The sequence below is a fragment of the Liolophura sinensis genome, chromosome 1 (genome assembly GCF_032854445.1).
Source record: "Liolophura sinensis isolate JHLJ2023 chromosome 1, CUHK_Ljap_v2, whole genome shotgun sequence".
NCBI classification, from domain to species: Eukaryota; Metazoa; Mollusca; class Polyplacophora; order Chitonida; family Chitonidae; genus Liolophura; species Liolophura sinensis.
Genome location: NC_088295.1, coordinates 21,751,103 through 21,815,216, shown reverse-complemented (window position 1 = coordinate 21,815,216; position 64,114 = coordinate 21,751,103). Strand labels below are relative to the sequence as shown.

Below are 64,114 nucleotides of genomic sequence, written 5' to 3'. Positions count from 1 at the left end.
CTTCCGTCAGCGAAATTTCCTTCCGAACCGTATGACAGTACTAAAATAATTTTGGCGCCAAGACAGCTTTCTGTTCCCAGCGGAGCAGATGTTAGTGTCAACATGAAAATAGGACTGCAGCGAACTTTGGTTGTGCTGAGGCCGTGATTAGACAATCAGACTGTTTCTAGACTAAAATAATAAATTAGTGATCTTTCCTCCCTGCATACCTTGCTTTGATATATAGATAAGGACAAACGTACAGGTTTGAAAAAAAAACTTTGGCCGATCTAATTTGCAACCTAATTTTGCAAGCGGCCAGTTCAGTCTCTTTACAAATCTAGATATTCACGCTACGCACTTGTATGTATGGCTGATCAGTCCTTCGTATACCTATACATGGCCTTAAAGCTGTGTGGAAGAAAGCTGATGTGCTCGTCACATCCACTCCCAGCAGAACGGAGCATGGGCTTGGGAAGCCGCGTGGAAAAGCCTCGGGCACTCCAGTGAGAAGGATTTGCTTAAGATGCGATTTAAGCTAATTAATCAAACATTCTGCCAATGCTTCTCTTTGATTTAGACAGAAGCTGTCAATAAACCCTCGAATTACACACCATTAAGGGGGGATACGACAACCTTTGCTGATTACAATCGGCACGGATTACACGACCACGCGAAGGTCAGAAATAATCTGCACGGCTAATTCGCGCCAGGTTTACAGCACCATTACACCTATCTGAACAACACGGTAATATATGAGCTCTGTCTGCTCATTTTCAATTTATATCATATCGGCACTTATCAAACAGTTACACGGGCAAATTAACACGCAACACAACAAATCCGTGCAAAGCAGATTACCTGGCGTGAATTCATCTAACAAACAATCACGCATATCATTTCTCCCGGGCTCTCCCTGCTTTCCTTCGATCATAATGGTGAAAATATGAAATGTTCTTCAATCTAGGACATTTCATTTATATACACCATGGGCGAATGTAATAGATGGAGGAAACGGGCCAGTCCTTAAACTTAAAGCTAAAGCGGTGGCCTCGGAGGCCGAGTTAGCGTGCCAGCGTGGTCCAACAGCCTCTTACCAATACGGTCGCTGTGAGTTCAAGTCCAGCTCATGATGGCTTCGGTCGTATGTGGGGAACGTCTGTCAGCAAACTGCAGATGTTAGTGTGTTTCTTCTGGCCTCTGTCCCACCATAATGCTGGTTGTCGTCGGCGCAAAACACCAAATAAATAAATAAATAAATAAAGTTAAAGCTAAAACAAGACCAGTTTGGTAAGATCTCAGCCAACCATAGACGAATCGATAAACGTAAGATCCTTGTCCAATCAGCCGTTAAAATGTCAAGCTCATAATACTTAAAAGGCTAGGCAATCGTCAGTGATGAGTGGCAAGGAAAGAGATTTCAACCATGTGGTGGCAACGTTGTCGGCGTGCAGCACTGACCAGTACGTGGTATTTCTTGAAGTTGTCGTTCCGTGACTGTTTAGTCAGAGATGGCTACACCATTGCTGACAGATAATCGACATATCCACATCAAGATCCTGGACATGAAATCCGAACAGACATGAAATTTAACAAAGTGTATAACTATTTGTGTAAAATCCAAAAACTAGTATCCAAGTCCCGCCACGACTGTTCGTATTGATTCAGCCATATACACCTACTTCAAAACGTAAAGCGTACAAAAAGTGAAGCGGACAGCAGATTTAACATTGAACTACCGTTCCCAGCAGCCAGGTCAGCTTCACGCGTCGCTGGAATGATCCCGGATGAATTTGCTGTTCTACCTTACCAGCGGCCTTAAATCTTTAGGAAAAAATCTTGAACTAAACCCTGACCTTGTAGATTTATGCATCGATGAACAGATTATTCATGTCTGCATACAATTGTAGCTTCAGTTTTATGTTCCGATCAACGGGTAGAGTAAATACAAATTATAGACAGGCTATAATGATTTTTATGTATGGACAAATGATCGTTTCATAATGTTTAATTCTAGACCAGCGATCCCTTTGGAAAAGTGGTCTCCCTGTGGGAGTTATCTCCTCTTTTTGGGGTGAGTTGACTGAGTTCTGATGCACCACTGTGCACCATCACTTGTGATCATCACACGGCAGGGTTCATCCCTATGATGATATTAGCATATAGAAGACAACGTGGCTTCATTGCGCCCTTTCCAAAATTTTCTCCCAGGGAGGCAAGACGTGGTTTGGGTGAAAGAAATTTGGCCCCCACCTTTTGCGGATTCTAACTTCGTTTCATTTCCAACTTTTAAAATACTAAATTAATTTCTATTTTCATAGAAACTAGAATTTTGCTAGAACTAAATTCTTTATAAATTTGTCATTTTGAAAAAATGACCTTGTTACACGATCAAATTGTTGTGGCATTTGTTTGAGTTATCGTTCGATCCACAAATCTCTCATCAATTTCGTCTGCACATAAATCCTTTGTGTTTTTCTTCGCTCCGATATACTTCCGCCATGTTTGGGCTCTAACTTCCACGCAATAATCAATTTCTTGTAACGGGACATTGTGAAACCCTGGTCTTTGCATCAGGTTTTTTTTTTTGTTTTTGTTTACTGGGCTTCCCCGATCTTTGGCCAAGGGTCACACGCAGTACCGGAGAAACGTAACAACAGCCAAAAGAAGTCAGAAGTGCGGCGTAAAAAAACACCAATTAAATAAATAAATCAATACATGAAACATCTATCTTAAGAAAGAATCTAATGCACAACAGAGGTTAAAGTTTTGAATTAACACACATGCAAAACATGAGCTCAGCACATGCCATCCTTAAAAACTGACTCCAACGCATAAGAGGTTGAATAGATGATTTGCAATAGCAGCCATCTTTGATGTAAGTTTGTGTATTGCCCACCGGGTGTCTATTGTTAGAGGTGTCATAAACTGGCCAGAAGCCCTTGGCTGGTAAGGGCATACAATGAGCACTATAGACAAACATACTGCCAAACATGGCTGCCTTTGCAAACCATCTATTTAGTAATTTTACAGTAAACTAATGTGTAGACAGTGCATTAATGATGGAACATCTCCTCGTGCTATTATGCATTACATCTCTTTAGCTGCTAATGAAGATTGACCCATACACTTGGAGTATGGCAATCTATGCCTGTAAATTCGTACAGGCGTGCTAAAAATTCGTACAGGCGCGCTAAAAACTCGTTGAGCCACGAACACGTTATAACGGATGGTGCTTCATCCAGTACCACTAGCGTTATGATAGCCACCATTACAAGTACTACTGCAATGCATAGTGTCACTAAGGTACGTATATGTGTCTAAATACACCACATGAAGTGGAGGGAAGTGTCCCCAAAGAACGAAAAGAAACACAGGGCTACTAACAGAGGCAGATTTTCCAGGTTAAAGGTTGCATAGGCCATCCAGAGAGCGAACCCATTACCCCAAGGCAAATCTTGCTGGTATGCCACACTGCCCTTCAGTTTAAAAGAATGGAAGAGGTCAATATCATTGATAAAGGTCAAGGCAATTAGCACTGTTGTAATAACCTTGTTTTACTCCATAAGAAAGTATGTTGATCTTGGCTTGTAAAGAACACATTTAAATATACAATACATACACATATGTATATATAAAGGTTGTGAACATTTTAAATTCATCAAAATGTATGTTACAATACCACAGGAGACTTCAGGATTATTTCTGAAGACTCAAAAATGTCTGATAGAAATCTGGCGAGTTCTAACTGTAGCAGAAATTCTGTTAGAAACCATATAAATTATTTTAATGATGTACCTTATAGAGTCTCACTGTCTTTGTTTTTTCCAGCAAATGTTACCTGCTATAACTCCCTGCATCAGTCAACATGGATGTATCCTTAAATGTATGGTGAATTGACAATATCGCTTTCTTCATAATACGCAAAAAGATTGATGTTATACACCTGAACATGAAAAAATTAAATATTCATAAACTCAATATTGTTTGTCAAGGGAGGCACAAAAATAAAAGCAACAAAAACACCAACAAGCTAATATCAGAAACGTATGTTGTCATTATGTTAATAATGTTATTCTAATTCAGTAACTTGTCAGATGCCATCCACATGACCATGATGTGAAGTAAACTTCAGTTCAATGAAAAACAATAGCAAAGTTTGTCACAAAAGGCATGACAACTAGCAGGCAATATACATCGAAAACATTTTCACAATAACATATAGAAAGCAGCATAATTGTTCAAAAAGGATTTACATTCTGGATTATTAAATTAAACATACTCCCAAGGGAAACTTGAAAACCAGTTCATTGACATTATGATATAAAATTACTTGAACTACACTCAGTTTCCTATCTTTGTCTAGTACATGTTAAAAATAGTTGAAAATTTATTGTGCAATTCAAATGTACTGTAAACGTTCAACCTTTTCGATCTTTACAGCACTTTCTTTCAGTGGAATTGATGCAAACAATTATTACCAAAATGATGCTAACTTGATTTGTTTGTGTAACTAAGATGCAAGCTTCATATTAACACTGTCCAAATTATTTCTCTACACGCCATTCTCCTTTCAATTAGGGAATACCGACACTGTCTATAGTCTTACAAAATTGTGTTGCCTTCACGGTTGGCTTATTGAAGTCCAACATTTCATTGATAAATCAATTTCACAGACATAAATAAGTCACTTCATTGTCATAGAGTATATGTTTTAGTGTATATCATATCAACTGCTCAAAAGCACTTCAGTGGCTGTAGACAAAAATACATCCGTGCACTGAAATTTATGAAATATTCTCTTGTATATAACAAACTTTGTGCTCTATATGTTGACTACTTTGAATTGCAAATCTGACACTCCAGTTCACAGGGCTCAGAGGTAATGAACATTCTCCTTGGGTTTAACTCTTGTGACACAAATGAGTTTTGTCACTACCTGTAAAATGCAGGCAATCTGCACCTAAAGTTCCTCCAGTACCCTACTGTCTGCCAATGAACTTAGCTTTGTGCTCTCTGTGTTTGCCTGGCCCAGAAGGTATGTGCACACAGCGTAATACTGGAACAGTGCACCCACAATCACAAAGCAGTGCCAAATCGCATGTGCGAAAGGGATTAGTCCATCACATTTGAAGAAGATGACACCAGCCATATAAACCATTCCACCAGCAGTCATCTCTACAAGCCCTGAACTCTCTTTCTACAACAAAAATGCAGTGCAGAATAGAGAAATGCTGGAGAAAACACAGCTGACAGTGAGATTTCAATCAGACTACTAAGTGCACAGTGTAAGCTAATAAGAAAAAGGTGGTCCCAGGATTAGCCAGGGGTAGATTTGTTTTCAGGTTGTCATTGCCAAAGTAAATGTATGCACATAAAGGATGCCATACCTTCTACCTTACATCAAGTCAATGCCTCTTGGCATTGCACAACATTCATTCTTACTTTTTTTTGTACAAAATAAATAGAAAGACAAGTGCAGGCTTTTCCCAACATACAGGCAATCAGGTACAATGTTCAAAGCTTCGGATTAAAGAATTTGGAAGCAAACAAGCAATTTTACCAGTATTTACATTTAGGAGCGAACTGTGCTTCAACTATGAGAGAACCATAACATGTTGCAAACCATAGGAAACTACAATTGCAACTTTCCCATGCATTATATTACAATATAACTGAAAAAAGACGCTTGGTGATGTCAGACATAGGGGTAGGAAGGATTGTCATCACTACCATACTAAAATTCCTCAGTCCTCTTTCCTCAGCTTCTTCTTGTAAACAAACCAGTACTTTTTGTGGAATTGATCAAATATTAATTCTAATACATAACATTAAAAAAAAACAGTCTATTTGATATTTTAAGGTTAAGGACAGTTTGCTAGTTTAAAAAGCAATGGGCCTTGTTTCTCAGAGCGTTCATAAACTTACATGTTACAATAGTTGATTGTAACTACATGTATCATGGTGACACATACTGATGACATACTGGGGATGCATATGTTACCATGGCTGTTACAAATCACTGGGTTAACACTCTGTGTATTTACACAGTAACTGCCAAATCAAACATTCATTAACGTCATGAACACAAGCACTGAAGACACCTCATAAATTAAAAATAATTATCTAACATATAGTTCTTGGCATTCAAATTTGGTAAATTAAACCTGAAAGACACCACAGCTGTGTACTTTTTTCTTCTCTATGTTTATCTTATAATATCATAGGACATCTGACAGTATACTTTAAATTAGAATTTCAATTCAACTTAATACACTTATTTCTATAGTAAGACACTAGTCTGTCAACCTTAAGATGAAAGTCAGCATACAAAGCCACCTAAAGACAAAGGCTAATGTGTATGGTGACTTAAATTCACCACAAAGAGGTTACATTGATAATTTAAATATACCTTTTACAATTACCAACAACTCAACATAATCAATGAGTCTTACCATTGTTACTATAGCCACAGATGGGCTGATTGCTATCACAAGGTAAAATAATGTCTCTAGCCACTTGTACCTGAAACACACAGAAATCTTGGGCCTTCAGTTTGTTCATGTATCCATTATTGATGACCAGCATTTAACCATAGCTATTCTTAAAATAAATAAATGAATAAATTATTTAATTATCTAAATACATAAATTATCTAATGTTTTAACCTGTTTTATGGCATTTTCAGATAAATGTATGGGCACAGGACATAGGACAAAAGAAAGGAAAGACACAACCTCACTGGCCAAGGGATCTTTAAAGACATGAAAATAGCAACAATAAATCAACAAATCCTACTGCTGGAATTAATCCTTAACACGAAATTCGCATTAACCATGAAAATACATATTTTGCAAAAGTATGGTTTATAAAAATCAGTAATTTAAGGAAAAGATATAGAAGCTTTCTATCACTGACACTTACTGTTCATGAAATGTATACTGGTAGGCAATCCCTATAGCAGCCAGCAACCAGACAAGGCAGAGAAATTGACATCCCCATGACCCCATATCTTTTAGAGTCAACCTGAAAGCAAAGTCAAGTCAAGAAAAAGGGGGACAGCTTCTACGATTATGGTACTCATTTTTTAATGGCCCAGTTATCTGCCCTTGGGATCTATGTCAAGAAGAGAAAAAGTCAGTGTTTGTAAGATATATCAGGAAAATGCTCGCTGATACCGCACTTCAAAGACAGTCAGAAATCTGCAAAATTGGAATGCTGTAACCACCTGGACACTTTGTCATCAGGATAAGCGCATTATTTACTTTCTTCACAAAACCAATCGAACAAGAAAATCATCAGGTTAAGAAAAGAGGCATTGTTTACTTACCATGGAGTGTATGATGAAGCAATAAATATGTATATCACAGCTCGATCTCCTATGTGGAAGAAATTTTTTAAGGACCTGGAAAAGGAAAAGTTGCAATGAAGAATTTAATCAACACCTTGCAAAGAGACAGTGCACATAAAACAGGAGTACACTGGAGAGCAACACAATCCAATAAAGAAAGTGCTCTCAGATACAGATACATATGATTTATACTTCATTTAGTGATGTCTAAATGCATTTAATACTTTCTTGTGCGTAAACCCATACTGTTTCCTGTCATTTGGGGTTTAAGTAACGTGGAAATTCATTTGAATGGTTCTTTATGCTGTACTCTTGAAACTTCACTAAGTTCACTCTAATACACATGATGCTGGTCAGATTTATGGGTGGAGGAATTCTCACCACTCATAAGGTATATGACAAATCTCCTATTGTAAAGACCCAGAAAGTTACATGTGTACACAGAATAAGTTATTAGTGTGCTTTCCACACAAAAACATACCCACATTTTCCTGAGTAAGAGATGGCATGAAATGTGGTGGAAACAGAGAAGAGTAGTACAAGGGAAAGCCCATATATGACAGCACTGAGAAATTCCAGTTCAGATCTGGCCAGGTAAACCATCCACATGATGCCTGCAACACTTGGCAGGATCCATAGCTAAAATCACAGAAACCATTATGATAAATATACACATCCATATTGTTTGAACTACAAGGTAATAAAGAACATACGCCCTACTGATGTCATTATTGGTTTGATGTCTTTCTGCTTGCAATGTATGCAACCCCCTTTTCGTTTTTCACACATCATTTTCAAATATGTACTTATTACCAAAAGCAGAGAAAGGATAAAATACAAATACACCTAAATGACCTAAAATTTTGTTAATAACTAAGTTGCTTATTTTTCCAGCCTCTGGGAGTTCTATTCACTTCAGAAATGTGCTTTGAGAGGTATTTGGATCTCATGACATTTATTTGCCTTCAAAAATGCTCTTTTGTAGTTGAATTTTGAGGTCATTAAGGGTATATATACATGTGTGTACAAAGCTTCTGCTTTTTTCATCATGAAATACTGCTAAGGGTTTAAGGGTCTCCTGATGGCAGATATCAGACAGTTTGGTTTTGAATATATTTGTGTAAACTAAACATACCCCAACAATGAAAGGCTCAAAATGATGTTATCAAACAGTGAATACATACAACTTATATAAAACCACCAGTAATTCAGACTAATCTCATTATGTTCAAAGACAATGGCATAATGCCATATAAATAGAAAGGATTTTGTTAGTGTATAGTCTTCATATGATCTGCATCTATACTCTATGTGCACTGAGGATTATTTTGATGTGTTGACTGTTGTGCTGTGTAAAATAGGGACAGATATAGTCAAATACAGATATGCACATTTTCTGACAAATACCACATCAGGACACCCTTAAGCCATAATCATTCGTTCATTCATTCATGTAATAAAAATGAAACTCAACAAAAAGACTTACTAAGGATGGATTAGAAGGTACATTATTAATCTACATGGACTCTTAGGATAACAGTAATGAATTCAATACATCAGTATATAAAATAAAAACGATTTTATTTAATTACACTGTAAAAAAAATTTACTGAATACTATCATCCAGGCATGTTTTTTTGTACTCACATTTTTGTGTCAATGCGAAAAAAACGCAACATTTTGAACATGAGATGAATTGGATAGTGTGAATCAAAATTAATGTGAATTCAGTAAGCAATCTTCTTATGCTGTACACTGTATTATGTTCAGCAGTCGTATTTACTCAGAAAAGTGTTGCTTCTTCTGATTCAAAGTATAAATGCCAGGAAAACCCATGAGGCAATGCTACCACTGATTTTTATAAGATTAAATTTTAGAGATAAACCTGGAGTTACAAAGTTTATCTGTTGATTTCTCACCCCATGTGTTATGACATTAGCTATATGCTCCACATCAGTAGGACAGTAGGCTTGGCCAGGCCTTGCTCTGTTGTTCATTAACCTAGAAAAATAAACATGAAACATCACAGTTACCGTATTAATGTAGATGGGATGAATCATGATGGTATGGATCTAGACTTCTTAAACATTTGGTTTGACGAACAACAATTTTACATTCAAATATCATCAATTATTTGCTTGGACAATGTCGTCCTACAAATATTTCATAAGTTCTAATATCTCGCCTAAGATAACAGTTAACACATTGATCAATGAAAGGGAGCTCTCTTTCAACGTTGGTGTTGTTGTTGTTGTTGCCTACCTGTTTTGCGCACAGCATTTTAACACAGAACACGCTTCAAATATAGAACAGATGTAGGAAGATAAATGCTTCATTCTCGTCTCCCCTATACTCTACCCAGACCAAAGCGTTCACCGGGCGATCACACCATTTCCTCCCTTCCCTGTTTCCCACCAAGCGTCAACTGTGACCTTCACAACCAAACGTTAAATGAGCCACCGAAAGTAGATATGGTGGTGAGAGTTATCTACCCTGAATCTATGCGTCGAAACAGACAATCGTATACCAGCTGTCAAACAATATGGACATTCCAGGTTAATCATCAGAAGGCCAATTCCCAAAACGACGTTTAACACAAACTACTAAACAGCTAAAAAAAGTATATAAAGTACGAAAATAGGACGAAATTATGCAAAGAGACGAGATAACCAGAGATATCCAGATAAGATGTACCATCCAGACAGTCTGTGGTTTCCTTTAAATCCAGCAAAGATGGGTAGCCTAAATATCACAGCCTTTACTATATATGGGTTGTTCAAAGGTAGCAAATCATCCATATACCGTTTAGTGACTGAGAAGAATCGGACCTGCTGATGAACTCCTTAATAGTTTCGGCATATTGTCGTATCCATTCGAGAACAGTAAAGGTCAGCCAAAAGGAGATGCAATTTGTAACCATCGAGGTTTTATTGCATTTCACGCTAACGAGGAAGTGACCAGTTTCATTGAACACCGATACAATTAGTGGTGAAATGTTATCTATTAAATCTGTGTGACGATCCAATAGAAGTATAAAAGTGGAGAAGTCCCAAGCGGAGATATCCTTATGTGCCTACGGTATGTGTATTTGAGCGTCTAGATCTCCAGTGAGACGTTTGGAGTTTTTAAGAATCCACGTACAGTTGCCCTTCCTGATTCAAAGAACGTGCAGTGGCCTGGATTTCACGCAGCAGAAATCGTCAAACGATGTGGCCAGAAGATGACATGTCTTATCACAGTATATATAGGGTATTCTTCTAAACCATTCATACAAGTTCGTATCAGGAAAACTATTTACAGAGGCATTGCCAGAAGGTGGCGCCACGCGTGAAATAATTAAATAAATAAACTGTCATAACTGAGATATTTATTTATTTGATTGGTGTTTTACGCCGCACTCAAGAATATTTCACTTATACGACGGCGGTCAGCATTATGGTGGGAGAAAACCGGACAGAGCCCGGGGGAAACCCACGACCATCCGCAGACCTTCCCACGCACGGCCGGAGAGGAAGCCAGATTGAGCTTCACATGAGCTGGACTTCATGAGCTGGAACTCACAGCGACAATTGAGGTAAAGAGAAACTAAGCAGAGATAATAGGATCCCACGCACCCAAAACCATGCACTTTTTCGACAATACGATGTACAGCTGCTGTAATTTTACTGCAACCACTATTAATAAATTGGGCAATAAATCAACAAAAAATAAAAAGCTATATAATCATGCGTGTGTGTACGTCCTCATGCATGTTTGTTCACAGACTACATTTAGTGTTCTGGTGCGTTTTGTTGCCGGACGATGATTCAAGTGCTCTATAATTCGCCAAATACACCCATGAGCTCTCAGGGCTCTTATGGGGAACCCTTTGGCATATATTAAAAGCATATATATAAGCATATATTCAAAGAGAGAATAATGCACGTGTATAGTAGGCCAGCTATTTATTGGTAGAAAGCTTTCTGCCGAAACGTCAGTGGAAACCTGAGTTCGGCAAAGATCACTATAACCACCACCGCTGTTTACTAAGACTGTATTTTATTGATTATTGATTCATTTCATTAATATTTTACCCCGTGCTCAAGAATATTTCACTCGTACAACGGCGGCCAGCATTATGGTGGGAGGAAACCGGACAGAGCCTGGCGGAAACCATCGACCCTCCACAGGTTGCTGAGAGACCTTCCCGCGTACGGCTGGTGGGGAAGCCCGTTGGCCACGGCGGGGCCCTGCTGAGACTGTAAGTAGCTCTATCATTCGGAGGTCCTGCCTGTCTGTCGGTCAATGTTTGACATCCTATCTATCGGCATTGGTACTGCATTCACCTAACAGTCGAGAGAGTCGAGGGTGGAAGATGACACGAGCTATTACTAGGATGGTGGGATTTGCGACTGTTGCGAATTTGCGCTTGTTTTTCTCATACATCATTTGATATTATACATAAAGATTCATTTATCAATAATTCTTACGTTTTAATGTTCACTGATGACACACCAATGAATTAACAGAAAATGATAGAGTCGATGAAATGTTTCATTGCTCTACAGCTCCCACGCTATGGATTCGCGTGGTGTTCTGGAGATTTCTCACATGCTTTGTCAGGTGCAGCTTGGTTTTCTCAGCGCTCTTCCCAGATTCCTACAGCTATAAAACCGCGCCGCTACTTCAGTGAAATATTCTGAGAATACGTGACGTAAAAGCCCACTAAAATAAATAAATGTATTTTGACGTGTGTATACATCCTGCGGTTATTTGTTATTGCTTTTATAAGTTAGGCACTGCGTCTATGTAACATGTGTCAGGTTTACTTACCTACAGCAGTACGGTGCTTGGTATCTAGTTTCCATGGTACAGCCACCGATCATACGCCAGCACGCCCCCGCACCAAACCTGTCCGCTATATTAAGATCACCAGCTACAGTTTTTCAGTTCAATGTGTATATACATGCATGAATTTCTTTAACGGTATAATAAAATCTGATACGTGTAAATTATGTATGCCGACTAATGTTAGCCTGTAGTACATGCGCACTGGGGTTATTGTTTTCATTTACTATGCACATTTCCGTGCACTGATCACAATTATGCTCCGAACACGTGTATACATTACGTCAGTGAAGGTGTGCGCCATTTTAGGCAAGTTCACGATTTGCATCGGCACGCGAATCGTTGTCTGTATATAGCGATAGAATTAGGTACAGTAAACATACACTAAAGTCTAGCGTGGTGCAGGTAAGGTGTAGGTGTGGTTGTTTATAAGGCATGCACCTGCATGATGAGGAAATTCACAGCTAAGTCGCCAAGCCAGCACAATGATAAGCCTATAAGAGTTGTGTTTATAACATACGCGACACGAAAGGCCTGGGATCCACGTGTACGTTATATAATCTAACTGTATATAGCACCATATATATCACTTACGCAATATACATGTAGACAACATGTACCTTTGATCATGTTGTGTTACCATTTACATGTGTTTGTATGTATCAATATTTATAAACACATTAAGAGATGAAAATCAGACTTAACAATGACGATGCATGTACATATCACATACAAAGCGAAAAACACGCACCTGTTTTATTTTATACTTCATGATGGTGGGAATGGAGGTCAAAAATCACTGCACAAATAAGACAAGACAGCAGAAAATGTAAGTGTTAGTAGAGTATACATCAGCCATGGATGTTCGCACAGCCGGTATACATACCTTTACCCGGAGATAAAAGGCCACAACATGCAGTCAGTGCAGGGATACTGCATGGCGAGCAAGTGGTTTCCCCTCACTATGAGGTCCTATTTTGAACGAAGCTGCTATGAACAACCTTTTCTCTGAAATATAACAGCCAGACATTCCTGGAGGCCAAAAATATATCTTGTGCTAGAAATTAGATGCACAGATGACTGTGGTATAAGCAATAAGGGTAACAGCACAGGGATATGCACGCATAGTAGTCATCAAGGCTGTGCAGCATGTAAATCAGGCTCATACTGACCTGTAATAAGCTGACCGCTGACTGAGCCTTCATCATCAAAGCTGTGTGTATAGAAAGAGACTCACAGTCGAGCCATATATAGCGGACCGCGGACGGCTATCTCTCTCCGACCAAGTATAAACGAGACAGCGTTTGCCATGCCTTGCCGCAGATCGATCGGTTTTGTTTGTTCGGGAACACAGGCGATTTCCAAGATAGGCCCCGCCTTCTCGATAGCAGGGTTGACCTATAACGCAGAGTGCCTTGAGCAGAGAAACACGTACTTGGGGGCACGGTACATAACTCTGATTTGATCACGCCAAGATGCCACTTGATCATATATTTCGCAGTATGCATAAGGGCTATTCGTTGGGGGTACAGCACTATAGCTTACACTAAATGAGATCAGTCCATTCCTGACACGCTCTGGTAATCTCTGATATGTGTGACTGATTACTCTATGTATGAACACACCCGGGTTTCACGTTCAACTTGTCTACGCACAAATGTCTGACCACAAAAAAACTTCTGCATCCCTTCCAAACAGAACTTGAATGGTCCAAAAAATACTGAATGAATACATAGTTAATTCTGAATATGAATAATGTTATAGTGAAGTTGCTCTAGAGCCAGAAATGAGGAGTTTTATCTCCAATGTGCTCCACGGGTGGATCATGCATATATAGGGGAAATACTGCAGCATACAGATTGGTAAATGTTGATAACCGCTCTTCCCATCCGTAAATGGAACATGTAAATGTAAGCTAATAATATATAACTGATATGAATAATACTTTTATTATATTAATTGTTTCACCAGACTCTAGGTGTTGTTTGAAAAGCAGTTAAGTTGTGCAGATATAGGTTCGGCAGACTCTGACTGTCTCGTGAGCAACCATGCATGCAAGGCCTCGTTCTGTCCTATAGAGATTGTATATATTATTTTTGTCTCGAATAAGGATAAAAATAAACATCTTGGAGTAGTTAGAGAGTGCATGAAGAATGTTACCTTCAACATGGTTATGAGCTTATAGGGTAACCTATCCGGTTGTCGGCCACCCCCCGGTAATCGGCCACCTCCACTATAATCTCATAGAATAAGAAAACAATGCACGAAGTCCATACTCCGAAAGCGAAACCTAAAAATAACGATTTCTCCCTTAGCCACGTTTTCGTTTCGTGACAAGCAGACGACGCATCGCGCATGTCTAGTCGTCCAAAATTGTCAACCTCAGATTTTAGTGAAAACCGTCAAACGCCGCCTTGTTGAGACGAAAACGTGTGTGCCAGCGGGACATTTTGATTTCTAATCTTTGTGGAAATACACCTGATGTAAGTATGTTTACTGTTAGTTCTAACCATTGTCTTCCAAACTTCGATGTAATTTTAGTTGCTGTTACAGGTTAAAATCTTAAATATGGGTGGCCAGGACACTAGCCTTCAGATAAGGCAAGAATAAGTTATCGGCCGGGGTGGCCGATAACTCAATATATACCGCCCAGAAAACTTTAAGTCCAGCATCTTTGAAAATCTAATGTCACGATTGTTTCTATCATTATGCGAGCGTAAACGTGATTTAGATTATGACTTTCAGTGTTCGGCCGGGGTGGCCGATAACTTAAGTGACGAATGCTTCCCGTTGTTGAGTTATCGGCCACCACTGTAAAGATTGAGTTTGTTTAAGGTAAATCGTTAATAATTACAGTTGTTGCTAATTTTGGATAGTGTACACATGTCCATGCACATGAACACATGTCTATTGTCTGTTTCTGCAATTATACTTTTCAAAATGCCTTCCAACGAAGCCTTAAATTGAGCATCGATATATAGGCCTATATTTTATTTATAACACGAAATTGTTTTATTTTTATTCCAGGAAATGTCTCAGAAACTGCAATACGCCGCCCAAAATATGCAGAAAGCCTTGGAGGCTGTTAGAAGTGGATGTAGCCAGCGTTCAGCTTCTCGACAGTTCGGAGTGCCCAGGGCTACCTTGCAGGACAAGCTACTAGGACGATCTCCAAAGGAGCGACGGATGGGGCCTGCTCCAGTATTAACCCCGGAAGAGGAAAACAAGTTGGAGAACTGGTTAATTGAACTCTCAAAGGCTGGTTTTCCTAGAAAGAAAGATGATCTTCTCGACACTGTAATGAAGATAGTAGAAGAAGACGGGCGTCCAAACCCATTCATTAATAACAGGCCAAGTGACACATGGTACAGAAATTTCCTTAAGAGATACCCAGCGATTTCAGAGCGTACAGCAGAAACTGTATCAAAAGCTAGATCCCTAGTTAATGAAGCCAACATTCGAAAATGGTTTAAGGATCTGGAGTCTTTCTTACAAGAGAAAGGATGTGCCGATGTACTTTGCGATGGTAGGCGCATATTGAATGCGGATGAAACAAATTTCCAAATGTGTCCTAAGAGCGAAAAGGTTTTGGGACCGAAAGGATGGAAGGACGTTTACGAGATCGCCCCTGGGAAAGAAAAGGAAACTCTAACCGTGTTGGGAACATTTAATGCCAGTGGAGAAGTCATCAAGGGAATGATTGTCTACCCTTACGCACGACCTCCTAAGGATTTGGTACGTGCTGTGCCGGATAACTGGGCAATCGGACGGTCCGACACAGGATAGATGAAATCGGAGACGTTTTACCAGTACGTGGCAAACGTACTTCATCCATGGCTTAAGGAAAACGAGGTGACTTTACCGGTTCTGTTTATAGTCGATGGACATAAAACCCATCTGACACACCAGCTGAGTGACTTCTGCTCCAACAACGGAATAATTCTGTATTGTCTGTTCCCAAATGCCACCCACATTCTCCAGCCAGCAGATGTTTCCGTTTTCAGACCCCTGAAGCTGGAATGGAGAAAACGTGTTAAATCATGGCAGACAGAAAATCCGGGGAAATCTTTAGCTAGGAAAGAATTTGCCCCACTACTGGACAGAGCAATGTCCGAAATCACGGCTGACACAATATCCAACGGCTTTAAGGCGTGTGGACTCTTTCCATTCAATCCTGACGCTGTCAACTACAGCAAGTGCGTGAACCACATGACAACATCAGTTCATCAACCCACTAACTTACCTTCAACTTCCAGATCTGACGACAGTCTCCAGTCTGATATCACATTGCAAAAGTCAGATTTCCAGATTGCCGCTTCTGTGATTCAGCAGCTACTAGACGCAGGTCACGAAAGGGATTTGGACGCCATTTTAGTGATGCTAAAATCGAAGTCTGACGGTTTCTCAGAAATTTCACGTCCAACCGGTTTACTTCAGGGTAATGATCATGAAGATCCAACAGTCATGGGTGGTGAAGATCGAGTTCAAACAGATGGAGAACCTGCCGTTCAGTATGGTGAAATTCGGTCAATCAACGCTATCGAAGACACTCCGACAGTTCAGGGTAGTGCAGGTCCATTAGCCATGGATAACATTTTTGATGTTCAGGTGGCAGACAATAGTGATCTGGACATTTCTCTCAGAGCACTTGTTACGGATCTCGGACTGCGTATTAATGACCTGGGAGAACTACAAGACCAGCTACTTCCAGGCACTTCTGTTGAAATTAGTGATGTCTCGAACTCACAGGACGCCGAAAACACACGCACGCCAGTGGATGATCCGGTACAGTGACAGATCAGACAGTGACAAACGCCGATCCCATAGAACAGAATAGCAGTTTTTCATCATCTGATGTGATTGTGCCACGATCAGAAAATGTGTCTCCTGCGTTTGAAAAGCATCTATTCTGGCCACCTAGGAAGGCTGAAAACAAACCAAATGAAACCAAAAAGAAGACAAAAAAGAAATTACCGTACGCAGTATCGTCGTCTGAGTGGAGAAAAATGATCGAAGAAGCAGAAGCGGAAGCCAAAAGACTTGAGGAGGAAAAGAAAAAAAGAAAATACGAGAAACAAAGTAAAGAGACACAGAAAGAGATCCAAAAAGCTCAGAAAAAGACTGGAGAAAGTAAAAAGAGTTCAGCGAAGAAATCTACCGGCAGGAAATCTTCCACGTCGACGTCGTCTGATGCGCACACAGCACCTAATGAATTGGGGACGAATCCATCTGGTACAACGGAGGATACCATTGCTGTATCCACTCAGGGAAATGAATTTACCAATGAACCTCCTGTTAACGGTGGCTGCGCGTCCTCTTCGGGGGAAATAGATCCACCCGTAACCATCTGTTTAGAGCCTTCTTTGGATACAGAGGTGACGAATCCTACTAGTTTGGCAACACTTGCAGCTCCTGGTGATCAGGGAGTCGGAATACGAAAGAGAATCCGGGGTGTCCAAATAGAGGAAGCTATTAAACCGAAGCGGGCAAAGGGTGAAAGTAACTCGCTGGATGCACCTTGTCTGTATTGCAGTGAGCTCTTCAGCCTTTCAAAACCTGGAGAACAGTGGGTTCAGTGCGCAGGTTGTAAAATGTGGGCTCATGAAAGTTGTGCGGACATATCTCCCGATGGATCTTTTGTTTGTGAATTATGCTCACACTAGGATCACGTTATTACCTTCAAACCGTGCCGATACCAAATCGATGTTTATTTGTTGAAAGTTCTCCTGTTTGTTTTTAAGAAAAAAAAAACTGCTCGTCTATCAGAATTCTCGTTTTCTTGTCAATAAGATTAATTAGGAATCTATGTCTTACTCCAAACAAAGGAAAATGTGGCGTGGCCAGTCATACGATGGTGCATATGTATAATCGGCCAGGGGGCCGATGGCCCGACGTGGTCTGGCCGAAATTGCAAATTACTTGGCCGATTACTTAAAAAAGTGCATGCTTCATGCAAATTTCATGTTTTTGTTTGTTATGTTGAATTTTGACGAAAATATTGTTGTCAAACTTAAAAAGCAGGTAATTGTTCTTCTATAAATCCTTGTGCATATAAGGTCTGTCGACGTGCGTCACGTATAGATCGCCGCAAAGCTGCTCGACTAGTTAGGTGGCCGATAACCGGGTTGGTCACCCTACAATCTGACAAGTAATTGTCCTTCATCTCCTGCCAAAACAGGAAGTCATGAATAAAAAATGTTGCGATTAGCTCAACGCTATGTTACATTATAATGATCAAGTGTACAGTTTAATATAGTTCTTTATATCTGGGTATCAATCCTAGCCATGTTGCCCTGACCGAAGTGATATCAGAATTGACAACCTTCTTGTGTATTTATGGCCGCATTAGTCACAACAGATATAAACAGACTAGACACAGAGAATGAGCTACCCGATGCACACAATTTAGTTATGTTCGTAACAACTCATGGTCGACTCAAATGTTATTACCACACAATTTAAAAACTGGAAACACTCTCATAAATTGAAATACCTGGTAACAACAGTTGCTGCACAAATCTGGTAACACCTCTCCCTAAACATTGAGTTCAAGAAGACATGATGAAGACATTTGGTAACAGCACACTGTAAACACTGAGTTCAAGAACACACCATTTAAACAGTTCGTAACAATACACGATGTATTTATTTATTTGATTGGTGTTTGACGCCGTACTGAAGAATATTTCACTTATACGATGGCGGCCACCATTATAGTGGGTGGAAAGCGGGCAGAGTCCGGGGGAACTCACGACCATCCGCACGTTACACGCGATGTAAACACTGAGTACAAGAACACATGATGTAAACACTGAGTACAAGAACACATGATGTAAACACTTGGTCACAACACAGGATGCGCATCAGCGGTAATCACGTGATGGAAAGTCCGTTACAACACATGACGTCAACACCAGGCAAGAACGCATGTAAATAACTGGTACATGTACAATGAATTACACATGCACAGGGGAAGCTGAAGACACACGTCGTGCTTGAGGGTTTAGTTACACGTGTACCGCCATACACGTGCTGTGCTTGAGGGTTTAGTTGCACGTGTACCAGCATGTACATAGAATGCTTGAGGGTAACTTCTATGACGCCAGTTAATTTTAATTTCCGGCTCGACTTTTCCCCTATGCAGATTAAACCATTCCCAACACGTAGAGCGCAATGCGCATGGCGCTGTAGAGAACTAAAGTTTCACGTAGAGCGCAATGCGCATGGCGTTGTAGAGAACTAAGTTTCACATAGAGCGCAATGCGCATGGCGCTGTGTAGAACTAAGTTTCACGTAGAGCGCCACGCGCATGGCGTTGTATAGAACTAAAGTTTCACGTAGAGCGCAACGCGCATGGCGTTGTAGAGAACTAAGTTTCACGTAGAGCGCAATGCGCATGGCGTTGTAGAGAACTAAGTTTCACGTAGAGCGCAATGCGCATGGCGTTGTAGAGAACTAAGTTTCACGTAGAGCGCAATGCGCATGGCGCTGTAGAGAACTAAAGTTTCACGTAGAGCGCAATGCGCATGGCGTTGTAGAGAACTAAGTTTCACGTAGAGCGCAATTCGCATGGCGTTGTATAGAACTAAAGTTTCACGTTGCGCGCAATGCGCATGGCGTTGTATAGAACTAAAGTTTCACATAGAGTGCAATGCGCATGGCGTTGTAGAGAACTAAGTTTCACGTAGAGCGCAATGCGCATGGCGTTGTATAGAACTAAAGTTTCACATAGAGTGCAATGCGCATGGCGCTGTAGAGAACTAAGTTTCACGTAGCGCGCAATGCGCATGGCGTTGTATAGAACTAAAGTTTCACATAGAGTGCAATGCGCATGGCGTTGTATAGAACTAGAGTTTCACATAGAGTGCAATGCGCAGGGCGTTGCAGAGGATGAGTTTTAATACTGAAGGGCGATCTGTTGTTCCAAAATGTTTCGACTTCTAATCCAAAGAAAAGGTCGTCCTTCAGTTTTGTCAGCTTGCTTGCTAAAACAATTCCCGTTCTAGTGACACAGTACTATATTCTTTCACAAACGTGGCGGAAAACATATATCCGTAATAATAGTCATTTCTTGATATTTAATAAATAAATTTTCAATTGTATTAAAAGTGTAAGAAAGTTATGGTTCTTTGTTGGGTGACATTGATTCAATGTTGATATTTCAGATGTGAAATTTTGACGCCCGTGTGTCTATATTTCGAAAGTATGCAAAATATTTTTAAGGTGTAATATTTTCAAACATTTACTTTTTTTGTCAGTTAGTCTTGTTTACTGTATTGTAACATGTATTATATTGCGCCGAGATTGAACTAGAATAGAAAGGTATATTAATCCCAGATCAGATTAAAGTTTGACACGATAAATCAGGATATTGGACGGGGATGAAAAAGGTGCCCAGCTACAAGACGTTGGTCCCCAATCGACTTTTTTTCCTTTCTGTAGTTACGTGTTTCTGCGTAGTTTCCTATTGGTTGTGTTTGTAAAACAAAGAGATAGGCATAGCTCACAAACCAGGAATCATACGAGGTCTAAGAATCTTTCCCTTAAAATAAAATGCTATACAGATGGATCGGCATTGAGACATCATCGTGATATAGGCCTACTGCAACTAAAATAAAGTTGAAGTGGCTATAGGCTAAAATAAAAATTTAAAAAACACACACACAAAAATTGTGAAAATCAAATTTTCTGTATTTTCCAAGAATAGCTGAAATTATTGCCTTTCGGTAAATATCTGACCCGCACCTATACTACATGTTTTTATACCGGAAGCGTTAGAGTGACTACCTTCATTTTAAAGTTTAAAAACAATATAATGCGACCTACTTTTTAAATTTTAGGAGATGCCGTCGTATAGTGAAATATTCTTAAGTACCGGTACGGCGTAATTTTTATAAGTAAATTTATGAACTTTATTACCAATTTTGAACAATAACATGAGGACAGACAGGCTGACATTTTGTGAAAGGTAATTATTTGGGAAGTATATACTCATATACTCAACTAATAATACAAAAATTTCGACTGGATTTGCAGGATTTACCCTGATTTTTGCTCATGTTTATATTTATATTTTTGTTCTGGATATAGCCTCTTTCAAAAGTGAAGTTACGCCTCCAGCTCACAAACATATAATCAGAGGGTCATTTACTTTACTCAATAAATATATTACAACTTATATTACAAGAGTGAAATAAGCAAGATCTTATAATTCAGTTAAAGCAAAAGCAGTCTGCCTTTCTTTTCTTTTCTTCGGGGGCCTCAGTCGGTTAGCACGCTAGCGCAGCGTAGTGACCCAGAAGCCTCTCACCAATGCGGTCGCTGTGAGTTCAAGACCAGCTCATGTTGGCTTCCTCTCCGGCCGTACGTGGGAAGGTCTGCCAGCAACCTGCGGATCGTCGTGGGTTTCCCCCGGGCTGTACCCGGTTTTCACCCACCATAATGCTGGCCGCCGTCGTATAAGTGAAATATTCTTGAGTACGGCGTAAAACACCAATCAAAATCAAATCTTTTCTTCGCTTGCGTGGAGTGTCGACATAAGACGATATATAGTGGTTAACTAAATAAGGGGAAACTACCCGCTCACACCCATTTCACTTTATTTGATAGAAGAGTTATCTTTTCCTGAAATGAACTAAAGGGAGAAAATTTTGCGATGAAATAAAAAAAATATAACATAAATTACCGTTACCGTTCTTAGCAGGATGACGTTGATTTAACATTAGCGATGTGACGTCCATATACCTAAACGCACGGTTCCATACGATCTTCAGTGAAATTGTCCAATGAAAGTTTTGATTAGAATCATTAGCGACGTTAGATGAGTACATACGACTGTCTTATTGGAGTTTCGTCAAAAGACGATATCCTGGTTAACTAAATAAGGGGAAGCTAACTGCTCAACAATCAATTCATTTTATTTGACAGAGTTATCTTTTCCTGAAATGTACTAAAGGGAGAAAACTTTGCGATGAAATTAAAAAAGTATAACGTATATTACAGTTACCGTTCTTAGCAGGATGGCCTTGATTATTATATAATAGTCCCAAATTTAACATTAGCGATGTGACGTCCATATACCTAAACGCACGGTTCCATACGATCCTCAGTGAAATTGTCCAATGAAAGTTTGGATTAGAATCATTAGCGACGTTAGATGAGTACATACGACTGTCTTATTGGAGTTTCGTCAAAAGACGATATCCTGGTTAACTAAATAAGGGGAAGCTACCCGCTCACAATCATTTCATTTTATTTGACAGATAGAGTTATCTTTTCCTGAAATGAACTAAAGGGAAAAAACTTTGCGATGAAATAAAAAAAAGTATAACGTAAATTACAGTTACCGTTCCTAGCAAGGATGGTCTTGATTTGACATACGCCATGCGACATCTACATATCTAAACGCACATGCAATCTTCTGTGAAACTGTCCAATGAAAGTTTGTATTAGAATCATTGGCGATGTTAGATGAGTACATACGACTGTTTCAAATAGCTTTCAGAAGCAACAGTTCATCCTTCCACTCCCACAGACGTGAAAACGGGATCTTTCTTATTCCTACAAGCCGCAAGGGATCGTGGGTATTGTTTCTTAATTCAGAACATTGTTCTTTAAGAGACCTAATATTCACAATGATTTCAGGAAAATTTCGCGATGATACTGCTAGCCCGCTAACCAACTGAGCCAGCTGTTTTTGCGGAGATATGCAATAACCTAGCTGAAAATAAATTGTTTTCTTTAACCGAATTACATGTAGGGCCTACCGGTATGAAGAAAAGTGTGAATCTCGAGTAGTGCATCAAACAATGATTACATTTAACTGTACATAATGAAAATGTTGTCTGGTAATCTTACATAAAAATATCCAACAGCGTGTTTAAGGTCAATACGCTGTCCAGTCCATCAGGCACATTGCCGACCACGGATCCTGGCTCCCTTAGAGACTTTAATCAGGATATCAGGTACCGGTAAATTGGAATGATCATCACAGAGATGTATGGTCATACTAGCCCAATATATATGTAGGATTGAACAGCAAACTGTATGTTTGTTATGTCTTTGAAGTGACACCTCTATTTTGACATCATTTCCCTGATATATCATGGTGTTTCCTTGTAGCGGGATGATCCTGAAGTCGACAGATAGCGTAGCCTCACTGAACATGACAAAAACACCGCTCATGACATAGCACGCTATATATCCAGTAGTCACTTATGAGTGAGTGTTGACTTGTTTCTATAATTTTTTCTTAAAGACTGCTGGTGAAGGAAACACGTGTGCCTGGGCCAAACCACTGACCTGTGCTAAGTCACTTTCCCACAGGTGACATACAACTTTGCACACAACATTAGTGATATGCAAGTGGTCTTAGACTGTGTAAATGACCCCAGAAAACATGACTGACCACTTATTGTCATGAAGATTCCCTGGAAAAGAATCTGATTTCTCGTCCAAGGCCTGCCTTCGTGTACCTTACCACCTTACCACTTTGCAAATCAGCCATCTTTTCAGATGAAGTCTATGGGTACAGTAAGGCTGAAAACTACTCGCTTTGCCGCGCTAAACTTCATTCAAGAAGGTTGAATATGATCTAATATCACTTCTTCCCACAGAACATCAACAAAGACTACCCAGGTCTGGAGAAAACCAACAGCCTTCAAACTTCCTGGTTTATTTATCTGCCAATGGCTCAACACAACACAGGAGTAACACACAAACCACAATAAGGATATAAAAGCCAAACAGCCAAGTCTCCCGTTACTGGTAACATTTATTTATAGCCCATATTTATTTCGCCTTGCTGGCTGCTTCTTGTGCCTTCAACACTCTCACAACGATCTTCTGTTCCTCAATGAGAAAAGCTCGGACAATTCTGAAAACGACAAGAACATGTTTTAGAAATTTTAATCATTGTCTCACCAATCATAAATACATTCCATAGAGTGAATCATTACCTCAATTATCATACACGTTATATTCTAATACATCCTAACAGAATACATATTATATACATATTACACTACACAGGATTTGCTACAAAGCAGCAAATGTGTACATTTTCTTCAACATAAAGAGGCAATAAAATCTGAGGTGAAAAGTTAACTTTATCTTACTTTATCTCATTTGCCAATTTAAAATAAAAGATTTTATACCAAACATGACCATCCCTCACCTGGATCGCACACACTGATGACACCTGGAGCCTCCATATGTCCTACTAACAGTCTTCAAACGTTTAGACATGGACATCAGCTTCTTGGGGCGGGCTGGAGTAATCTAGGGGACACAGACAAAATCACAATTAGTCCACTATCGCAGTTACCACTGCATTTGAATGAATCTGCCGCATCAAAAAAATTCAATCGTATCATGATGAACATAACTGTGAATTTTTTGGCTAAGATGAGCAACTTGAATGATTCATGTATCAATGGAGGACATTTCAAAAATAAGCCAACATCTGTAAGACATTTGATAGCATGGGTCTTAAATTCATGTCCATGGCAATTCACTGTACACATACCTTAGTAATTTACATCTGCAAGCCAACTGTCATTCATTTAAATTTGTTCTTTACTTCGCAAAGTTATCGAAAATATTCCACTTATTGACCAGTGGACAGGTTCCATGGCAAGGAAGAAATAAAGGCAAATTGTCAGCTACGAGACAAATCACCAGCAGCAGTTTGAAATGCACACACTACCCACTCACACTCAAGACACTAGATGAATTTCCTAAAACACATTTGCAACATACAAAATATCAATAGGTGATAGAAAGACTTTAAGCATTTTGTTCTTTTTGAATCGTATATTTTATTGATGTAACAGATGAAAACTACATGTCCTTTATTATAAAGCAAAACTGGAGTCTAAGGAAGATAACTCAGTTTATCACTAGATGTCACTTCATGTTTTGATGACAAGTAGTGTTACACCCATGCAAGTTATAGAAGGGGAAGGCAAATCTGTTGCAAACTACAAATGTAAATGTCAGCTAAATGTATTTACCCCATGCAATTTGATCTTGCATTCTCCACAAACTGGTATTTTTCCAAGTTTCTTCTTGTACAGATATACCAATTTACCACCTGAACAAATTAAGAACATTATTAATCAGTATCAAAATTTCAAACCTGTACAAACACATGTACACCACATATCTCTGATTAAATTCAAACTTTGCATGATGAAGATAGTAAAGGTTTCCTCCATTTTACACAATCAAAAAAGTAATTCATTACATAACATACCTGGTGTTTTTGATCTGAAAAGAAAAGAAAAAAGCAAAATGTTAATAAAAATCGTTTTGAAGACCTTCATACTAATAATAAATTCTTGACATAAGGAGATCAAGACAAACACATGCTAAAAACCGACTACAATACAAATGTTTATCAGTAATTGGTACATATAACATGTACATATAGTAATAACAATGGAAATTGTTTATAACATGTATAACGTATTCTTTAAATGTATTATTTTCAGTTCAAACAGTATATTTCTAACTTAGACTGTTCCCCGCATATACTGTCCGATTTGTCTTTTTGAAAGTTTAGTAACCAATAAGGCAAACACCAAGATCAGCAGCAATGATCTCTCGCTGATCAGTGATGTGTCAAAATAGGCTGGCTCATCAAGGCTCTGCTACAACATTGCAAATTACTACATTAAAAGTCTGAGACAGGATTGACCAATCAGAATTAGCTACTTTCGTTGTCCTGGAATCAAAACACAGTAGGACAGGAATCTGCACCCTAGGGAAAGCCCCTGAGGGATGAGGAAGTACTTACACCTTCCGGCGGTTGGACTTTGTGTTGTAGGAGAGACGACGACGGAATGTCAGTCGCTGGGCCATCTGTAAATACAAGATCTGCTCAATACTAAAACATACACGCTGACTAACTTATATAATCCATGAAGAGGCCCATGTATTTAAACAAAGAGAGGGTGATAAGTCTGTGCTCGTTCATCTTGGCATTTCTTGTGATGGTTTTCAGCCTGATGTCATCCCATGACTCATGTCTAAATAAGTGTCAGGCAATGCTATTTTTTTTCACAAAGAATTGAACAAAGAAAAAGTGATGACTGTTCTATTTTTTTGGCTATATTCACATTATGCATCATACAAACAGAATTTTGGTTTTCCATTTCAAGTGACGTGTCATACGTGACATCACCTTCACTCCGATAGTTTAATGCCATGACGATAGAGTTATACGATCTACCTTACACTTCTCTTGGAGTAGTGCCAGGGTTCCGCTACCACGCATCTCAAGACATTTGTCAGCTCTTGTGCCCAAGTACAGACCTGCACGCAGTTTCGGCAGCTTCACCTTTATTCCTAAGCATCCTACCGTCTCAAAGATCATCGCCCCAACTTAAAACAAAACTACACTGTAATGGCAACCACGTCCATCATATTAACCATGATATGTGACTTTCACACTTACGTAGCAACTGGCCCCATTTAAAATTTTGCAGAAATGAACGACACAGGTGTAGTAGTTTTATGGTTGTTTTTTTGCATCTATATGTACACTAGTATCTGTAAAATATTACAGCAGTTGTAGGCTTCACAATGAACTGAGGTGGCAGAAGTGCACTTTTGATGCGAACTCTCCACATAGGGGAGGCGACATAATTTACACCACAGACACCATTACAGGTTTGTATCATTTTAACTGTAACATGGGGCGATAATCTTCAAGGCCAGCAGGTTGTTAGGGAATACAGGTGATGTCATTAAAATTGCAGCGCACATGTATGTGCAGGTCTGTGCTTTTGCGGGAGAAAAATGGTAACTTGTGCCTGAGGTGCCCATCAGCAAAACTCTAGCACTACTCAAAAGAAAAGCCTATGGAATCTCGTATGGCTCTAGCAAAAGATCTCGGCTGTGATCTTTTAATATGAGGTTAGGTGTAGATCACAGTTGAGTCTTCCAGGTTAAATGTTGGCATTTAAAAACAGCCTAGCGCAGAGAAAGTCCGCGCTACAAAAACCCATGCAAAATGAACAATACATGCATTAACTGGGCAAAACTCCACTAAATTATGTTCACCAAGACATTATCTGTTCCTCGGCCAATTTTCCCCACATTCTGTAGCCTTTACAACCAGCAAATCCAAGATAATTCACAGATGTCAACATTGCGACCTAATAAATCAGGTTGTTGCTCCTCGCACATGCATGACTGACCTTTCAGGATGTCCCTATGTTTTGATCAACTGGCTGTCAGTTCTGACAGACAAAAAGCCATGTGCCTGCAGGGACATGAATTTGCAACTGACTGAAAACTACAGTTTGTGTGAACTGTCAAAGTTTGCAGTAAAAAAAGGGGGGTTATCTTAGGCATCCGTTCCATTATAAGTTTCACTGAAAGGTCATACAATGCTTCGTATGCGCGCCTCCCTCAACCAGATTTTAAAAACATGGCAGCACATGGCGACCTACTAAATATGAGCCTATTTTCGGCTTAGGCTAAAATTTACAGGAAAATGGTGATGTAAAGGCAAGTAGCGATTCTGGCAAAATGTATGTAAATATTTTAGCTTTCAGAATTGCCGTGCTTCATTTGTATTCAGGGCGAATCTAACGTGCATGCATTGGGATTAAACGAGGAGGTATCTCTTTGTAAGCATCATACCGGAATCAAAGCTCTCGGGCTAAGTGACCCTTTGATCGAGATCTCGGGCTAGTATGATTCCAATGTAGTGACATCAAACTATCGGAGCAAAGGTGGAGGCAAGTAGTACTATACGTTCTTGTAGATATATGACAATCTGACAGTATTCACACAAACTCTGGGTTTCGCTTACAGAAATAGGAACAACAACAACATATATAATTTTATAGTCCTAAGATTTCTCATCTTAGTCTTCAGAAACTCCATATGTTTATCGATTAAATTCGATATATAATACAAGATCCACAAAAAATTGGGGTGGAACTGAAAGACAGTAAAAAAAATTAACTAAAGCTAAGCACAGTCCCCTGAAAGCAGAAAAGCCGATCACTGAATAACACAGCATTGAAGTGGAAGGTGAGACGTGTTAATTTCATAAGATTTATACCTTACTTAGTTTATTTATGGTAAATTACAAACGGTACGTAACAGAAATGAATGTGACTCATAATTTATTGATGTGATTTGGGTTCTATCCAACAAGATATCGCGGATTGTTGTGGATTTTGATGGTCATGCCATACTCCTTTCCAGCTTACCCTGACAAATTAATGAGAAAGAGGTAAACAGGAAGGTGCTGTGTGGCAATGTGGGTAAAATTCTCTGGGTGAGTTAAAGGCATATTTGTAACACAGATCCGAAAACTTCAGTAGTCTATAATGCCTTTGTTCGAGTTCTGGCTTTTAGAATGGGTTGTCCAGTAGACATGTAAAAACACAAAATCAAAAATTACAGGTAAAAGAATCGTATATGTTTGACTGCGGGTAGGAAACTATATTGTACCAGTGACATCATTGTCCTTTTTCGTAACAATTGTTGGTCACTTTTTAGTCAGCTGTCAAACGAGTCAACATGGCTTCCTTGATAGAGTCGTATGAACACCAATATTCAAGTTTGACAGCTGATATCACCGTGAAGATAGGAAAACTATCGAAAACACATGGGCGTGCGTATTGTAGTATATCCATGTTTATGAAGCCTTCCTTATTGTTTTTATAGTAACACCTGTTTTGTTACTAGCAGTCATACCAGCATGTGTCTCAAGTATCTTATCCCTTGCGTGTGATCATACACCGTCTCAATTCAGTCACCGGCGCTGAAAACTGTGAGCTCCTTGTGCCAAGGTCTCTCTGTTTTGTTTTTGACTTAACGCAGGAAGATCTCTTACGTATTTGTCCTAAACAACATGCATTGTTCTTCAGGTCCAATACGTGTATATACATAAGGGAAATTAACATTATCATTACGATCCTATTAAAATCCTTGTGTAGATGTTTAAGATATAGATAAAGCCAGCCAGGTTAAATGCAGACAATGTGAGTTTGCTCATAACATCAACAAAGAGTGCTTTATCAACACACTTGGCCAAGGGGCGCAATGACCCAGGAGCCTCTCACCATGGTGGTCGCTATGATTTCAAATCCAGCTTATGCTGGTATCCTCTCTGGCCGTACATGAGAAGGTTTGTTAGCAACCTGCGGATGGTCGTTTGTTTCCCCTGGGCTCTGCCTGGTTTCCTCTCACTGTAATGAAGTCCTCTGTCATATAAGTGAAATATTCTTGAGGTGTGAAACACCAATCATAAATAAATAAATAAATATCAACACTCTTGTTATAGACTATATATTTATTTGTTTATTTTTTTAGGTTTTTTGCTTTACTCAAGAATATTTCATTTATACGATGATGGCCAGTATCAAGGTGTTTATGTTGATCATGTTGTATTTGTCTAAAAGAATATATTGGTAATGTTCTCAAATGTAGCCACAGATTTGTCATACACATATTTCTAGTTTCATGCTGTTCTTTGCTCAAATTATTTCTTTTTCTTAATTCTTCTCTTAACAGTTGAAAAGCAGAATGTAACACTTCAGGTAGAGCGTTTATTTGATGAAGCTGCAGAACTGGTGAGTTTGAGTTTTGGTTTCTCTGTTCTTTCAAAACTTCCATATAGGGATAAAGAATTGATTCTGATTGCCAGTGTGAGAAACAGGCAAGTCCAGGCTATGCCTTGACTGAGCTGACTTTTAGGTATGATACATTTATTCAATCATGATCAAGGCTAAAAGATTTAGCCCAGGAATGTCTCCACTATCAGCAAGCCAGCATCATTGTGTATCCCTTCTATGAACATATAATAATTATATTTATCAAGACCATGTTATTTAGTGTTGGGTTGTATGTTGTGGTGTATGATTTTGGAACAATATTATGCCTAATGTAGGAAACAGAGACATACCTATCTGTTTTTTTGTTACAGCTTGAACAAATGGATTTGGAGGTTAGGGAGCAGGCACCCAAAGACAGGCAGAAGTATCAAACTCGATTAAAAAGTTACAAGACAGAGCTAGACAAACTACAGAAAGACTTTGTAAGACTCCAGGAAACAAGTGTTTTCACAACTTGATGGGTTTTTTTTTGGTGTGTTTTGGAGACGTCTTGATACTGTTAATTGTGAAGATTGACTTATTTGTCCTTTGTTTATCTTATACTGTATCATTGTTTTTTCCTTAATTCTTGTGTGGTCTTTATCACCTGTTAACATGCAAGGCTGTTATTTTAATGTACAGGGTTTTATTCTTTTGGGTTTGTTGTGATTTGGTTGATGTGTTGTTGTGTTTCAGAAGCGAGCTCGCTTGGGACTAGACAGTCGTGATGAACTGCTGGGATTGGAGGATATACAAGATTCCTCAGATCAGGTATAGCACACTGGTATTGCATATCTGCCCACAAACTGATGGCCATGTTTGTGTATGACAAAGATGCTTTATTTTATGAGCGTACAAACTTTTATACAGTCAGCAGGCATTGTGTTGTGAGAATAGTGTGTAATACAATACATCTGTAAAGATTTGATTCCCTGAATCATGAGTTTGAGTTCCCCCTATGGCAATATTTACATCATAATCTCAGTTGATGTCTACTTTATATGCTAGGTAATGAGGCCTACCTGTATGTGAAATATGCTTAGTTGTAACATTGTTTTATTAATAATACTTGCCTTTGAAGATATAACAAAACATGATTGAAAACCTTCAATAGAATGACAGTATTTTGTAAATTTCTTTGTCCCAATTCCAGAGGTCAAGGTTACTGGATAACTCTGAGAATCTGGAACGGTCAAGCAGAAGACTTGATCATGGGTATAGAACTGTTGTGGAAACAGGTAAAGTAGCTTGCTTTTTACAACCAGTTATGAGCATTTGGATAATTTGTGCTGGTTTTGAAAAAAAAATATATATATATATATAGCTGATTTAATTGCTCTTGATAGTGATGAATTATTGATGAATCACTCGTACATTTTATGATTATCATCCAGCTGTAACAAATTCAACAAGTCACACTGTGTGTTTGTGGCTTATGGCAAATCGACACATCCCACTGTGTGATTGTGGCTTATGGCAAATTGACTATTCAAACTGTGTATTTGTGGCTTATCGCAAATTGACAATTCATACTGTGTGGTTGTGGCTTATGGCAAATCGACAATTCACACTGTGTGATTGTGGCTTATGGCAAATCGACACATCCCACTGTGTATTTGTGGCTTATCGCAAATTGACAATTCATACTGTGTGGTTGTGGCTTATGGCAAATCGACAGTTCACACTGTGTGATTGTGGCTTATTGGAAATTGACAGTTCACACTGTGTGATTGTGGCTTATGGCAAGTTGACAATTCAGAGTATGTGATTGTGGCTTATTGCAAATTGACAATTCATACTGTGTGATTGTGGTGTACGGCAAATCGACACATCTCACTGTGGGATTGTGGCTTATGGCAAATTGACACTTCATACTGTGTGGTTGTGGCTTATGGCAAATCCACAATTCACACTGTGTGATTGTGGCTTATTGGGAATTGACAGTTCACACTGTGTGATTGTGGCTTATGGCAAATTGACACATCCCACTGTGTGATTGTGGCTTATGGCAAGTTGACAATTCAGAGTATGTGATTGTGGCTTATTGCAAATTGACAATTCATACTGTGTGATTGTGGCTTATGGCAAATTGACACATCCCATTGTGTGATTGTGGCTTATGGCAAATTGACACACCCCACTGTGTGATTGTGGCTTATGGCAAATTGACACATCCCACTGTGTGATTATGGCTTAAAGCAAATTGACAATTCACACTGTGTGATTGTGGCGTTGACATATCCGACTGTGTTATTGTGGCTTGTGGCAAATTGACAATTCATACTTTGTGGTTGTGGCTTATGGCAAATCGACAATTCACACTGTGTGATCGTGGCTTATTGCAAATTGACAATTCACACTGTGTGATTGTGGCTTATGACAAATCAACACATCCCACTGTGTGATTGTGGCTTATGGCAAATTGACACACCCCACTGTGTGATTGTGGCTTGTGGCAAATTGACACATCCCACTGTGTGATTGTGGGCCTATGAAGTAGCATTTGTCCCATTTTGTTTAGCTGTCAAATTTGACGATTTGATAGACCCAAAAAAAAATTGGCCCCATTTTCAATCAGGATATTACAACTGCTAAACAACTGTTTGTAGTGCCATTCCTGCATGTTGTCTAGCGTGGAAGTGTTGAATAATGCCTGAGAGGAATTTCCTCATGCAATTTATGGATTGTACCATTTGCACACATATATTTTACTGTAACACCCTTATTAAGTGGTTAGCAAGAAGCCTTTTTGAAGTGATAGTTTCTGGTGAAAGCGATATATCTGCATCTTGTTTTACATTTCCTGTTGACACCATTGCACATGTAAATGCGATATCTTTTATTTTCTCCTGCATAATATGCACAAATGCATGTACATTTATTGCTAGGATCCCAGAGCTTATGAGGGCTTGGTGGCCTGAACACTGACGTAATTGGCTAGGGGTAATGCCTCCCCATCCCCACCTTTGCACCCTGGTGCAGGGACCAGAGGCAACCTAAATAAATGGACTTTTCTAACATGCTAATCAAACTTGAGTGCAGGTAAAAATCTGTTTGTCACACATAGAAAAGTTGGTCAGTTACTTTTCATCTTGCGGCTGTGTACTTCAGGCTATTAAAGTAACCTCTGTTGTGTGAGTGAAATATTCTTAAATGTAGCATTTAATATCAATCAATCTGTCATAAAGTTAAGGTTGGTACATGTATATATTTGTAGAAGAAATTGGTGCCCAAATAATGGAAGATTTACACTCACAACGACAGACAATTCAGAGATCCCGACAGAGGGTAAGTCTTTTCTGTAAATATATATGTCTGAAGAGGGGGTGTGTTGTGATAAACAGTAAGGTTTTGAATGAATGAATGATGATGATTTTACACCACAGGGTCCGGATTTCAGTTGTATCAAAGCAACATTTAAGTTATTGAATAGGTTTGAATGGAATTAGTGAAAGATTGTGTGAGTACAGTTGTGTTGATGTATTTATTTATTTGATTGATGTTTTACACCAGACTCAAGAATATTTCACTTATATGACAGTGACCAGCATTATGGTGGCAGTTGTACTGAAATGATACCATTATGTTTTCAGGTTGAAGAGATGAATTCAAATTTAGGGAAAAGTTCTCGAGTTCTGTCAGGAATGATGAGAAGGTATGTACAGTTCTATATCAACTCATATATATATGTTTGTATTTTTTGTATATTATAATCAAAATGTCAGATATACCATTCCATTCAAACATTGCTGTTCTGGAGTGGTTTTTTTTCTGTTATTACATTCCAGTTGTTTAAGGTGTAAAGGATGACATAAGTGAATGATGTGTGTTTTTCTGCTTTGTTCCAGGATTATCCAAAACCGAGTATTACTGGTGGGAATGGGGGCCATGATTCTTGTGGTCATAGCTTTAGGAATCTATTTTACCGTAAAAAAATCACAATCCTGAGGACTGATCAAACTTCATCTACACATCTATTGACTGGATATATTATACTACATGTGCTGTGTATCAGTGGCCTACATTGCGTTGTTACCTTCTTGTTCTTCATCATTGTTCCATTGTAAAGCGAATCCTTCCTGCATGTCACTACCAAAGCCATTTCTGACGAGGCACATTCTTTTGGTTATTAATGTGATTGTTGTTGCTGATGAAACATATCTATGCTGACAGCATCAGGGGGATACATGTGTTATAAAAGTGTTAGTCGTGAATTTATTTTCACAGCTACCCATGTCATTTTCTTTACCATGGTTTGAGGTTAAGTTGAGTAGTAGATGTCAAGTGCAATTGGGACCAAGAGAAAGTGTTTTTCATCCACTGTCAGCCCTGCACAGGTTGTAACTTAACAGAAGTTTGACTGTTTTGTGTCACCTAGGCATTCAAGGTGTGTTTTGCCTGTAGCTTGGCTGTTGTTTGCCTATATTTTTCTTGATGATTTGTTTGTTTTTGACCCTTGAAAATGTGTCATTGTGTCATTCGGTTGATTGATGTACCTATACTATAATGAGAAATTGTGCGACTGAAACATGTACATATATATACCCGCCTGAATCTGACCCCAATAAACCAAACTGAATCTGACCCCAATAAACCAAACTGTAATTTGACATATCAACAGGCACTCTAAATATTAGCATGGTGTCTCCTGTTGAGAATGTTTTCCATTGTAAAATGGCTGAAAATCTGCCAATATGAGGCCTCGCTTATGCCAGTAGTAACACTGGACCTTAACTCTGGGTTCAAAATTGATCTTGCTTGATTTTGTAAGTGTTATTTCCATAGACATGTCAGAGGTATAGATCTCACAACACCAGGTGTAATAATAAAGTTACAAGATATAAATTTTTGTGTATAGTGAATGAAGCACAAATCGCCCTATGTGGGCAGGTTTCTGTTGGACAATAACATTATTAAACAGAATCTCTGAATGAATGATGAAGGTTTAGTGACAGATAAGCTTTTGATTTGTGTACAGTTAGAAATCGGTTCCTAAATATATCTGTTACATGGGATTTTGTGCATATATGGAATAAGCAAATATTGATGAGATCTAGAAAAAAATGATTTTATCATATTAGTTGTCTATCTTTTATGTGAAGTGACATGCATTATTGAAAAATTGATCACTGATTGTTATTGTAAACTGGAGCATGGGGATAAATTACATTGTCTGTCTAATTACTCTTGTATTTACGTGTATTGATAGGCATCATTCCAGAGTAATTTTTCAGTTTTTGTTTTTCTCCCATAAAGTATGTGCTAAATGTAATGTGTATTACATGTGTAATTTTACCACCAAGCTCTTTCTCCATAATCTTATGCTAACTTATTCTCGCTGTGTTTAAATGTGTACACACATGGTGTGAACAGATGTTTGGTCACATTCGGTTCAGTACAGGATAGATATAAATCAAGTGTGTGTTATAGTAACTGGGGCCAAATGTGTTTTATATGTTCTGTTCAGGATATAGAACATCTGCTGGTAAGGAAATGAAAGAGAGCATGCAGACTGATTTATGTGTGTATGGCTGCGTGTATGTATTAATGCCATATGACTGGTCTGGATACAGCATTTACAGAATAACATTCTTACTTACGTTTTTAAGGAGGAAGATCGGATTTGATTACACGATTATGTAGGGAAATATTTATTGTACACTGTCACTTGATAAGATTAGTTGTGAACAATATTTTTGAAGTAATGGATATAATGGAATAGATGGAGGTTTCTTTTAGTAACAGTTCACACATGTACGGCAGACAAGATACATGTGTGTATGTGTGTTTGGATTTAGTCCAGTTTTTAAAATGCTTGGCGGCATTAAAACAGAATTGCCAGCTATTTCTTCTAGTCAGCTGCTTGTGTTTGAGACCATAATCTTTTACTTCTCAAGAGTGTGTGCATGCAGCCTTTGTTGCTGACGTCAGGTGCATGAGAGATTGTAGTGAATATCAATGTGTGTCTGTTCATGTCGAACGTTTTGATTGGTCATCTGAGTTGAATTTTTCAATAAAATTAGAAGAGTGCATATCCTTTGTATCCATTGCATGTTTTGTTCAACAATGGTGGCTTTCACAAATGATTTTCCCTTTGTCTTCTACGGCGGCTGATTTCCGCCAAGACGGTATCCCATTTCAGTACAGCGTTATAACTCCGTGTTTTAGAGTCGTATTCATGACTGCAAGAGATCAGTGGACAATCAAAAGGTGACCTTGATCTGAGCCTCAAAGAACTGCGTTTTCAAAGTCAAAACTTAACTAGGAATTCCACATATTTGGTCAATTAAAATTCTGAGATTGTGGCAAAAATCTGCGAGCTTTGACCTGTTATCGGCAATTTTTGGACTGATTTGACACAATTTTGGACAAGTGTAATCAAATCACGCGGCACACATGTACGAACAGTACATTTTATTGTGAACATTCGGATGGCATTATTTCCCCCGGACTCTTCCTGGTTTCCTTCCACCGTAATGCTGGCCGCCGTCGTATTTATATAAGTGAAATACTCTTGAGCACGGCGTAAAATATCAATCAAATAAATAAATAGATCGAATGGCACTGGTGCATTATAATGGAGTGTAGGGAAGGCCTGGGCACATCGCATGACTTTAAACCTCCACACCTAAGTCAATAAAGAACTGCCTCATATTATGAAGTTTAGTATATTAGTCATAGGCGGTGGAACTGGAGTGGGGGGTAGGGGTGGCTTAACGGGCTGGGGTGCCTTGGGGGCTGAAGCTTTGTATACAGGTACACTGAAATTAAAGAGGGAGGGGCTTTTGCCTCCCCCCCCCCCCCCCCGCCTCCTGAGATAATGTTTTTTTCTATGAACCAAATGACATCGGCTGAGCGGTTTGAATAAAAATGCTTAATGAATAAAGAACAACGTGCAGTTTATCTTGGATTTATCAAATTTTTTTTCACCAGATATCGCCAAAATTGCGTCTCCAGCGATATAAAGGGCTAGAGTTTCCGGGACCTAGGCGGCCCCTGGACAATCGTCTGATAAGCTGGGATACTTTACTTCCGCTGCCTCAGTCCACCAAAATTTAATTTATTTATCTGATTGGTGTAAGATAATTATAAGTCATGGTAATTAAGTGATATGCATCTAATTACATTATTCTATTTACATTATTGTGTAAAAGAAATCTTTTAGATGTATTAAAAGTCCGAACAATTTCATTTTCAGTTTCATTCTTGAAAATACTCAATTAGCTCAATGAATCAAAGTGTACTTGCACATATTCAAACGCAGTAAGCTCTGGAACTCTTTGTTAATTTAGTTTAAAGTAATTATAACTTCCGAAGGAGGGATTATAGATGTAGACATCTCTGTGGAAATTACCTGCGAGTACACCCTTATAAGCCGTTGCAACTGACGCTCAAGTCGTGGTTTACTTCATCAGTAGGCAGAGTAAGTTGAAATATTACTTTCTGTATAACAGCAGATGACCTTACCTCGTACTGTCCGTGAAAGATTAATAAATATTGAGCTCAATTTGCTATTATGAAAGCAATGCAAACAAACAAACAAACAAACAAACAAAAAACAAAAAAAAAACAAATAAACAATTAATTCCCATATCGCATATGCATATACAGTGTAGGCCCTACATATGTAACCTATATCTGACCTTGCAACACCTACATACAGGCCATGCGCATTGTCTTGTATGGTCCTGTGCAGTATATTCTGTGTTAATTACATGTCCAATTACATGTTATCTCAGTTATCAGACTAAATTTATGGGCAAACGTGACAGACAGAACGTGTACAGGTATGCATGCGGTTATCGTTGCTCCAACGGGGAATGTACCTAGGCCTACGTGTTATTGTATATTGTCACAATCAAGCACAGACATATACATATCAGTATCGATATATCAATACTATACATATTATATGTGTTCATTAATTCCTCCTGTTGTACGATATTACAATGCTGCCGTTTTCCACTTGGTGTGTCAACCTTCAGGTAATATATACAGGTATACATGGAGTTCCTTTTGGTTTAGTCCGTATATAGTGGGCCTGTATATGTATCTACATGTCGACCTCTCCGAAAGCCACTGCATCTTAGAATAGATATGATCGTGCAAAAACATATAGGGCCCATCCTACAAAGTCTTTTTTGGACACAATGTAAAATTTCATTACACTATTAACTTTTGTGACCGCAGATTTTTAAATTGTGATATAGAATCTGGAATGCGCGTATGCACATATAGTATTCGGTTTCCACAATTTTAACTTACAGGGGCAAATATGAAATTTCAACTTATCTCAAACTAGACCATATGGATTCTGCAGGGATTAAAGACGTAAAGGTACTCAGAATCGACACTGATTGGCTGACAGTGGATTTAGGGTTTCCTGGGTTACAACCTCTAGCTTTGCTCATGCTTAAATCTGCAAGTAATATTTAAAATTCGCCTTGGGCTGGACATACAGTGTGGCCTAGCTGAACTTGGCTGGACATCAGCCAATTAAAAACGATTCTGTACACTTCAAATCATACATACCGTGATTAAAAAGCCAATCTCAGAACAGGAATGAACTCAAATTGTGATCCTTCCCAGCCTCTCATGCATGTAGCTGGGCTCATTCTGTTCAGGTGGACTGTCTTCATATATCTGTTTAGGAATCACATGCATTCCCAATGGTATAGGATGCATAAATCTTAGTTTCACTTTGAGTCGTAAGTCTTTTTGCATAAGGCTAAATATTTATGACGGTTGTATTTCTAAAGACTGTGAGCACCAGTTGCGGAAGACCGATTTTAGTTCTCCGTGCACTGATAAACGTGACCTGTGTCGCAAGAGTGAAATATTCTTAAATCACGCGTGTAAAATACAAATGAAGTAATTTCACATGTTTTTTTTCCTAATGATGGCCTCCATGCCTGATAACAGAACAAAGACCTCACTATCTAAATCCCCAATGCAAAGAAGTCTTCCAAGAACCACTATATTATATATAATTCATCTGAGAACAAAGCGTGAATCAGTGCGATGTATATGCGAGAGGTATATAGGCCTATGAGAGTCATCAGAAAGATGTCATGGCTGTGTGGAATCCAAGTTTCATCTCTCGAGCACAGCGTTCAGCACCAACGAGATATATAAATAAGTTCCACCAACTTCCTATAACATCAATGTTCGAAACTCCAACTATGGGAGAAAATCTTATCAAGAACCAAATCCAACAATGTTTATAATGCGAGAGTTGCGGGTATATACAGCCGCGCGGGAGTTGTGTGTTCTGTGGAACAGTTTACTGCTCCTTCAAGACCATGTCTTCTATACATCGTACATCATGATGTATACATATTAGCATGTACGTCACACGTGCACAGGAAACTTCGTCAGTATAAATATGCCAGTGGTTCAACCCCAAAAACTGACCACCATCGTATACGTGAAGCATTAAACACCAATTGAGTAAATAAAAGGACAACAGCCCAATGAGACCGCACCGGTAGCCTGTATATAAACGTATAATCGAGAGGCGTCATATAAGTAGAAAAATTATTGAGCACCGAATTAAACTTCAACTGAATATCGAGTGTTTTTGCATATGTCGATTTGGGTTACTTGTGTTATCACTTGGTTGTATTCCGGAATGTATCTGAAGGCAGAGAGCTTGGGATCCGTAAAAGTCACACATATGCGATAAATATAGTTTTGAGGAGGGTGAAAGCAAACGCGCGTATGGCGATTTGCACGAACGCATGCATGCCTATGTATTTGCGGCATATTTTAATGTGACACGACATATCAAGTTGGTCTTCCCGTACATTTGTCAACCTAATAACCATCTTTCTACAGAAGTTTAAAAATCTGAATATAGTATATATATATATATATATATATATATATATATATATATATATATATATATATATATATATATATATATATATATATATATATATATATATATATCTGTCGACGTGCTGAATAGCATGAATGTATACATATACCAGAGCCGGTAATCTATGCTTCTATGCTTCATTCAGCCTGTGAATACATGCTTTCATGCACGTGAAATAACTATGTACCACATTAACTGGTCGGCTTTCCTGCTAGCTGACAATATAGACATTTAATTAGACCATGGTATAGGATTGAAATACATATCATGGGTGTATAAGATCGCATAAACCTAAATAAAAATTTCGCCCACCTGCATTCTAAGCGAGAGCAGTCGAGTCAAGGTCGGGTTTTACTTCTAGTTAACAATTGGTCATGAGAAGGAAACAGATTGGAGTTATCCATGCAGACAGCTGGCGTTTAAACATATATGTGTAACTTCATGCGGCCGACTTTGTGCGTGCATGAATGCATGATGAAACCATCACACCTGACAAATACAAGTACCTGACGAGCCTCACGTATGCAGGCACAGACGGCCCAATGGAAACCAGATTCCAACTCCTGACTGAATTTTAATACTCGAGTTAAGACTGGATCCTTGGCATATCCTTAAAGTCCATGTTGTCCTTTTAGGTATTTATTTGATTAATTTACTGGTGTTCTACACAAGAATACACAAGAGTACACAAGAATATTTCACTTATACGGCGGAGGCCACATTGTGGCTGCATGGTGGAAACTGGAAGGATTGCGGGGAAAACCCACGACCGTCCGCATGCATGGGCTGGACCTTAACTTACAACGACCGCATTAATGATGGGAGGCTCTCAGAGTCAGTGTGCTGCGCAAGCAAGCTAAACATGTATATACATGTGGTACATGTATATGTGTGCATGCTTGGGGTTTTACGTCGTACTTTTTCATTCATATGACATCGAGGACATTAGGTGTGCAGTGTATTGTGTCTTTTTGTGGCAGGGCGAGTATATATGACCGCCAAAGTGCTGCTGCCAAAGTGCTGCTGCCACAGAAATATTATGCCAAATACACTAGACATGACACCCCACCCAATTACATCATTCAGACAGCGAACAAACCAGTCCTGCTATTTTGAGCTATCCTGCCAGTGCTGCAGACCAAGCGAGGTAGCAATATTTATTTTTTTCTTTATTTTTTTCATTGATTGGTGTTTTACGCCGTACTCCAGAATATTTCACTTATACGACGGTGGTCAGCATTATGGTGGAAGGAAACAGGGTGGAGCTCGAAGAAAACCTATGACCATCCGCAGGTTGGCAGACCTTCCCACTTACGACCGGAGAGGAAGCCAGCATGAGCTGGGAGGTAGGAATAAGTAGCATTTTAAAAAGTCTTTGATATGATCCGACCTGGGTTTGATCCCAGGTGTTCCGACTTACAGAGATGCCCTAACTTCCGACGCTCTAACCATTATAGTTACGGGTAAAATTGGCCAAAGGAAGTTCAAGGGGTTACAGATGGTTAAAATAACCTGTCATAGTGAAAGTTATCTGCAGAAAAGAAGTTTGGAGCGAAATAGTGTGCGATTATAAACAACAAGTACGCGAAGATAATTGGAAAACAAATATCTAGATGACTTCGTTGTGTTATCTGTTTAGACAGTACTCTGTAAACTTTAAATCTCCCATAGAGGTATAAAAAGACCGCAATTCGCAAATACGAAAACGGCGGACAAATTTGGGCTCTACCGGTAAGTTGCCGGTCGTCATATATCGGCTCTGCATGCCAGCATATCCTAAACACTGAATAAAAATTCAGAACCATGCGTTCGTCTTATATGGAACGGCTTAACTTTGCAGATGATGTGGCATAGTTAAACCTATTTATGCAGTATATAGGCCCCAAAAAGGAAGATTGTATGTAACAGCATTGTAAAAAGCGCGATGTATATGCTACCAGATACAATATTTGACTTCAGTGATATCCACAGAGCGGTTCATATAAATTTCGGGTATATATGAACAATTCATGTTAAATCTACCAATCACCTGTTATTTTGGGAAGCATTGATCAAGATTTCGAATGGTGTACACAGTAACATGCATTGCTGGTAGTTTGGTGCATAAATTAGTAGCCTATGAAGTCGTTGGTTCGAAACCCAAAATGGTCTCGGTACGGCCAGTTTTCAGTGTCAAAAGCTTTGCGCTCTTTACCCAGAACGTGTAAATCCAAGGTAAAGATAATATACACTCAGTAGGCATATAAAAGAATAAATATGCCTACGTATGCATAAGTCCTGTCAGTACCTCGTGCCTATAATTAATAGGACAAATATGTCCCAGATACAGGGTCTACCGTATATCCTCAAAACATTTTTTTTTTCACAGAACGGTTTAAATACTGTTAACAGCATTTCGCTTATGTTGGTACATATGGAACTTGTGGTTTGATTCTGTTTGGACGGAGATGTGTGGTCTGGAGTTTTCGTGCACGGTATATGAAAAGCTTTGATAATGTGATAAAGGCTAATCATAATCTTCAGAGGCAGTCATATATAGATGCGTATGTTTGGCTGCATGCCTTTGTGTATATACGATAAACCTAATCTATACATGCACATGTCGTCATCAAATGAGCGTGCAAACCGGATCAAAATCAGCCTATAAGGCAAGACTATCATAAACTCTTCATTTATATTTTCTTTCCTGTGACAGATCGGGAAGCCAACCCGATCCGCGACACGGTACATGGTAGCTGCATCAGCATAGATCAACCGAGGAGCTATTCCCTGCTTTTAATAGCACTGTGAGCGAGCCTGGTCTACTTCAGTTCGCAGCGCACCGCCACAGTCTGTACACACAACTCGAATAAGATGGCGTCCGTGCGGGACACCGCCGATGTGGACACGACCAAGCCGTCCCAACAGCCATGTTCCGAAAACCCTACCAGATCAAAATACACCTTTGATACAGAGGAAATACCCAGACTAAGCTGCAAGGATCCCCTGGCCGAGAAGCTCATGGCAAATGAGGTAAATGCCTTTGACAGTCAAACTTCTTGCAATAGTGTGTTGTGTTTACACTTGCACACATGACATGTTCAGTATTACAATCTGTGCCAATGTTTACCTTTTTTCGTTGGCCCTGAATTAAAGCCTTGTCATTGATGAAGAGTTTTTTGAACCGCTGGGTTACACATTGGCATTCGATGGTTTCGTTTTTCGACAGTTATAAACTTAACACCATAGAAATGTTATTAGAATTGTTGTTTGAAACGGACGTGTTTTGATATGAGTAGGACTGGAACACGTGCGCGAGACGCTATTCACTTCCTTTTTGTTCACTCAGCCTTTCCTGTTGTCTAGATGTTATAACATACATAGTTGTTATAACGATATTTTCTCGCTTGCGTTTTGATGATATGACCATGTCCGGTGAGTGTGCTTGTCAATTGTATATGGCTCAATGTTCGAGGTGTTGTGCAGGCTGAATGGTCTGATTAGACAGCTCCACTGCATTGGGTTGGTTACGTGACCAAACAGCATGCCTCACACAACCTGACCTTGTGAGCAGTGCTGCTCGCTGACAACAATAAGTGATGGGGTGAAGGCCATTGGTCACATTGCCCTGTTATGCAATGTATGCAGTTTCATTTATTGCATTCTAGTGACATCTTTTCACATAGGTTTCAACAAAACAGTACTGCATGCACATTTCCAGTTGATATTAAACTGCATTTTATAGGAATTTTTCTATGCAGACATGTCTTTTCAACACTTGCCAGTTTACATGTATCCTGATTCGATTCTACTTATTTGTATGCAGTTCTTGTTAACCAGGGTTGTGTGTTGATGTAGATGTTAAACAAATTCAGATCTAATACTTTTAATGAGGAAGTATATATATATATATATATATGCATGTAGGTCTATATTGCATATTTGAAGGTTTATTTTGAGCGACCTATGTGAATGGAATTGTATCTGCACTGTTCATAGTGCGGCAGTTAGCCAGCTACAGAATGACACATACACGTAGACATTAAGTATCGATGTTGCCATTACACATGGCTTTTGTCAAGGCAAGCCTATTTTTATCTCCCCCCTTGCCCCTGGCTGAGCCCCACACTTGTTAATCCCAGCCAATATATACTATCTCCAGCTAAATCTTGCAAAAATGTGGTGTGTACGTGTGAACTGACATGAGATAACTTCTGATGAATTGCTAATGCATAGCAGCCAAAGTGATTTGGCTGTAACACATACAGCCTATTGTGGTAATTCTCACCTGTCAGAGTGTGTAAAAGATTTAATGTTGAAGAAATTAGACATGTATTATAAATTGCTTGTGTGTAAATCTGCATGGGAGAACATATGCTCTGCAATCTGAACAACTGTAGTTTTTATGCCCTAGACAGTTTTGCATCTGTCTTACATTTGTTTAGCACTTAGATCTACACAAGTTCATGTGAAAGCTGACTTTTGTTTCTTAGAAGTTTATAACACTACCTGTACTGGTACATGTACTTTCATTAATTCTAGTATTATATATTAGTAAATATAACAATGATTAAGTAAATTGAATAACACTAGCGATGAAATTGATGTTACAGTGTGTTATAAAGGTTACACAAGTTCATGTATTTAACCAGTTAGATTATTTATGTATTTATTCAATTGATGTATTACAATGTATTCAGAAATGTTTCATTTAGAGAGCAAAATATATATGTGACATCATTATGGTGGGAGAAACCCATGTCCATCCCCAGGTAGCTGGCAGACCTTTATACAACCGGAGAGGAAACCATCATGAGATGGACTTGAACAGTACTGTATCATTTATTTTATGGCATAAACTAAATTCAGCCGTTTGGTTTTCTTAGTGACTCAAATGTTTACTGTAAATGTGTCTGTTTTGTGCAGTTATTTAAAGGGATGTTGCTGACCATCTCAAATTTTAGGCTATAGTATTTTGCTCTCACTGCTTGTGGAGCCTTGGTAATAATGCATGGCCGATGAGGCTGTTTCAGGCAGTTTGCGCAGAATAACTGTTGTACATGTACATATATAGAACAAGGTCTTTGATGCTGTATTAATGGTATTTTAAATTCTGTAATAGTTGACTGAAGGAAAAAAAAATTTGGTGTCGATAGTGTAAGTTGTTCTGTGAGATGAGATTACATTGTGTGATATTGATGTTTCTGATTTTAGAGGCCAGTTGTGCTGACAGACACAAACCTTGTCACCTCAGCTCTACACTGGACCATTCCATACCTTCAGGAGAACATCGGAAGCTGTGACTTCTCAGTGTATTCTTCCACCAATAATAAGTTTAAGTATTATGATGACAAGAAAATTCGATCAAACAAGGACTTTATTCCTCCTACTCGTCGCACGGAAATGAAATTTCCAGACTTTGTGAACGCCGTGAATGCAGCAGCTCCTGGGAAAGACAGGTCTGTACATAAATCACTCTGATAGGCTGTCTACATGTATGCTGGAATGGTCAAAGTTTCCTGCTGATTTTCTATATACCACTTTCTGGTGTTAGGCTATTATATTTTTGAGTAGAATATCCTCATGAAGAATTAGGCAAACATCGGAACAAGTGCAAATTCCCTCTTGCTGGGACATCCCCCCATATAGGAATACATGTAATAAGATTTGCAGTGTTGTCTTGCGTCAAGGTCTCTTATGCATAGCCCATGTTAAAAAATAAGAATCTCATGTTAAAAGATTAGGTGTCAAAAGTTGGAGCAATATGCGGCAAGTAACTGGTAGCCATCTTGTAAAGAACCCTATTTGCAAACAGTTCTTAGGGACTAAATAAGGGTTATCACCTGGGCTTGAGGTGTTTGATCGCAGTTATACACCTGGTAAGCGGTGACATAGACCGAGAGCTTATAGCTCGATTCTATTATGTTGCCGCTTACCAGGTGTATAAACCAAGATAAAACACCTCAAACAAATACAAATAACCTACTTACATAATGACGCTATGTTATCAACTGCGAGTGATTTATTTAGCGTATCGTCCAGTTTCGAAGGACTTCTTAGTACATGCATTGGCATTTAAAATAATCTTGATTTCTAGGTAGTTTGTTTTCGTCAGATATGTACAGTAATGATGCATGTAAGGCAACACAAAATTCCAAATCATTATGGAATATAAATAAATTGGCACTATTCATGTTGAGTATAAACCTAGGAGGAAACATGGTTTTTGAAGCTATCAGTTTGGCTCGTACCCGATGACAAGTGAAATTATGATTAAGATATCTGGATTTCACTCTATCTTTGTGCTTATTTTACACAGGACAACAACCAACCCATTAAAATGACCCTCAAAGAACATTTGATATACACAGCATACAGAATCTAGACTACAAAATTATCAAATTCTTAGAAATTGTATCTAATTTTCTTGTAAAACAATGGCATTTGGTAAAAAATATGTAACTTCTTTAAATTCTCCACCCATGGACACAGATTAAGGCACAATACAAGCCTTTCGTTTCCCTAGAAGAACAATTTGGACTTTCTGGAAAATTAGTGTCCCATTAATTACAGCTGATGTCAATAAGATGTTCCAAGCTCAGGGATATTTTCCAGAAACATCAAATGTAGAGCCCTCGATGCACACAAGACTGTTCTACATGATAATTCATACATGTCAGAAACAGAAAGAAATTTGCATGCTTGCCCTTGCTAATTCTGAGCACATATCGCCACAATATGGCTGAACTATTGCCGATGTGGCCTTAAGCCATAATCATTCATTCATTCTAAGTACATAATTAGGTCATGTATATTGTGTATATTTGCTTTTTATCAGGATTATTGTGAATGTTTCACAGAAATATGGTAGAATACAAATTTTTAGATATGTGACATAAAGAAATGCTTAAATACATTGATTCCGTGTCCTGTAGGCTGTAGGATAATATGCAAATTTCCAGAGCCGGTGAGGCGGGAAACGGCAATGTCTGTTCGGTATAAAAGAGGAGAGAAAAGCCTCTCTTGTTGTGTGGTAAACGCCAATAAGCACTCTCTCCATTACTATTTTTTTGGGCAGGACAAATTGCAAAACACGGAAATTCACGTCTTAAAGGTATGATGTGAACTTATTTAAAACCAGGAGTGATCAAACGTGTATGACTCCTTTGTATGCCACTTATCACGACGCGTGTCAAAGAAACTTGGCATTACACAAAATAAATCACACTCGCGGGCAGCAATAGTGCCAGTACGTAATCTTAGATATATGTATCACAGTTACTGAGTTGCTGATAATCTGTTTTATCCGGGGAAATGCCATTGTCTGTATTACATGTGTGTTGTTCCTGTCATTGTCTCATAAAGCCATTCTCATGCTTGAGTAATTGATTTAGCCTGTAGGCTATATTGTGCAGGGTGTTTTAAAGTACACATGACATACATTTGACATGTTAATGTCGGTGGGTGTTCATGTGAACTCTGTTTAGATATGAACTGCATTACCGGCACAAGTAGCCTGTGCTCGGACAGGATGCTGACCTTAGTAGGATGAGCCATTATCAGACTGTACAGCAGAAAGCTGGGTGTGTCATTCTGCCAAGTCCGATGTTACAGCAAGTAATGCTGACCAGCTGTTCCACAGGAATTTTTAGAATCATTAAGTCGGTACCTATGGTTATTTTTTTCAGGTGTTTGACCTTTTCTAGGTGTATGGTTTGTGAACCGTCTGTAGATAACAACATCTCTGACATTCCATAACTCAGAAAAAAGGAAAACAATAGTCTCCGATCCTGTATTAGACGTATATGCATATATATATTTATCCCATTTCTAACATCTCCTGGAGATCATCTGATGTCTAACATTTGTTCATTAGGCGTAACCCTTATAAAAATCATCAGCAGTTGATGATGTCTTGTGTTCATGGGTGAAGTCACAGCAGGCAAAGTGGAAGGGACAGAAATATTTTGTTTCCACATACTTTGACGAAACGTACAATATTGGTTTTAATTCACTGCAATATTTTCGCAATTTAGGAGAGCAATTCAGACTATCCCAGTCTTTATCAATTCACCTTGCTTTTAAGACACAGATGTTTTGATAACAAGTAGCTCTTTAAGGTTTTTTTTTTAAGGGTGGCCAAATGTTGGTTGATTTTGTCTGTTTGTCTGAACGTCTGTCACATCCATGTCCACGTTTTGTATGTAGAGTAGCAAATTTAGTGTATGTTACATTTTGTTACTCCATTGTTAGTCATGAATCGTTTACAGTTTGACCTAAATATTCATTACTTTTAGTTCATAAATTGAGGATGTTTATGTAGTTAAATTAAATATATTTTTGTTTCATGCTCTAATTCTTCAGTCCACATAAAGTTAAGGATTCTCACGGACTCTTTCCAGATTATATTTACAACAAACATTGAATGACAGTGTTGGACAAAGAATAGTGTTTGACTTCCTCAATTTCAATTGGAACTGGATAAATGAACAGCAGAGGAAATATAACTGGGGTCCTTTGACATCAAACCTGCTGCTTGTTGGAATGGAAGGTAAGAGTTCTATTGAGAAGTGATGAGCAAGAGTTTGCATCTTACATAGTGATAACTGTGAACTTTGTCAGTTAGATATGGTGGATATTCTGAAGATGAGTGCTGACTACAAATTCCAAGCTTTCTCTAGGAGTAAAACAAAAAAAAAAAAAATGAGAAAAATGTGTGTTTTAGAAACAGTTTTATATTTGATAGGAAAGTGTCTCTTGTTTTGCTTAATAGTAAAAATTGACTAATTGACAAGACGGTTGACAAGTCTATTGTTTAGATGTACAAAACAGACAGATATCAAAGGTGTAGAAGGTAGATGTATGATAAGGCTTCAGGGACTTTCACAAAGCCTTGTAGATGACATTTCTTAGAGCTTAAATAATGTTGTTATGTGCCATGTGGTAATATGAAGAGTTATGAAAAGTTCAAATTGGAAATTTGTTGAAAGTGAGCTGTAGTCACCACAGAGTTTGATTGTTTCATACATGAAAATTATAAAAGTAGGTCCCATGTGACTTATGTGATCATATACACATTGCTCTGTACTTCATTTGTGCGCATTGTGTAGATTTTATATCTGTAAAATTGATACATTTTCAGAGAAGAACTGTAAAGTTGAACTTTTGGATTTTCATAGGCCAGGAAGTGGATGAAATTATAAGAGTATACCAAGTCAGTTTATGGTTTCCACTTTATATATAATCATTTTGCAGGACTGAGGTAAATTTGTAATTGATTATAATTGTCATGAAGTTATGCATAATTAGTCTGCATAGTTGTTGATGTTTGTAGTTCACATTTAGTATATTGGATTAATCATTTTTCAGGGAATATTACCCCAGCCCATTATGATGAACAACAGAACTATTTTGCTCAAATAGGAGGCTATAAGAGATGTATTTTATTCCCACCTGAGCAGTTTGAGTGCCTGTATCCGTACCCAGTACACCATCCTCATGACAGGCAGAGCCAGGTGAGAAGGGGAGATAACCCACCCAATCATTTTCAGCTACACATGTTTGTGTGTAGAGGTAGTGAGGTAAATCCATCTTTGGCATCCTTGATACCTCTATAAATGTACGCTTATTAAGAGGCTGGTGTATTGTTGTGGAATTGGGTAACTCCCATTTCGTGCTACACAGTTGTGAGAGATACAGTGTTATTCAGCCCCAAATGTGTCAGAGTGATGATAAGGAACATTTAACGCTGTTCGCACAGGGAAAGATCATTTTAAAATTAAGTATACATCAGCCAAAAGAGCATTAATAATTGTCCAGGAAAATAGTTGGATTTATTATTTTTAGAATTTTTCTGACCAAGTATACTTGTGTTTAAAGATCAGATTCTGCAGTGGTCTGTTGTAATCCAGAAATAATTCATTTCCAGGTCAAATCAATGTCAGCAGCAAAAACCTCACATTGACGTCATAGGTCCCATTGTGGTCAGAAAAGGCCGTCCCAGAATAAAATATTCAAATGTATTTTACTAGTTTAAACAAATTTGTAAAAAAAAAAACACAAATCCAACTATTTTCCTGGACAGTTTTTAATGGTCTTTTGTCTGAGACATATTTCATTTTAGTGTTTTCTTTGCTTCTAAAACTTCCCGAGCATAAATAGTGCAGGATTCTTTTCTTTAACCTCAAATTAATATTGAAATCCAGCCAGATCTGTACATAAGACTGGCATATTCAATGAGCTTCTTTATTCTTATTAGATGTACATCAGGTTTTCTGTAATTTGCTCATATCTTGAAAGCTAAATTGAATAAAATCATAATACTCACAGGCTACTGACATTATAAGCTGGACCTTCAGGTTAAAAAATTAGCCTGATACATGCATGTTTTGCATATTTAATGAATGCCGTCATAATACTCATTGGTAGTTGAATTCTGTGTTTTAAATATTATCTGGTTTTATTAAATTTTGTGTAATCTCAAACTAAATTTCAATGAGAGAAGGATGCTTGCATACTGAATGACTTTGTGTATATTAATTGGTTATTGGCTTATGTGCATTAACTACTTCAAATATTGTCTGAAATTTTGTATTTAGGTTCATTTGATGACCTCTCATATGTGTTTCACACATTTAACAATTCCCAAAGTTCTGACTGGTGGTTGCTTTCCACGGTACATGGACATGCTTAACTGCTCCAGATATTGTCTGATTTTGCTAAACTTTTGTTGGCAGTTTTACGGTGTGGAACTGCCAATTCAGCTTGAAAATTAGCCTGATTTGTGCTAAAGTTTTGCACATTTAATGATTTTCTGCATCCTTATTTTATGTTATAACTGTTTCAAATGTTATCTCAGTTTGATAAAATGTTGTGTCCAAAATCATTTTATGTATTAAATATCATATCAAGAAAACCAGTTGGATCCATGCATGAGTTTTCCATATTTATTTTTCTTGTATATTCTGATTGGCTGCTTGGTTACATGCAATACTAGTAACTTCATTATAATAATTTTGTTACACCCTCTTTGGATAAGTGTCATATTTATAGCTATTGCAAGCCAGGTATTTTTTTTTATAACATGCTAATATCTTTATAGCTAATTACTGCAGAATCATGAATGTGATCTGTTACATGTACATTGAGCATGTTAGACATTTGTGGTTGGCATGTGTCTTTTGGCCTCTTTAGCACTCAACATTCTGTATGTACCCTCTGAATAAACTTGTTTGATTATCAAAAGTACAGTAGGGAGATGAGTATTGGTATTCACAGTCATTGATTGTAAATCTTGTTTATTGAGTTACACAAAATTTGTGTACTGCTTGTGAAAACAGTACAGGAGGTAATGTCCAGTAAACACTACACCTGTACATGTATGTTTTTAATACCATTTTGTGTTAAGAAGCCTTGTTCTTGACCAGGAAAATAGTCAGTCCATACAATTTATTACATGCTGAATGATTAAACTTCGAAATTGTTTCAATGTTTACTTTGAAAATTAGATCTTTGTGAAAATTCCACTTTTGTTATCATTTTTAGAGCAGTGTTGTTAAATATTTATACGTGTATTTCTGATTTGTTTGAACAGGTAGACTTTGATAATCCAGATTTTGAAAAGTTCCCAAAGTTCCGAAATGTTAAGGCTGTTTCTGCCTTGTTGGGACCTGGAGACGTGCTGTATATTCCTATGTATTGGTGAGTATTTTATGTAAGCCTGATTATAAATCTGATTATACCATACATTCATGTACATTACTATACACAGTTAAATTACTATAGTATCACGATATACAGTGCTTTGACAGAATTATAAATTCAACCAAGGGCTTAGAGACATTTGTCAGAAAATGTGCTGATTTGTACTAATCTCTGACTATCTTGCTCTCTGTTTTACACAGCGCAGCAACCAATCCATCAAAATAACTCTCAGAACACAAGGGAACATACCAAGGCTATGCACTCATTAAATCCTTTTTCATTCTGTCGTAACATCATATCATATAAGACAATAGCATGGACTAGAACTTAGAACACAAGACTAGAACACAAGTTTGCAGAACTTCAAGAATTTTCTACTTAAACACAGGTGTGGTGCCCTACATTGACACGTAAACACAGGTATGGTGCCCTATATTGGCATGTAATCACAGGTATGGTGCCCTACATTGGCACATAAACACAGGTATGGTGCCCTATATTGGCACATAAACACAGGTTTGGTGCCCTATATTGACACATAAACACAGGTTTGGTGCCCTATATTGACACATAAACACAGGTATTGTGCCCTACATTGACAAATAAACACAGGTATGGTGCCCTACATTGACATGTAAACACAGGTATAGTGCACTACATTGACACATAAACACAGGTATGGTGCCCTACATTGAAAAATAAACACAGGTATGGTGAACTATATTGACACATAAGGATTGTTTTCATGATGATCTATACCTGTTTATGAGAAATAGAAACAGATCTGTCTGTTTTAGTCCATGTCATTGTCTTAGCACCTATAAATTACTGCTGATAGCTGTGTGCATGTTCTGTGCATTCACTGTTTGATAAGAATTATTTTGAACGTTATATTGATGTGATATGTTCAGCATAAAAGAAGGTATGGACGAATACAAATTTACAAATTTTTATAATTTAGTAACTCAACGTATTGGTTCAGTTCCATTCAGGGACAGGGAATTTTTGAGATTCCTCTGCCTTGGGGCTGTGGTGGACACAAACACTCGCTGCATCTTTTGGATGGTCTCTTATAAAGTTTCATTAAGAACCATGTGCATGTACCTGTCACACATTGAGCTTGTTTTTACAGGTGAATATATCTGTGTGTCACAGAAGTTGTTTTTGCCATTGACTTGCAAAGTGTCGGTGGTTTACTCCAGGCTCTCCATTTTTTCTACCCATGTCACTGACTGCCATGTCACTGACTGCCATGTCACTGACTGCTATGTCACTGACTGCCATGTCACTGACTGCCATGTCACTGACTGCTATGTCACTGACTGTCATGTCACTGACTGCCATGTCACTGACTGCCATGTCACTGACTGCTATGTCACTGACTGCCATGTCACTGACTGCCATGTCACTGACTGCCATGTCACTGACTGCTATGTCACTGACTGCCATGTCACTGACTGCCTTGTCACTGACTGCTATGTCACTGAGTGCCATGTCACTGACTGCTATGTCACTGACTGCCATGTCACTGACTGCCATGTCACTGACTGCCATGTCACTGACTGCTATCACACGGCTGGAATATTCTGAAGACCTTGCTGAACTAGTCTATATTAAATGTTATACATGGCTTCAATGATAGATTCATCATACCTGATAAGATTTTAGTCAACATGTATGTCCACTTTCACAGATTATAGTTCATTCATCAGCACAAGGGTCAAACTTAATGGGGTAATATTCATGTACGGGCCTCTTTTATATTGCTGAAAATAGTTGTGGTTAATAAAGGGAGGGTATTGTACACCAGTGAGCATTTGGCTAACATTCTGCTTCAGGTGGCACCAGATAGAATCTGTGGAGGGCCATGGCATGACCATTTCTGTCAACTTCTGGTACAAGGTAAGCAGCTGCAAACTCATTCAAGGTCTGCTGCACTCCAAAACAATTCATTTATACAGCAATGGTTAATGAAGCTGGGCTGACCCAGGAGAAGACCACAGGACATGTCCTTGTACCTGGTGTAAGACTGCGTCTGATCTATCTGGGAGTGGTATCATTGGTGAAGGTCTTGGCAGTGAGAGTGATGCTTTTTTAGGCGACTTTGTCAGTGAGGGCCCCAGTGAAATTAGTGACTCTGTCAAATATGCGATGATCAATGATGATCAATTAAAAATACATCTCGGAAATCAAATTAATATCTCACAAACCAAACCAGCATTTTGAAACTGAATAAGCCTCTCTCAAACTGAATAAACATTTGTCAAAACAAATAGGCATCTCGAGAACCGAATAAGCATCTCTGAAACCAAGCAAGCATCTCCCAGAGCAGAGAAAAGTGTATCACAAAACCATCTCCCTAACAGAATAATGGTCTGCCAAACACACATCTGCTGAACCAAATAAGCATCTCCCGAACAATTCTCAGTGGAAAAAACAACTTTCATAGAACCAGCATTAAAGAGACAGAAGATGCTCATTAGTAAATCATATGGTCCTGAGGCGGTGGTGATATTAAAAATCACTTTACACAGCACATTCTGATTCCCACATTCCAGATGTGCTGTGTGAATCAAAACATGTAGGACATAATGGCTATAATATTATGATCAGGCTGCTTCATAGGGAAGATTTACTACCTGATTTATCTTGTCCATCATTTTCTCTGTACCCCTAATTACCTTCACTGTTTTGTTACAAAACAGCGCTTGTTGTTTATCAGCAAAAGTTGCTTCTTTAACCTAGCTTTATTAAGAGGATGGTTATTTGGTGTGGGAAATGCTTATTTGGTGAACCTTTTTCAGCATGACAGATGCTAGCTTGGTTTGGGAGATGTTCATTTGCTTGGGAGATGTTTATTTGGTTTTGGTGATTTTGTTTTTTGTTGGGGAGATGTTCATTCGCTTTGGGAGATGTTTATTTGGTTTCAGTGATTTTGTTTTTTGTTGAGGAGATGTTCATTCGCTTTGGGAGATGTTTATTTGGTTTCAGTGTTTTCGTTTTTTGTTGAGGAAATGTTTATTTGCTTTAGGAGATGTTTATTTGGTTTTGTGTGGTTCTCATTACAACCTTCTCAAAAACACAGGTGCTAAAAGAGATAATTATTAGTTATTAATTCCTTGCCCAAGAAATATTTTTGTACAGTTGACATTGAACACAATCTAGGGTGGTACAAATGACAAAATATACTATGTTACATAAATATTTATGTCAGATGTTGTTTTGCTGAGAAGATAAAAAAAAATTTAACAGACACACATGGTTAATTAATGACCACAAACTATACTTGAAAGAGGGTCAAGAGAAACAAACAAATTATAATCAGAAGCATTATACAATTTTGCGCAATGTTACATATGTTTGATCATGTGATAGAAGAATGTCCTTTATTGTTTACAGGGAGGGGCAACAACAAAGGTGGAATATCCTTTGAAACCTCAACAAAAAGTGGCTGTGATGAGAAACATTGAAAAAATGATAACAGAGGCTTTGAATGATCACCAGGAGGTGGGTTATCTCCCTTTAGCTATTTGCTGATGTATATGTATATATTTGCAGTATGTAAATCTCAGTACAGTGACCTATTTGGCTATTGCCTAAGGTACCTTGGACTAAAGAGGCTAGTAATAATTTACAGGAATGATGTTTGTTTGTTTTTTGAGGGTTTTTTTTTCATCATAACATGACACGGCTTTTACAATCTGTTTCCCGGTGTAGTTCTGAACTTTCCTCTCTACAGGTGGCTCCGTTTATGCAGACCATGGTTCTGGGAAGGTACCTGCCAACCAATCCATCTACCTGACTTGTTGATCCACTACATATCTACATATCCTATGCCAAAGACTGTCTCCCGTGTTAAATTAAGTGAAGATGTGCTGACATAGTTTCACCTAGTGTTGACAAACTTATGAATGTCTGTGGCTAACGATTGCCAGGTGTACCATGTGGTACCAGAAACCAGATTTATAACCTAAAAACCAGTTGTATGGCTGGATAATCATGATGTATTACTCAAGCCCTCTGGTTTGCTCCACCCGTAAAACTGACCGCCATTGTAGAAGTGAAAAATTCTTGAGAAACAAATAAATAAAATGAATAAATTTATGAAAATACAAATAAATAAAATAAATAAATGATATTCTAATGGATACATATCACAGTATAGAATGCTAGGTAGATTGCTGAATTCCATAAACAAATATTTGCTGATACATACAATTTGTATGACACAACTGGAGTCTTAGCTACAAACTGACCCAAAAGTGAACACTGGGTTAATCTGTTACACCTGTGTTCCAGTTGTGATTTGAGCTTCAAATAACAGAATTATGAACAGCAGATATAGCACTGAACACTGGCCACAGATACATTTCCTGGGAAGTCAGTCTAATTGAGATCTGTGCTTGTATATTAGGATATATATAAATCTTAAAACCTGATGTAGACAAACCTTAACCTTGGGCTAACTGGTGCAGGTGCCATTTGATTTTAACTGTTTTTTTTCTGACATGCCATTCCTGTTGATGTAAATCTTATAGTGTTAATTTATTGTGATATGGTTTAAATGTTGGCTGTAACATTCTCTGCTGCAGGGCCAGGGTACACCCATTCCTGTTTGCCCACGTGCTATATTGCTTCCTGTTAAGTCAGTGCCCATGAAAGTCAGAAACGTGGTGGAATGTAATCTGTAGCCAAGTAAACTTTGATAACCTTCGGTAAGAGAAAAAAAGTTGCCACCTGGTGAGAAAGTGTGCTTATCGGCTAGGCGTACAGTGCTTTCATTTTTTGGCTTTACATGTATGATTGTATTCTTGAAGTATTTAGGGACACTTATGGTTTGTGAACTGGTATGCAGGGGATGACATTGTCCACCTCCTGTCCTTCATGTAAAACATGTGGACATGCAGCATTGATTACTGTCTGCTTGTGCGTGGGGAATATGTAGTTGTTGCCAGGTGTAAAAGTCATTGAAGTGTCTGCTACATGTATCAATGCAAAAATCCTTTACAGCAGACGTTGCAATGTGCATACATATTAGTTTTGTTTTATTCATAAATGTCATAGAAATTGCCTTGTCTGCAAACGAAAAGCCTTTGACACCTGTCTGTGATTTGAAATTTGAAATCTTATTAACTGTTCAAAAATTGTCACCACTGTTTTGTAGTTAAGTACCTGACTGTAATAGACGGCTACGGCCTGCTTTTAAGTAATGTGCGTTTGAATATTTTGATCAATAATTATATTTTTGTTGCGTTAGTTGTACATGTAAGAGTTTAAGAAAGATAGGCCATAGTCTCATGTTTGTCGTGTGCTAATGTAGAGACCTGCAATTGACTGACACATGGTGTTGTAGAAGTTGTTGCTGGTTAGTAACAGCTATGGTATTCTTACTTGATTGACAATCAATTTCTTGTTTAAAAAAGTCTAAAAGTAGATTAGATCTATATGTTATGTGTGCATCAATGTTAATTTGATTCCATAAATTTCTAAAATAGTTGTTAAAAGTCTGCAAGGCTTATTCTCTTAAATTGTTTTAAAACAGTCATAATTTTAAGGATATGTTAAAGGTTTGTTATGCTACTAAAAGTAGATGTATTGTAAGATTATGGTGTTTCATACTTGCTTAAGACTTAAGTGTAATGTGTGCTTTTCATGCATTAGCCATGTTATTTGTACAGTTGAGGTTTTAAATGTAGCTGCCATTAAATTATTTTTAAAATTTTCATGCATGCTTGTGTTTTGTTAATTAATACTTTTTAATCATAACAGCTTAACTTTTCCTTTCACAAGGCATGATGACTTCTTTTACAGAATCTTTAAAAGAAATGTATGTATTTATATACAGAAACAAAATCCGTACCACCCATACAGTGTTTTCACTCTAGTTCTAAACTAACTGCAGAGGACTCCTAAGATCTTATGCTGCTGAATGCAGCCCAATGAAACTTTACTGAATGCAGAGTGTGGACACGATCTATACTTGATACTCAGTGCTAATATAGTTTCTGTTGAATTCCATCCAGGTTTTGGACAAGGAATGTGCAGATTACCCAGCATTCACTATTTGCTGTGTGCACAGTCTTGCGTTCATTGAGATCACTTATCTTCCACCAGTAATGAAATTAGTGTGCAACGTCACATACTACAAAATCCTTGAGTAACTTGTCAAAGGCCTGTGGTTTACTCCATCCATGTCATGTTATCAAAAACAGCACTTGGCTATGGAGTTAAACAGTCCATAAATCTATCTACTGAATTCCCTTGTCACACTGTGTTCAGTATGTCCTGTCGTCACCGGATTTCTGCGGAATACTAAGAGTTGCAGATTTGTTTTGTTGAGAATGCCCAGTGCTGGCTGGATTTTCGTTTAAAAATATTAATGGGGCTTTATAGATGTCATGGAATTCCATCTTCCAAAACCTAATTGATATCACAGCTTTTATGTTGAGAGAAAAGTTGCAATATGCCGCCAAGCCTGTCGCCTGACGCATGTGTGCGCTTTTGTTGAATGTGTAGGATATAGAGCTGGCTGAACTTACGAGGAATTTCTAGCGAATGTTCATTGCAGAAAGGAGATTTAACGAAAAGATTTGCCTTTCAGGAACTTGGCTGAGAATCAAGTACCCAGTCAAGTTCCTCACAGCTGGATGTATTGATGTTCCAGACTCTACTGAATACTTAGTGCGATCTTTGATTCCGTAAAATGGACGTATCCAGTAAGTGGTGTGCAAATAGCGCGGCTGTCGTAACAATACATTGTTTTCGTTCCAGCACTGCAACCCTATAACTGGTCTAATAACTGCGGATGAAATACCAGGTCGGAAACAGCACTCTCTGGAACCAGTAGACCCCCGCAACATAGGGAGTTGATAGGGTGGTCAGTATAAATATGACAGTTGAATTCCATTTCAGAAAATGCGGTGGTCGAGTGGTTGGCGCGTCCGCCTGGTAAACAGAAGACCCCAGTCCGAGCCGTATGTCAGATCATGCATATTTAGGAATTTATGAAATTGGCATTCGTGGTACTTCCCTGGCTTGGTGCTCAGCCTGTAAAGGGCTATACTAATAAAGTTCTTGTCGACGCGGTGTGAAATGACCAAAATATTGCTGATATCGACGTTAAACCGCATGCTGGTACATGCAAATAAACAAATTTGTAAGTTGATCTGTCGCATTTAAGGTCACAAATGTACCTGATCATTCCAACAGCATACTATGCACTAGATGCAATTTTTTGTGACGAGATGTACCTTTTCCAGGGTAATGGCGAATCGGATCCAAGCCAGATTGACAATTGGCTGTTCTCCTGTTACAGTAATACATGGTTGTTACCAGTTTTTCCATAGGAGTGAACAGCAGACAACGCCATTTTATATGACAGTGTTACGCAGTTGAATACTGTTAACAGAATCCAGTAACAAAAACTTCTCATGTACTCATGTAACATAAATTTATTTTCTTCTACCGATAAATGTTTCACATGTTTTGTTGACTGACAGTTTTTGTCAGTAAGTGGATATTGTCGGTTGCTATGCTGACAGAAACTTACCAGTATTATAAAAATCACATTTCCTGGAGAAATATGAGTTAAAGAGCCACCCAGTTTATAAATCTATTGTTTTTAAAGGGTTTGCCCTCATACTTACAAAGGTTTCATTTGTGTACACGCTGAAGATTACGTATATATAACCTAACAAAATTTCATTCATATAAACGGTGATTAACGGCGTGCTGACCAATCTACCACATGCTTATGCATGTGTTGAAGAACCTAAGTTGCCCGGAGTAAACCATGTGACCTTCGCCACTGGGGGTATCTGACAAACCAACAGGGAGAACTTGATTTGAATACGCGACCTGACTCGAGAAGGACCCAATAGTCGTACCGAGACAGCACCCTAATCATCACAACAGCAACATGCTCAAAGCCGTTAGGGAATTAAGCTGAGCATATTCCGTGTGCACATATATGATGAAATCGGTGTTATTCAGCAGCCTGATTTTCTCGTTTTTAAACTGCTTACATTCATAACACTCTTCGGTGTCGCGTCATTTATTCAAACAATCAGGTAAGTATGAAAGATTGACACCGAGTCACTGAAACGAGAGAAGCGACTACATCCGTGAATAAAAAAATCACCCAAAATGAGATGTTCACTTCAGTCAATCCCACGAGAGAATGCGAACATTAATGCGTTCCATGAGACGCAGAATCTGGAGATGCATGTAAATGCCAATGATGGACACATACGTTATCAACACTGTGGACTTAATTTTCCACATTGTGTTTACACTACAGTTTATGTAGTACACAGTGTGTAACGTGTACTTTTTGTTTGGTTGTGTAGTATGCGCCATGCATTTTTTGCTTTGCGTAGTAATGTTCCACTTTTAACCGTCTGCAATTTTCAGACAAAAAAACTGCATTACCGGTACTTCATTCAAATTTGTACGTTTACACTAAAGGTGTTGCTTCTTTTGTGTTTTAGCATATATATTTCATGCCATGGAGAGCGTTTACTGATTTTGAGGCATACAGAAATTAAACGATAACAATTACCGGTATGCACATGTGTATGACGCCCGATGTATGACTGCACCGGAAAGGTTTATTGCATTGGTTTCATAAGCCTTTTTGTCATTTTCCTGAAGATTCTGTAGATTTGTTGTAGCACGATTTGATAATATGTGAAGAAATATTTTTCGTGTTTATTTGCATTATGCTTACTTCAAATATGCATTTCACGATGCATGGAGAGGGTATTATTGAGATTGTTTAGGAGAGAATCGTTTAAAGGGATGGAGTCCTGGTATAACAAGGAGAAGGCTTCTATTCAATCGTTCAGTGATAAGCCCTACGATTTTGGTCAATATTCCTATATTGGATAATAACTGTATCATTTTGGAGGAATATATATGTGGATGGTTAGTTTCTTTAGGGGATTTTGATTATAATAATGATGATCCATGTTCGCCATATAGAGGTGCTGGTGTGTGGGCGGTAGCGGAACGTATGGATGGAATATTCCATTCAGAGGATTTAGTGAAATTAACAAATCCTTTTAGATTAATGACTGGATTGTTTATTTAATAGACTGTGTTGTTAACACAATATCGATTTTCAGTCAAGTCAGCCTGTTAGTCTCTAATCGCATATACCGGCATACTGTGCAGGACAGCGGTTTTCCCATGAGCATGAGTGGTACGTGTATAATGGAGGCCACATCGGTATTTATCCGGCCCTGACGGCCTTGCGTTGTTACATGGCTATACACTCTCATATTCATCTGCTGCCATGGGGTTGATGTACAAGATTTACAGCATATCAATAACGAAAATGCAAATTAAGAAATGCTTGCATGTGTTTGAACCATTATACTAACAGTGAACTACGATAAACTATTACCGGTAACATGAATTTTAATACTGTTTAATTATTAAAATATCATTTTATATATGCACTGGAAACTTCAGGAATTTAATAATTTGTAATGTAAAACGTGTAAAATATGACTTTTAATCACGGTTTACGTGGACAGAACATATCGAGTGATGACCATCAATATAGCAAATGAAGGGGGATAACTCCAACATACCGTTTCACTGCACAGGCCTATCGTTGTAGTGTTCAGGCCGTTACTAGTCGCGATGATTTGAGCGGAATTGTTTTCTCAGCAGACGAATATCAAGCCCAATAAATCCCAATATACGGCAAGACCACGCACTTGGCATTGCAAGGATCTATTGCAAGGATCTCCAGGGACAAAAAGTTTTTCCATTTTTTTTGCGAAGTTTCTGGATGTATTTAGGGATTTTGTGTTTGTTTCTGTGGCTGTGTTCGTTTTTGTGCATAATTTAAATTTTTTGTTCTGAAGGGTAATGTTTTAATAGCAACACCTAGGAATCATTGCAAATCATGCAATCATGCAATCAGAAAATGTTTGGTATTGCAAACGTCACCGTAAAAAAAAAATACGAAGGAACAGAAACAAAACAAGCTATATAAGTTAATTCATGCAGTTATAAACTGGAAAAAAAACAATGAAAAATTCCGCTGTGAATGTATAAATTTTTCTCCGAGGTGGAAAGGTTTTCTCCGTGCTTGTAAACTTTTCTCCAGGGACAAAAACTTTTTCCATTTTTTTTTTCGACGTTTCTGGATGTATTTATGGATTTTGTGTTTGTTTCTGTGGCTGTGTTCGTTTTTGTGCATAATTTAAATTCTTTGTTCTGAAGGGTAATGTTTTAATAGCAATACCTAGGAATCTTTGCAAATCATGCAATCATGCAATCAGAAAATGTTTGGTATTGCAAACGTCACCGTAAAAAAAAAATACGAAGGAACAGAAACAAAACAAGCTATATAAGTTAATTCATGCAGTTATAAACTGGAAAAAAAAACAATGAAAAATTGAAATGTGAAGAAATATTTTTCGTGTTTATTTGCATTATGAAATATTCTCCGCGGTCTAAAGCTTTTCTTCGCAGTGTAAAGCTTTTCTCTATCAGGGTGCTTAAGTTTTTCCGCGCTTTGTTTTATTCCCAGGTAGAAAGGTTTTCTCTGCGGTGTAATCCTTTTCTGCGTTGCATACCTTTTCTCCGCAGTGAAGAGTTTCTTTCTGCGGTTGAAAGTTTTCTCCGTGGTGTATACGTTGTTGGACGTCTATAGCCGAATTGGTCAATTTTGTGTAATGTGTTTTGGTTTCTGTGTTAATTTGCATTTGCATATACTTTAAATTCTCTTTTTCTGAATGACAGGTCTCACTTTTGAAAATGTTGAAAATTTCATGCAACCGTATGTATATATCCTACATGTATACTTACTAACAGCTTAGCTATAGACCCGCATGATCATACCATGGCTGCATTCTATTAGAAAGGTATAATTACAAAAATACAATATATACACTTCAGATGTACCTATATAGCAGTTATTGGTTAGCTTAGCTTTTGTGGTGCATGTCTGTTATAGTGTTATAGAAAATGATTTATTTGATTGGTGTTTTACGCCGTAATCAAGACTATTTCACTTCCACGACGGCGGTCTGCAGTGTCGAGGGAGGAAACTGGGGGGAACCCACGACTATCCGCTGGCAAGCCGTCCCACACACGACCGGAGAGGAAGCCAACATGAGCGGCCGCATAATTAGTGCGAGGCTCCTGGATCATTGCGCCGCGCTGGCACGCTGTACCACCCCCGCCATTCATGGATAGTGTTGTATGCCTATTTATGTATTTATTTATTTATTGTTTATTTATTTGATTGATGTTTTACGCCATATTCAAGAATATTTCACTTATACGACGGCGGCCAGCATTATGGTGGGAGGAAACCGGGCAGAACTCGGGGGAAACCCACGGCCATCCCAAGGTTGCCGCCAGACCTTCCCACGTACGACCGGAGAGGAAGCCACGGAGGCCCCGCCTATTTATGAGACATATGCGATAGTGTAATGTTAATGTGTGCCAAGTAAATGTAAATAGTCTGTATAAAGAGCGCAAGACTATATTAAATAGTTAACGTGATCGGGGATATTTCTTGATCATATACAGCGATGTGTTTTACTGACTCATGCACCTTGAAAGCACGCATCTGCCGTAATGTTATGAAGTGTGGCTCTGAATGACAATTTCCCGCCATACTGTGCCACATCCCATACAGTGTTTGTTTATTTAACACTATTTAAACATTACAATCAAGCTTACACAAACTTGTCAGATATGATGTTAAACATATTCAGTGTGTTCGCAAGCTGTTTAAAGTCGTTTGCTCTCTATCCAAGAATAGCTGGTTTTACTTTCAGTTTGTGTATTATTTATTACATATATATTTACGCCACGTGTAGTTTGGGCTCAAGTAATTCATGTTCTGAGAATCTTGACAAAGAAAGAGAAATTCTATGTATCTATATTTATGTGCATTCCATGTATAAGCGCTTTCTTTTATTATGTTTAACATACTTCCGTTCAGTCTGTGGTGCTATTAAGGATAGTACCCAACACTACAGCCTAAATATTGTCAGCAATTGGAAACCTCAAGTGGCTGTACTTATACTTATGGGTGCCCATACAGTTAGCATGCAGATATCACCCTAAACTCACAAGTTTGGGTTTAACTTGCTCATGTCCTTTTCTGTATTGTGTACGGTGACTTTCATGCACTTCCGATTATACTAAATATATATCTGACAAACATATACACCATGTAATACCAAGTGAACATTTGTATGTGGCGAATGAGGCAGACTTCTAGTGGGGTGCACAAGGCTTCACGTGTACATGGACAATGTATGTATGAAGACTGCATGTAAAGTAGACGTATAAGCGTGAGTAACTAAAATTCAGCATGGTATAAATATGTTTGTGTCTGTCATTTGCTTCAGACAGATTTGAAGTTTGAGCATTGACGTGTGTAACTTTCTGGAATTCGTGGAAAGATGTACTTTAATCTGGATCAAGTACAGCTGTATGTATACTTGTAAGTGGGGTGCCTTTTCCCCCCTCATTTCTATACTTGGACTTCCATCAACAAAAACGAAGATGTTATCAAAAATATTCAGTTAGTTCTTGTGTGTGGTGAAATGCAGGACAACTCAAACGTGCACAAGTTCCAATGCCAAAGTCACAAAGCGAAATTTCAAACTCGACTTCTTGTACACATGCAGACAAGTTTAATAAAATCAGCATGAGCCCACTTCGAACACCGAGGTTGGCCTTGATGCACGGCTATACATCGGACAAAAGCGTCATGGGCTTCTATTCTGTCATTTTAGA

General features: G+C 38.4%; 4 protein-coding genes across 5 annotated transcripts; 2 read left to right on the top strand and 2 right to left on the bottom strand.

Moving 5' to 3' along the window:
• Positions 1-3,492: 3,492 nt before the first annotated feature.
• LOC135475121 (monocyte to macrophage differentiation factor 2-like) lies at positions 3,493-13,463 on the bottom strand. 2 transcript variants are annotated; one of them, XM_064754886.1, is made up of 7 exons: positions 13,330-13,463; positions 9,250-9,331; positions 7,812-7,969; positions 7,310-7,384; positions 6,904-7,005; positions 6,435-6,504; positions 3,493-5,179 (listed from the first exon to the last, which is right to left on the bottom strand). In XM_064754886.1, the coding sequence occupies exons 2-7, from the start codon at positions 9,325-9,327 to the stop codon at positions 4,943-4,945; spliced, it is 720 nt and encodes a 239-aa protein (XP_064610956.1). In that variant the 5' UTR covers positions 9,328-9,331; positions 13,330-13,463; the 3' UTR covers positions 3,493-4,942. The 2 variants fall into 2 exon arrangements, with proteins under 2 accessions (XP_064610956.1, XP_064610947.1); XM_064754877.1 differs by lacking the exon at positions 13,330-13,463 and adding an exon at positions 9,593-10,169.
• Positions 13,464-23,912: 10,449 nt separating this feature from the next.
• On the bottom strand, positions 23,913-26,088 carry LOC135476542 (large ribosomal subunit protein eL34-like). The gene is made up of 5 exons (XM_064756596.1): positions 25,956-26,088; positions 25,413-25,426; positions 25,171-25,250; positions 24,333-24,436; positions 23,913-24,032 (listed from the first exon to the last, which is right to left on the bottom strand). Exons 1-5 carry the CDS (start codon positions 26,018-26,020, stop codon positions 23,948-23,950), a joined length of 348 nt encoding a protein of 115 aa, XP_064612666.1. The 5' UTR covers positions 26,021-26,088; the 3' UTR covers positions 23,913-23,947.
• Positions 26,089-28,699: 2,611 nt separating this feature from the next.
• LOC135479471 (vesicle transport through interaction with t-SNAREs homolog 1A-like) lies at positions 28,700-35,800 on the top strand. Its single transcript, XM_064759320.1, has 8 exons — positions 28,700-28,793; positions 29,696-29,754; positions 30,108-30,218; positions 30,472-30,546; positions 30,929-31,013; positions 32,993-33,063; positions 33,369-33,430; positions 33,624-35,800. The coding sequence occupies exons 1-8, from the start codon at positions 28,700-28,702 to the stop codon at positions 33,721-33,723; spliced, it is 657 nt and encodes a 218-aa protein (XP_064615390.1). The 3' UTR covers positions 33,724-35,800.
• Positions 35,801-42,371: 6,571 nt separating this feature from the next.
• On the top strand, positions 42,372-57,063 carry LOC135478724 (hypoxia-inducible factor 1-alpha inhibitor-like). The gene is made up of 8 exons (XM_064758645.1): positions 42,372-42,670; positions 44,852-45,096; positions 48,040-48,188; positions 49,007-49,152; positions 51,231-51,337; positions 53,179-53,242; positions 54,740-54,847; positions 55,080-57,063. The coding sequence occupies exons 1-8, from the start codon at positions 42,512-42,514 to the stop codon at positions 55,140-55,142; spliced, it is 1,041 nt and encodes a 346-aa protein (XP_064614715.1). The 5' UTR covers positions 42,372-42,511; the 3' UTR covers positions 55,143-57,063.
• Positions 57,064-64,114: the final 7,051 nt, after the last annotated feature.

Coding starts and splice junctions, on each gene's coding strand:
- LOC135479471 (XM_064759320.1), top strand. CDS start 28,700: ATGGCTTCCTTGATAGAGTCGTATGAACACCAATATTCAAGTTTGACA. Junction 31,014..32,992: donor TAGAACTGTTGTGGAAACAG/GTAAAGTAGCTT, acceptor ATATATTTGTAG/AAGAAATTGGTGCCCAAATA. Junction 33,064..33,368: donor TTCAGAGATCCCGACAGAGG/GTAAGTCTTTTC, acceptor TTATGTTTTCAG/GTTGAAGAGATGAATTCAAA.
- LOC135478724 (XM_064758645.1), top strand. CDS start 42,512: ATGGCGTCCGTGCGGGACACCGCCGATGTGGACACGACCAAGCCGTCC. Junction 42,671..44,851: donor AGAAGCTCATGGCAAATGAG/GTAAATGCCTTT, acceptor TTCTGATTTTAG/AGGCCAGTTGTGCTGACAGA. Junction 45,097..48,039: donor GCAGCTCCTGGGAAAGACAG/GTCTGTACATAA, acceptor GACTCTTTCCAG/ATTATATTTACAACAAACAT.
- LOC135476542 (XM_064756596.1), bottom strand. CDS start 26,020: ATGGCCCAGCGACTGACATTCCGTCGTCGTCTCTCCTACAACACAAAG. Junction 24,437..25,170: donor GCAAGATCAAATTGCATGGG/GTAAATACATTT, acceptor TGTGTCCCCTAG/ATTACTCCAGCCCGCCCCAA. Junction 24,033..24,332: donor CATCAGTGTGTGCGATCCAG/GTGAGGGATGGT, acceptor TGTCGTTTTCAG/AATTGTCCGAGCTTTTCTCA.
- LOC135475121 (XM_064754877.1), bottom strand. CDS start 9,666: ATGAAGCATTTATCTTCCTACATCTGTTCTATATTTGAAGCGTGTTCT. Junction 7,385..7,811: donor TCTTACTCAGGAAAATGTGG/GTATGTTTTTGT, acceptor TTCCTTTTCCAG/GTCCTTAAAAAATTTCTTCC. Junction 5,180..6,434: donor CTGTGGCTATAGTAACAATG/GTAAGACTCATT, acceptor TTTTTGTTGTAG/AAAGAGAGTTCAGGGCTTGT.